This window comes from Cervus elaphus, chromosome 9 (genome assembly GCF_910594005.1).
Source record: "Cervus elaphus chromosome 9, mCerEla1.1, whole genome shotgun sequence".
Taxonomy (NCBI): domain Eukaryota; kingdom Metazoa; phylum Chordata; class Mammalia; order Artiodactyla; family Cervidae; genus Cervus; species Cervus elaphus.
The window spans coordinates 44,536,178-44,602,009 of record NC_057823.1 but is presented as its reverse complement, the minus strand read 5'-3'; the positions used below and the strand labels follow the sequence as shown (position 1 = coordinate 44,602,009).

The 65,832-nt window shown below is 43.8% G+C and overlaps 1 long non-coding RNA gene and 1 pseudogene across 1 annotated transcript; one reads left to right on the top strand and one right to left on the bottom strand.

The window, feature by feature from the left end:
- Window positions 1–22,511: 22,511 nt before the first annotated feature.
- Window positions 22,512–33,331, bottom strand: LOC122700786 (annotated as a pseudogene).
- Window positions 33,332–35,692: 2,361 nt separating this feature from the next.
- On the top strand, window positions 35,693–57,813 carry LOC122700027. The gene is made up of 4 exons (XR_006342715.1): window positions 35,693–36,060; window positions 51,887–52,173; window positions 54,513–54,721; window positions 57,061–57,813. It is a non-coding gene; the product is annotated as an uncharacterized LOC122700027 (long non-coding RNA).
- Window positions 57,814–65,832: the final 8,019 nt, after the last annotated feature.

Sequence of the window (65,832 nt, the reverse complement as noted above, 5' to 3'; positions counted from 1 at the left end):
CCCTGATGCTGAAAAAGATTGAAGGCAAAAAGAGAAGGGGGCAGCAGAGGATGAGATTGTTAGAAAGCATCACTGATCCAATGGACATAAGTTTGAGCAGACTCCGGGAGATGGTGAAGGACAGGGAAGCTTGGCATGTTGCAGTCCATGGGGTCATACAGACTTAGCAAGTGAACAACAACCTGGATCCTCCTGAGTATTAAATGCCCGGATGCAGAGTTCTTCATGGTGTTGTAACAGAAAATGGCCTCAAGGTGACAGCACTTCTTCCTGCTGCACTCTTTCTTCCCCCTGCAATTTCCTTGTTATTTTCTATTGAAATATAATTGATTTCTGATACTGTGTTTGTTTCAGGTGCACAGTAACTTGATTCAGTTATATTAACACACAGACATTTATCTGCTCTCTTTTGGGTTCTTTTTTGCATATGGGTGATTACAGTGTGTTCAACAAATTTCCCTATGCTATTCAGTAAGCCCTTTTTGATCATCTGATTGATATATATTAATGTGTATATGTTAACTCCAATCCAGTAAATTATCCCGCCTGTATCTGGAGGGCCAGAGGCAATCAAGGTTCATTTTAGAGGCACACTGCCTGCCACATGCTCTCAGCTCTCTCAGTCCCAGGATACTCCTGCCTTGGGACCCAAGCCAACCAGACTCCAGGGACATAGCACCAGCCCAGGTCACTAAGTCCTGAGGGAAACAGAGGCAGCATTTCTTTTTCATTTTTGCTGTTTTTATCTCATCTCTTGCACTTGGACTATATAGGTGATTTACAGTCTTGTGGGTGGTTTTTTCCCCTTTTACCACAACTAGTTTCATTTCTATTAATACACAGATGTATATATGTATATATATATATACATATAGAGAGAGAGAGAGAGAGAGGTTTCTTTTCCACATAGGTTATTACAGAGTGTAGAGTAATTGTCCTTGTGTTATACAGTGGGTCCTAGTCTTTTTAAAATAGTAGTGTGCGTATATTACTCTGAAGCAACTCATTTCTCCATGCCCTACATCTTTATATCTTGGTGACTGGAAGTTTCTTTTCTAAGTCTCTGAGGCTCTGTTTCTGGGCAAGAAGTCCAATGGTATCCATCTTTAGATTACACCTAGAAGTGATATCATATGATAGTGATACTTGTCTCTCACTGTGTCCCTTACTTCATTCAGAATGATCATCTCTGCTTTGTTTCCCGAAGCTGGATTTGGCATTATTTCCTACTTCTTTATGGTTGAGAAATAGTGCATTGTGTATATGTACCTCATCGTCTGTATACAGTCATCTGTGCTTCTATAGTTAGCTTGATTCCCAGTTTTGGCTATTGTATTTTGTGGGGCCGAAATCACAAGGTTACCCATCTTTTTAAAAATTTTGATTGTCTCAACCCCACCCCAACCCAGACATGAGACACAAGCCTGCTCAGGCTCCAGGGATGGGATAGCAGCCCAAATCAGGGAGGTTGTAGGGAATAAATTAAGCATTGCTTTTTTTCCTATTGTTTTCTTTAATGTCATACCGAAGCTATCTATGTTGGAGTACAGTCAATTTGCAGTTTTTGCTTGCTGCCAGTGTACAACCGCCTGATTCAGTTATGACATATACATACAGCGTGTCTGTTCTCTTTTGGATTCTTTTACCACAGAGGTTATTGTTGAAGGTCACGCAAAGTTCTACTTGCTGAACATCAGGCCCTTTTTGAGCATCTATTAGAGATACAGATTTCTGTGTATATATAGAAGGAAGGAAAGAGATAATCCTTTTGGATTATCTATTACAGCTACAGCTTTCTGTGTATATGTAAGTCCCTACCTCCTAATTCATCCTATCCTTTCTTTTTTTGTATTGGAACCCTCTGTGTTTGAATTCCCAGAGTCTCTTTTTGGGTTGTAAATTAGTTCCTCTGTATCTTTTTAAAAAATTTTTCCTAGAAGGGACATCAAAGACTGTTGTTTCCCTTAATCTGGCCGACTTCACTTAGTGTATGATCCTTCAAGGTCCACCCACCTGATGACCAGTGGCATAATTTCATAATTTCAGTAGCACTTTTTCATGGCTGATTACTAGTCCATTGTCCGTATGTAACACACCTTCTTTACCCTTTAATCTGTCAGTGGACATTGTGCAGGTTCTATTTTGGCTGTTTTAAGTAGTGCTGCAGTGAATGTTGGGGTGCATGTGTATTTTTGAATGATGATTTTCTCAAGTTATTGGCCAAGGTGTGGGGATGTCTGATCCTAGGCTTGGCTCTCTTGACAGAGTTTTTTTTTTTTGACATGCAGAGGCTGTCCTTTCTAGTTGTTGCTGTTAATGTTCATTCCCGCCACACAGGTAATGGGCTTCCTTCACCTCCTGGCTCTCTTCCGCATCTATTGTTTGTAGACTTGTGAGGATGGCCAGTCTGACTCCTGGGATTTGATTTTCCATTGTCGTTTTGACTGGCATTCCTGCAGCAATTAGAGACGCTGTGCATCTACTCCTGTGGTGGAGGTTTGTGTTTGTTGTTTCTTTTTTTTATCCTTTTCATTAAAGGGTGTGAGGAAAATTTACCTGTGACAGTTGGCTTCTTGAAAGATGGTTGTGTTTGGAATTTATTTCTGCCCTGGGAGATTTCCTGAGGGCAGCTGTCATTAACAGAAACCCAAGGCCTTGTGAATTAGAGATGTTGGTCAGCCTCTTTGGTCAAGTTGTAGTTTCAGGAAATGTTTACAGGTGGCTGCACTTTTTAATGCACATCTGTGGTTCCTGAGAAAATCAGCTTCCTGGACTGTCGATTAGAGTGGAAAGTGCCTGAGCAAACACCTAAGGGCTTGTGTTTCACTACCTTTTCCCCCTAAAGAATCACACATACAGCCCCCACCAGACTAATCACAACTGGGGCCGTGGCACCCTGCTGAGGGTGCTTAGGTGCCCAGGAAACTGCACTTGAGGAAGGAGGTTTGAATCAGAATGCCCAGCACCAGGGCATGTGTTGTGAAGTTGTGAAGTTGCTCAGTCGTGTCCGACTCGTTGCAACCCCGTGGACTGTAGCCCGCCAGGCTCCTCTGTCCATGGGATTCTCCAGGCAAGAATACTGGAGTGGGTTGCCATTTCCTTCTCCAGGGGATCTTCCCAACCCAGGGATTGAACCCTGGTCTCCCGCATTGCAGGCAGATGCTTTACCCTCTGAGCCACCAACTCCCAGGGCATGTGTAGGCTTGGTAATTGTTGTTGTTCAGTTACTCAGTCATGTCCAACTATTTGCGACCACATGGACTGCAGCATGCCTGACTTCCCTGTCTTTTACCATCTCCTGGAGCTTGCTCAAACTCATGTCCATTGAATTGGTGATGCCATCCAACCATCTCATCCTCTGTTGTCCTCTTCTCTTCCTGCCTTCAATCTTTCCCAGCATCAGGGTCTTTTCTAATGAGTTAGCTCTTCACATCAGGTGGCCAAAGTACTGCAGCTTCAGCTTCAGCATCGGTCCTTCCAATGAATATTCAGGATTGATTTCCTTTAAGGTTGACTGGTTTGATCTCCTTGGTAATATTTTCTCCCAAGTCCCTGGAGGCCTGTATTCCACGGTGACTCTGGTCTGATCCAGAACAAAGCAGACAGCAGCCGTTTCAGAAGGGTTCAATGAAGAGCACCCTGCCAGGCTATCTCAAAGCCACCCAAGTCCAGCAGTGGGACCCAAGCCTGGTTAGGCTTCCAAGGATGGGATCACAGCCCCAGTCAGCAGGATCGGGGTGAAGAAAGTAAGCACTGGTTTTCTTTCCTTCTCTTTAATATCGCGCCCATGCTATGTTGCAGTAGAGTCAATTTATAATACTGTGACTGTTGTCAGTGTACAGCTGCATGATTCGGGTATGATGTATCTAGGGGTGATCTGTATTCTCTCCTAGATTTTTCACTCTAGAAGTGGAGCAGATGGCTTAGCATCAGGTCCTTGAGGATTATGCGCCTCAGACTCAGTTTTCTGTGTATACAATGAGTGAAGGTGGGAGATAAGTTCTGTGGATACCCTCCTTGAGATACAAATTTTTAGGTATAGGTTAGAGATACCGATTTCTGTGTATATGTGCAAGGAAGGAAGGAAGAAATGAAGAGGATGATCTACTGCAGATACAGAATTCCATGTCTTCCTGGTTTTTCCCTCCCTTCCCACCCCCTGCCCCCACCCTGCACTCTGCCTTGGGGACCTTTTCTTGGGCGTTTAATTCTCAGACTCTTTTCTGGTTGTAAATGTGTTAGTGTGTCAGTTTCTACTTTGCCTGGAAGGTACGTCAGAGACTGTCTTCCTCTGCCTGATGGATTTCCTATAGTGTCTGACCCTTCAAAGTCTATCTGTGTGGCGGCCATTGTCAGAACTCCCTAATTTCAGTGGTGGATTCGTATGGCTGAACAATAGTCCATCGTATATATAGACCACATTTGGTACAAGCTTTAACCTCTTGGAGATTTTGTTGGTTGTCTGTCTTGGTTATTGGAGTTTGTGCTTCAGTCTTGGTCAGGGTGCAGGTTCCTTTTGATCAACGAATTTCTCGGAATATAGGCCCAGGTGTGGGGATGCCAAGTCCTAGCATTAGTGCCTCTTGAGAGTTTTGTTTCAGGTATTCGGAGAGTGTCCATTGCACTGACAGTTGCCAACTTTTTTCCCCCTACATACAGTGTAGGGGATTCATTTTCCTCCGGGTTCTTACCAGCGTGTATTCTTTGTAGACTTGTGAGGATGAGCATTGTGACTGATGGATTTGATTTCCCATTGTGGTTCTGATCGACATTCCTGCAGCAATTAAGGATGCTGAGGTTGGTTTCTTGCAGTGGAGGTTTGGGTGCATTTTGTTTTTCCTTAAGGGGTGTGAGGAAAATTTATTGGTGGCAGTTGACTTCCTGAGAGTCGGTTGTGTCAGGAATTTATTTCTGCAACACCCACCCCAGGACATTTCCTGAAGTCAGCTGTCATTCACATAACCCCAGGTCTTGTGAATTCTAGGTGCCTTGAGTGCCCTGTGGTCAAGTTGTAGTTATAGGAAGGGTTCACAAGGTGGCAACACTTTTTCTTGCCCACCACTTGCTCCCCGGGGATGGGTGGGGGGGTGGCAACCAGAGCCTAAGGCAAATACAGCTTCCTGGGATGTGAACTGAGGTGGAATGTGCCTAAGCAAATGCAGAAGGTCTTGGAATGGTCAATGGGAAAAATAATAGGACTCTATATCACCAAAAGTACCATGGAAAACCTCTAATCACTTTACAAAATCAGGAGCATATCAGAATTATCTTGGAATTTTTTGAAAAATACAAATGCCCAGGTACTGCTTTTTTCTTTGGCCAGAGACCCACATAAGTGTCTACTGAACAGAAATCTATGTTTAAACAGCTGAACTGTATGATGACTTCTTACGTTGACCTTATTTGTTTCACTTTCATATTTTCTCTTCAGAGCCCCCATGTCAGTTAGTTGATGTTCTCCAATCCCTACATCTCTCCTTTTTCTCTGATGTTCTTTCTCTAGCCCTCATCACCTGTAGTAGTAAAGCTTCTGTATCCATGTATATGAATAATATGTATATCTATTTTAGAAACTTTATGAAATTTTGCCCTACTAGAATTTTTTTCACATTGGATTGCACTTGTTTGATGTAGTAGGAATAGGATGCTACATTTTTAATTAAAAAAGAAAGATATGCAACAAACAGCAAAGGTTTACTGTATAACACAGGGAACTATGGTCAATATCTTGTAATAACATGGAATGGATAATCATTTCAAAAATAACGTGTGTGTATATGGATCACGGAGTCAAATTGCTGTGCACATGAAACATATACTATATGTTTCAACTATACTCTGTCAAATATGGGAATATATATTTAATATATATATATGTATTAAAATAAACAAAAACACCCATGGACTTGTTTCTCACTATTTCTTCCCCCTAAAGCATCACACACACAGCCCCCAGCGGACTAATTTCCCGTGGGGTGAGGTGGCATGGGTGTGTTGTGGTCAAGGCCGGGAGCTCAGAGCAGGTGCTCAGTGGTAGGGGTTGGGGTAGGACAGGCCTGCGGGTCACAGTGCATCACTGGCCTCCACCCGTCTAGCCCTCACCTCCACATATGGGTAGAAGCTCTCCTGGCCACTCTTCTTCCAGTAGCCCTCAGGGTTGAAGGACAGCTTGTAGGTGCCCGCCTTCATCTGGCCTGGCGGCAGGAGCCCAGGGCAGCGGCAATCTGGGTGGGTCTTTGCGACTGGGGAGAGGCGGGGGCGCTGCAGAGCCATCCAGGCCTGGGTCTCCTGGGTCCGTGTGCCCAGTGGCCTGAGTCGGATCTGGGTGAGCAGGGCCTGGACGTCTCTGCAGCAGGGCAGTGTCCAGGACCAGGGCTATATTGCCTCACTGTCCTTAGGGAGTCACAGAGAAGAAAAGGTCATTGTCCTTAGGGAATCACAGAGAAGAAAAGGGAGAGAACCTGCCTGTCCCCTGACACAAAGACATTGCTGATTTTCTCCATGTGTAAGTGTGCTCATTTACAAATTAAAAAAATCTTGTTTTTTACTAGCCATAACGTGTGCGTGTGTGCTAAGTTGCTTCAGTCATGTAGGCCTCTTTGCGACCCTTATAGACTGTAGCCTTCAAGGCTCCACTGGCCATGGGATTCTCCAGGCAAGAATACTGGGGTGGGTTGCCATGCCCTCCTCCAAGGGGATCTTCCTGACCCAGGGATCGAACCCGGGTCTTGTAAGCCTCCTGTGTTGGCAGGGGGTTTCTTTACCACTAGTGCCACCTGGGAAGCCCTTGTAAGGTGTATTTGTTGTTTACTACATTGCGCATGGCTTTCTGGGTCAATAACTGTGCCCAGGTTGCCATCTGCATGGAGGGCTGTTTGCAGCTGCAGCGCCAGAGGCTCTGAGGGCCTCTGCTCACTGCAGCCATGCTCTCAAGTGTCCGTGCTGTGATCAGCATTGGCAGCATTTACCAGTGCAGTTTAGAGAGGTTGGGAGTGGCTCCATGTGTTCCTCCAAGCTCAGATGTGACCTGGACGCCCCTTTCATGAAGGGCTCCATAACCTGAGGCTCCGAGCCTTTGGGGTTCACCAGGGGCAGGTGTCTCCTGCCTCACTCTCAATCTCCTCATGTGTGAAAAGGGTGCTTGTGGGGTCTGCACACGAGGTGCAGTGAGAACCTAACAAACGTCCAGTGCTTGAGAGCTGCCCAGCACAGGTCACCCGCCAGTCATGGTGACTACCCGGCCTTGCCGATTCCTCCTCAGGCTTCAACTGGCCAGGCGGCAGGAAGACAGGCCCCTCTCTGTCTCCGGGCACTCCGGGTGTAAACTCTGCCAGCGCAGCTGAGTCCTGACCAGGACTACTCAGCCTATTGAAACAGAAGCTCCGAGAGTCTGCAGGGGGCCCATCTGGCCGGGTCAGCCCTGCCACCTGCTATCCGTGTCCACACCTTGCCCTGGTGCAGGGCCCCGTGTGGGGGTGGGGTGAGGGGTATTCCGGACCCGAGCCCTGCCCCAGACCACCCTCCTACCTTTTCTTCAGCTCGGTCCACTGCTGGCCAGGGTCCTCCTGTCTGGACAGAGGCAGAGGCCCTGGGCTGGGAGCCCTGAGGCAGTGTCCAGCACATGTGTGGTCAGCGGGCTGCAGCCCGGCTCCACGCCTCTGCCCTGGACTGTGAGAGGGGCAGGGATGCGCCTGTGGGGCGTCCTTGTGTCCACACCCCATGTAGAGGCAGCGCCTTGGAGTAAACTAGGGCAACTGAGGTGGGGGGCAACTGAGCTATCAGTGCGCAGACCTGCGGGTCACGGAGGCTCCTCCCGGGAGGAAGTGGAGTGACCCTGCAGCGTGGGGCTGGGAGTGGGGCTGGGGCACGAGGGGCTGGGCTGGGAAACCTGGGGGTGGAGAGCTGGGCGGGACCCGGCGGGGAGGGGCGGGGATCGCGAGAGGGAGCGCAGAACCCGGAGGGGTCGCAGGATGGGGGAAGGGGCACTGGATGGGGAGATGGGGAGCGGGCGGGGGATGGGAAGCACGGAATGGGGGAGGGGGCGCGGGTCGGGGGAGGGGGCGCGGGTCGGAGTGGGCGCGCAGGACCGGGAGGGAGGCAGGACCCAGTGGGGAAAGACCCGGCCGGGCTCCAGCCGAAGTCCGCGTTGGCAGCGTAGGAGGAGCCGGACCACCCCCAGGGTCCAGCTCGTTTTCCTTCCCTGGGCTGTCAGGATTTGCTGGAGGCCCCGACAGGTCTCGTGGAGGCGCCCCAGGCAGGAGCGACCCCGGGTTGAGAGTGACAGTGCGGGGTGAGACCCTTGTGGTCGTGTTTACTCCCCTTCCTCCTACCTGCTCTGGCCCTTGACTCCCAAGGTGCAGGGACCCCCCACACCGACAGCGTAGGGTCCGGGCTGTGCGGAAATGACGGAAGAGGCAAGGCTGAGCATACAGGCGTGAATCCTGTCATTGTATTAAAATATCACGTGATGTGCACACTGAACAGATTTTTGTAACAGATTAGATACAAGTAAGGGCATTCTGTGTTTACAGTCTGCATAACGTTGCCTGACGGGTTGTGTTGCTCTGGGTGTGGTGCCCTTTTTCTTCTCACTAAAGTGCATGTTCTAATGATTGGATAGCGAGCCTGGTCAGTTTGAGCCTTAAAGATTCCCTCTGAGCTAGGGAAGGAGACCTCTCTGCAAAGTTTGTGTGTTGGCTACAACTGCTTTGGAGGTAACCAGTAAGTGTGTGTTTGAGATGTAAATAGGATGAGCTTTGGCAGGGCTTATGTTTTTAGGAGGTGACCCCACAGAGACACACACACCTGTTTAGGCAAACAGCCATGGGGATGGGACCAGAAACAGTCATGCTGCTCCCACGAGGGACAATTAAATCAGTGAACCTCTCCACACACCGGCAGCTGTGCAGCCCAGTACAGAGTGAGGAGGCCGCTGGCCTGTGAGGTGAGGGGTGAGTAGTGGCTGGTGACCAGGCGGGGGGAGGCAGTATAGCTTCATGGTTTGAATCTGCAGCCGTTTTTACTCCATTACAAGGGTTAGCTCACCTCGTCACCGTCACAGGCTCAGGCTGTGGCTGTCAGAGTCCCGGTGTCACAGAGGGTGAAGCCGAGGTGCAGAGGGGCTGTGTGCTGGAACCCCTGGTGTGGGACACAGAAGAGGGAGGCCAGGACCACGTCTGGGATGAGCAGTGTCGACGGGCTGATCGTTTCCACTCTGTAACCTTTCCTTGTACAGATGTCAGAAGCCAGTGAACAACAACAATCAACCTTTTTTGGTGGCTGTCCTGTCACCCTCCCCGTCTAGAGCCCTCACACCTTCTCTGCCCCAAGGGAGAACCTGGTCCTGGGAGAGAGCACAGGGCCGGGCAGGGTGTTGTCACAGGTGCTTCTGAGGCCTCACCAGGGCCCCTGTCCAGCCTGCAGGCTTCCCCTGGAACCTAAGAGGGCAGCGGGCTAAGAAAAAGCAGGTGGTCCAGCCTAATAGGGCCAGCCATGCCATGCTCACCACATGACCCCCTGAGTGGTAGCTGCCTGACCGGATCCAGCCAGCAGTGGCCACTCAGCACCTTTAGGCTCCTGGGAGCAAAGCACAGTTCTGCTGATGGGCCTGCCCTCCTCCTCACACTCCCTTCTGACTGTGTGATGTGATGCTGGAGACGCAGCAGCCCCCTGGCACCAGGAGGGCACGACTCGCGCTAAGGAAGACGCGAGATGCTGAGGAGGAGATAAGCAGCTCGCTTCCTGGTGTTACCCCTGGGCCTCATGGCAGGTGCGTGGGGCCTTTTGTGTCTGGATTGTGTTACCTGGATTGTGGAACAGCAACAAGAGACTTGCCCCCTGCCCCCCCCCCCACCCCCCACTGTGGTCCCAGGGAGAATGAAGCTGGTTTGCTTGGCATCCAGGTCCAAGCTGGTGTGGGGAGGTCCTGGACTGTGATTTTAAACCACTCCTGGTGATTGTTCCAAGCGTGTAGCCCAAAGAGTTCTGCCTGGGGGAATTGAGATCATGCAGGTACAACAGGTAACAGCACACAGGGTGCTCACTACCTTGGAACTGCCAGTCCTTCCTGGGCAGCCAAGACCCTGAGCAGCAACAAGAGACTCGCCCCCTTGTGGTCCCAGGGAGAATGAAGCTGGTCTGCCTGGCATCCAGGTCCGAGCCAGTGCTGGGAGGCCCTTGTCCTATCCTGAACCACTGGAGTGGCCCATGTGAGTCCACCCTCCCTGGCCCGCTGAACCTCTGCTCCACACCTATCTAGAGAGCTCTTCCAGGCCGCCATGATGGGAATTTATGGTGAGAACTCAACAGAAAGGTTGTGAAGGCATCTGGGACCTTCCTTCACCAAAGACAACATTGCCAGGTACACTGAGGTGATGCAGGTGACGGGGAGGCCATTTCAGATGGTGGTATGTGCTGAGAAGGACATAGGGCATGGGATGCCAGAGGCTGATGGGCAATGAGTCCAGAGAGTTGCCTTCTTGGACGAGAGGAGATACTCAGATGGAAACGTGTCTTCGGGCTGGAGCTCCGGGTGGGCCTGCCAGTGGGCTGAGGAGGGTGAGGCTGGGGGCGGTGGCCACAGGAGGGATGTGTTTGGCCCCTGGTAGAGTTTCTGCTCCCCAAGGACTGGGGTTATTGTCTGTCTACTCATGGCTGGCCGGGTGTCTGGAACCCGACCTGGCCAGAGGCAAGTTCTAAACAAGTATCTTTTGAATGAATGGACAGTCTGAGTGTGGAGCTGCACAGGACAGACAACATCAGGCTGCACAGTAGGGGTTAAGTAGATTAGGTGGCAGAGATGGGAGAGAGGCATACAGGGTTTCTAAGCCCTGCCTCCCAGCCCCCACAGGGCTCAGCTCCACCCAAGCCCATCTGTTCCCCCAGACACTCTGTTTTTTTAAGGTGAACTCCCTCTGGCCTTCACTCACCTGTGTGTCCTGCCCTGAATGTCTTAAAAAGCAGTTCCAAGTCTGTTCCCACCACCTGTGCCTGAAGCCTCTTTATCCTTAAGCCAGGTGATCCCGAGGGCACCGGCCAGAGATGGGGCCTCTTCCCTGCCTGGGGATGGCTGGATCTTGTCTGAACTGTGGACTCTGCTTTCTTCACTCGTCTGCCTGTTCAGGTCACTGCCTGGCCCAGAACTGGGAGCGTTCATGGGTCAGTGTGTCCCCACTGATTCTAGCAATCTGCCAGGCTGAGTACTGCTGGCTTGCATTGTGACACTGCTGCTTACCAGTGACACAGGGGCTGCCATAGAGCATAGCTCATGGGATGTCTGCTGGCCTCAGCTGGACTTTGCAGTCAGGCCGAGAGCCAGAGGGTCGGTGGTGTTGGTGACTATATATTTCATGTTTGGAGACATGTCTGGTTAGTTCTGCCCCCCCCCTTTTTTTTTTTGATTGGGTTTTTTGTTGTTGTTGCTGAGTTGTATAAGCTGTTTGTGTGTTTTGGAAATTAAGTCCTTGTTGGTCACGTCATTTGGAAATATTTTCTCCCATTCTGGAAGTTGTCTTTTTCATCTTGTTTATGGTTTCCTCTGCTTTATGGTACAAAAGATTGTAAGTTTGATGAGGTCCCCTTTGTTTATTTTTGTTTTTATTTCTGTTGCTTTGGGAGACTGACCAAAGTAACCACTGGTATGATTTATGTCAGAGAATGTGTTGCCTGTGTTCTCTTCTAGGGGTTTTACCATGTCATGTCCTGTGTCTTTATCGCTGGTGCCTGTTCTGATTGGCTGGTGTGTCAGTGCTTTGCCGGCGGGGACAAGTGTAAATTTGGTTGCAGCACTGGTGGGCCCCTGCTGATCCCTGACCTGTGGGTCTAGCCCAGCAGTGGGCATGCTGGTGGTCTCCATGCGCTAGCTTATGTGATGTGGCACCGGGTGGTCTTGGCTGAGGGTGTTGGCAATGGCCGAGTTGTTGTTGTCAGCTTCATTATTGCCATCTGCATCCGATGCTGAGACTCGCATCACAGAGGTTCCTGTGGGGACAAAGGGGAGGGGAGTTGATAGTTTCAGCCAATATGACAAAGCAAACTAACATAAAATCTAAGATTAGATGTATCCCCTGGTAGTCCGCTCATGATGGAGATGATCAAATGACATCTGATGATACAAGTTCCAGTTCAAATACTTCACCACAGTATTATAATAGTTTCCACATGGTTTGTTTACTCTTCCAGAAATCTTTAGGGCATCCTTCGATGTGACTGTCACTATGGGGGAACAGGTTCCCCTTGATGTGATTAACTTCAGGGACTGGGAATCTGTTAAGTGCTGAAGGGGAGGGCGATGCTCCACACCTTCCCGTCACGCTCTGATCCCAGGCCCCTTCTGTCCTCCCTTCTCCCCAGCCCTGGTCCAGGGAGTCCTGTCTGGACAATGGCCACAGGGCAGAAGATAGGCCAAGCACCTGAACCAGAGGGAGAGAAGTGGTTGGTGGGGGCTGGGCTGAGGGATCAGGGAGCTGTGTCCTGGTGGTTAGAGCCAAGCCTCTCATGCTTGGTTTACTGACAGGGTCTGAGACGGCCTTGGCCTCACACGGGTGATCAGAACACAGCTTGTCTGCCCGCTGAGCAGTGTCGGGGCAGAGAAGGCAGCATTAGTGGCTGCTGGTTGCAGGCCTGGAGGGGAAGGAGAACTTCCCGGCTTCCTTTCCTTTGAAACACCTGGTACTTTTCAGTCCCAGGTGTAGGTTGGAGAACTGGGTATATGGCCATGGCACCAACAGAAGCTTCCCAAGAAGCTACAGCTTGGGCGTCCCTGAGTCTGTGAGCAGGATGGTGCCCCAGGAGGGAGAGTTTGGGCCTTGATTTGGAATGACCAGTCAGATTACTGTTTTCAGGGGTAGGAGTTGGGAGTTGAAAGGACAACAGGCAGCTGAGCAGGGAGGGGATGGGAGCAGCCATGGGGAGGAGGGCCTGACAGCAGGAGTGATGCAGAGGGGTGGGGCCGCTGATGGGTGACCCTTGTCAGTGGGTGGCCCTGGACAGCAGATAGTGGCAACCCCACAATCCCAGAAAGGCCCCCTTGCTGTGAGATGCTGCCTCCCTCACTCCCCCGGCCCTGTCCCAGTCCCAATGCTCAGGACCAGGGTTTCTACTGCTTGAAACCACAAAAGCCGTTTGCAGTCTTGGCACTGCCCCCTGCTTATCTCAAGGGGAACCTTCAGTGCAGTAAGATTTTTTTTTTGATATTCGTACTTTAGTTCCCCAGAGACTCAGGAAGGAGAATACCTGCCTTATAGCAGCCATCAGACTGTAGCCACACCCCACAGTGAGCCCTCAGGAAACTCAGGAGAGCGAATACCTGCAGTTTAGCAGCCATCAGGCTGCAGCCACTCCCCACGGTGAGCCCTGAGGAAACTCTGGAAGGAGAATACCTGCCCTCTAGAGCCATCAGACTTCAGCCACTCCCTAAAGTAAGCCCTGAGGAAACTCAGGAAGGAGGAGAATACAGGATACCGGCCCCAGATGGTGAGATGCATATGAAAGGGAATGATTTCAGTGAGGTGACTCTTCCCATACATAGAAAAGTGCTAAATTCCTTAACTTTAGATGCTGCCTCCTCAGTTTGAAGTCCTAAAAGATTCTTACTGAATAGAACATAACTCTCAACACTTAGGTTATAAATATTTTTATGTCTACAGATGTGAAGTAGACACTTTCCAAAGAACAACAAAGGAAGACAAATCTTAACATTTGGAACACTGGTACCGATGGTGGACACTCCCCCAAAGATGAAACTGATGAAGCAGTTAGGACAATCATCACCCCCTTTTCCATAAAATTGTGGAATGGACACTGACAGTGGGGAATTGTCACAGGGAAGAACAAAATCTGACTCCATGTTGAATGTTTGACTTTAACCTTCGCTTCCCATTGGTTTGTTTACTACAAGGATACTGTCCATGCATAATGGCCTGCCTTGGGGAACCCTGCCCCTTTCCCTTCGTTCAGGGCCCTGTCCACCTGTGGATGGCTACAGGAATGAAGAGGTTAACACATCCCCTCCTGAGGTGGCCATTCCAGGAGATATTTGCAAGATTAATGGCCTTTTTCATTTATTTCCTCGCCTCCCCAGCTCTGTGTTATATAAAAGACACTAGCATCCAGACCCTGACAAGATGGTTACTTTGAGTTATTAGTCTGCCATCTTTTCAGTCTGCCATCTTTTTGAATAAAGTCATATTCCTTGCCTCAACACCTCACCTCTGCTTTATTGCCCTGTTGTGCGGCAAGCAGCATGAGCTTGGACTCAGTCACAATCCCACATGCCTTGCTGTCAAAAAATGAAAACATAAAAGTGAAGCAATATTGTAACAAATTCAGTATAGACTTTTAAAATGGACCATATCAAAGAAATCTGAAATCAGAAACCAAAAAGAACTCAGTGGTTGTCTGAAATATTTAGTAAAAGAGATGGTGCCCTTCCTGCCAGTACCCCCTGAAGCCACACAGGGAACGCAACCTAGGCAGTCTCTTCTGTCATCCAAGGCAGTGTCACAGTAGCCACCCTGTCTCCCTGCCCATGATAAACACACCATAACGAGGGTCGTCAGTCCCTGGGCCAGTGATACTGTGAACACCTGGACTGCCTTGTCCTTGTGAGATTTGATATGGAGACAACACAGAATGAGAACCAGCCAAGAAGGATCTGGTCAGGAGTAAACTGCTCTTCACAAGCACCCTGTGAGACTCAAGCACTCGCTCTGCTCACCCTGCACCGACTTTTGGGAACTGTCATTCTCTGGACAGGAAGTGGGAGGGATAATCCTGTCTCTCTTCTACCTCTTGAGACCCAGGTGGGCATTGGGGGCAGCAGCATCTCCTCCTGGGATCCGAAGAGGGTGTTGTGAAGGGACAGGGCCTACTGTCCAGTGAGGCCGGCCCTTGTCCACAGTGCACTGACCTGCTGCCGGGACTTGGGTTCCCTGGCATCCAGTTTACCCATCACCGACCCTAGCTTGAGGTGACCTGGGAGCCCCTAGCTGGCAGGCACCCAGGAGTAGAAAGCTGCACACTCAGTGAGAAGGAGGAGAAGCAGACGGGGCAGAGGCCCAACACCAAGTGTCCAAGGCCCCTCTGGTCTTCTGAGAGCAACCAGCCCCACTTGCCAAGGTCTTTCTCCTCCTTAGTATGTATCTGTGGCTAATGTTGCCAAACACCTTCCTTTGGAAGAGAAGGCTCTGTGACCACGGGAGGGGTGGAGTTGAGGATGTGCTGTATACCTAAACCCAGGAAGCTCAAGAACTAACTTCCCTGAGCCCTGAACACCCTCCATGTTAAATTTGCACCAACCTAGGCCAAGATCTGGACAGATTCTCTGGGAAGACACTTTTCATGTCCAACAAGAGAAGGTTTGTTAACCCACAAGCCCGACCCCGAGACATAGGATGTGTTGTAACCATGGAAGCCACAGGGAAGGTGTTTGAGAGGTTTCTTCCTGGGTGTCTTTTCTGAGGCCTCCTTAAGTTACTGGACCTGGAAGGGGAGCACTCACGCTTCTGTCCTCACTGCAGGCTGGACAGCACCCCCAGCCTCAGCTCCCACTCCTCTGCCTCTCTCTGAGTTAAATGGAAACCTCTCAGTCAGAGGCCAAAGCACAGTCTTCATGGTGAGCAGAACAGAGGCCTGAGGGAAGGTAAGGTGGAGGCTCAAAGTTTTTGTAGAAAAAAAAACACGCACATGCATTCCAGTGTATGGCGGCCAGATGCTGTAGTAACTGGTGTTCCCTACATACTTGTAGGTGGCTTTTAGTTTCTGTATTTTTTAAACTTTTTTTTTTTTTAAACAGCTGCATATTGTGAGAAAATTGTTGCTGTCAACCACAAGTACTTGCAAAATAAGATCTTTAAGTTTATCAGAATGTTATAGGAGCTTTCTCTTAGTTAAGGATGAACTTTTAAGTACTTAATCGGCTGCGCTGGGTCTTAGTTGTGGCACTCAGGATCTTCAGTTGCTGCGTGTGGGATCTAGTTCTCTGACCAGGGATTGAACCTAGGCCCCCTGCCTTGGGAGCCCAGAGTCTTAGCCACTGGACCACCAGAGAATGCTGCAATCTCCTATTTTTTTGTTTTTAAAAGATTTATTTATTTTTGTCTGTCCGGGCTCTTTGTTGCTGCGTGGGCTTTTCTCTAGTTGTGGCAAGTGCGGGTTGCTCTCTAGTTGCTGAGTTGCTGTGCTTGGACTTCTCACTGCAGTGGCTTCTCTTCTTGCGGAGCACAGGCTCTAGGGCACTTGGGCTTCGGTAGTTGTGCACAGGCTTAGTTGCTCCACGGCATGTGGAATCTTCCCAGATCAGGAATCAAACCCATGTCTCCTGCATTGACAGGCGAATTCTTAACCACTGCACCACCAAGGAATTTTCCCCCTACTGCTGCTGGTAAACCTCCTATTTTAAAAAAGGACTAAAACAGCCTATTTAGTAAGTTTTCAGGAGTCTGAGCTTTGAGATCAGCCTCTGTGATATCCTAATCCCAAAGGCAGCCTGGCTTCAGATACTAGCCGGGCTCACAGGACTGGCGACCAGGGCGGGGTATGGCGGCTGAAGACAGGCTTATCCTCTGGTGCTCCACCCTCATCTGCTCAGCCAGGGTCCCCGAGCCATGGCAGCCAAGCAGAGCAGCGAGCCGGTGGGGCTGGTCCAGTTGCGGGGCCGCTGCGGTGAGAGTGGAGCGGGCGGTGGAGGCAGCTGGCCGTCCTGTCACCGTGACTGCTGGTGTCCTGTATGCAGGGCAGTCATGGTGTCAGGTGGAGGCCTGGCTGGTGTCGTGGGGACAGGATGGGGCCTCAGACAGCTCACATCCCCACCCCCCACTCCCAAATCATGGCTCGTGGCTGCTGGCAGCTCCCTAGGACTGGGAGGGTGTGTATACCACCAGCCTACTTGCTCGAGGTGAGCTGAGACCCCAAGTTCTGGGGTCACACACCATCACTGCCACCATGAAGGTTATCCCACTTCTGTGAAGGAGGGCTTGTGCGGGGCTGTGGGTGATGGGGGATTTGGGGGTGTTGTGGGCTGGCACAGGAGTGAGCTTTTTGAGGGGAGGGGAGAGTCAGAGGAGGGGAGGGGAGGAAGAGGCATTGAACTACTCAGCCTTCCAGGGGATTCCAGGCCCAGCTCTGGAGGGAGGTGCAGGTGAGAAGCCCCTGCAAGTCTCTGGGACCTCCTTCCCACCATATTTCAGTTGAAGCCCCTCTGCCTGCATCACCCCTAACTCTCCCTCCCGTGGCCCCTGCCAAAAGCCACAGAAGATGGAGAGTTTGTGTTGCTTTCCTTCCTGTAGGGAAACAAAGCCACAGACAAACATATTCCTTTAAGAAAGCATGAAAGAAATGAGAATAGTGGGTGGTTATTATTGACAGATTGATGTAGAGATGCTTCACAAGCCTGGCACAGGGAAGGGACTGTGAGCTGGTTGCCCCCAGTCCTGGGGTTTGCCTCCCCTTGCAATGGCCCACACTCTCCTTGGTGTCTTCTGGTGACCAGGCAGATTTCAGCCTCCTGAACACATTCTGGAAGGATCAGGACAAGAGCAGAGGTCATTCACAAAGGGGAGGGTGTGGTCAGCTCTAAGAAACACCGTTGCCTCCTCTCTGTGTTGGAACTCAGCTCTGGGTCTAAGCAAGTGTGGCTTCCTGGCACGGTCACCACCCTCACTCACCTGGGGGACACTTTGTGTCCACCTCGTCCCCACGTGCAGCCTGCTCAGTTCCACTGCTGGGGCCCTGAGGCCCGTGCTGTGTGCGTCTGCTCTGCTCTTAGCGCACCATGTGGTCCATTAGACTTCACTCATAAAAGTTAAGTGTAAGGATGAAACATTTCATAGTTAAGAATTTCAAGGGGGCGAGGGCATTGACTTAAGCACCTGGGCTCAGGTACAAGGCCCGTGCATTAGAGAAGCTACTGTGTGGGCTTCAAGGACACTCCATGTGGAGGGTGGGATGGGGGGTAGGTAGGAAGGTTCTGAGACACTTGGCTTATCCGCTTCCTGCACATGTGGCTCCAGGCTCCGTTCCTGGCAGGGTGGGCGATTGTCAGCACTGCCTGCCTGTGTGGAGGGGCTCTGGGACTGCCCGGATCAGTGGGAACGGCAGTGGTGGGAAGGCAGGTCACCCTCCCTTAGCGTCCCTGACCTTACATCTCCTCATCAGGACAGCTGAACGCCTGAACGGCCCCTTCCTTGTCTAGCTCTGAAGACCTGGAAGATGTGGACGCTGAAGGACATGCAGGATATAACAAAGAACAGCAAAAGCAGGGCTTGCATTCTCAGCCAGATTCTGCCTGTACTTATGCATCAGACCAAAACACTGGTGCTCCCATCCTGTATCACAGATTAGAACAGAGGCACGGAGAGGTTGAGCACCTTGCCCCAGGTCACACAGCTGGTGAGGGCAAGGCTGAGAATTGGCCCACTGTGGTTGAATCTGGAATCCAGAATTGGCCCACTGTGGTTGACCTTGAGGGAGGAGCAAAGACTGAGTGAAGGAGATCAGATGGCCCAGACTGAGCCAGGCACAAATGTATGCACACATGCATGCATGCATGCGTACACAGACGTCCATGTGGCCTTCACCTTTGAGGCTACAGAAGTCAGAGGAAACTAGAGGGGAACCAGGAGAGGCCAAAGAAGACTGGAGGTCTATTAGGAGGAAAGACCACACTTCCCAGGAGACCAGGGAATTCCCTTCCCTGGTGAGTCTGTCTCAAACCCTAGATTCCTCTTCGTGAACCCAGGAACTGACTATCCAGTGACCTAGTGTCCAGTCAGTTGACTCCAGACTTATGCCTTCCTGGGGGTTCAGCTCCCACTGGACCCCAATGCTCTCAATAATAATGGGGGAATGAGATATGTAGACTGGGCTTCAGATTTGTTTGGAGACAAAATTTATTAGAAGAGGAGTTAAAAAAACCATGAAGGGAACTGGCATGAACATCTTCAGAATACTAAAGAAACCCTCAGCTGTTTACCTACTCTCATGTCATGAAAGTGGACAGTCTATTTAATCAATTAGTTCTGTCCTCATCATACTCTTTCTTTAAAAAAAACTATTTATTTGGCTGTGTTAGGTCTTAATTGCAGCATGTGGGACCTAGTTCCATTGAACATGGGTCTTTGCATTGGGAGCGTGGAGTCTTAGCCACTGGACCACCAGGGAAGTCTCTCATCACACTCTTAGTGAGTGTGATGGGTCATAGACCTCCTTTGAGGCCCCGTCAGAGCTAAGGTATGTGGTGGCTACAGTAATCCTCCTGTGGCTAAGATGTGGTTTATTGGTAATGATTCACTCACCCTCCCTAGAAGCACAGGGCTTCTCCCCTGTGTGTGTCCTCTGGTGTGTGATGAGATGTGACTTCTGACTGAAGCTTCACCCACACTCCCTGCAAACAAGCCTTCTGCCCTGTGTGTGTCCTTTGATGTGTGATGAGAATTGACTTCTTACTGAAGCTTCGCCCACACTCCCTGCAAACACAGGGCTTCTCCCTTGTGTATCCTCTGGTGTGTGATGAGAGTTGACTTCCGACCAAAGCTTCACCAAAACTCCTGCAGACATAGGGCTTCTCCCCTGTGTGTGTCCTCTGGTGCTTAATGAGACTTGACTTCTCATTGAAGCTTCATATTCCCTGCAAACACAGGGTTTCTCCCCTGTGTGTGTTCTCTGGTGTGTGATGAGACCTGATCTATCCTTCGAGCCTTGCCCAAAGTCTCCATACTTGACTCATAATTCTTGAAACTCCTTCCCCCATGAATAATTTGCCTGTGTCCTCTGGATTCACTTCCTGGCCTGTGCTGGTCTCTTCCCTCATTCTCTTGTGCACCCTGGAACACCCCATTTGTCCTTTGGATAAGTAGGAAGAGGCCCTTGAAATCCTCCTCAGCCTTAGGCTTTTCAGCAAAGGTTGGGGCTTTTCCTTGGCCTCTCGACTCTCAGGTTTGTCACTCCAGCTGTGTGGATCAGAATATTGCTGCTGCTGATTTTGATTGCCTGGGCAGGGATCTTCTGGTTGGAGTCGGTCTCTTGCAGATGTTTTCAGGAGGATCTGAGAGGGGTGATTGCATTTGACATGTTGGCTCAGGAATTTCTGACTGGAGAAGGCCAGAGAGCAGGAGGCCCATAGGTGGATCTTGGGCTTTGGTTCTGCTGAAAGAGGAAGCTTTTGGTTAGGTGGCTTGTTTGTCATGATAAGGCCTGCCCCACTAATCATCTTACTGTTGACAGTGCAAGATCTGTCTCCTGTCAAGTGTGTCTGGTTGGATCTCCTTACAGTTCAAGGGACTCTCAAGAGTCTTCTCCAACATCACAGTTCAAAAGTATCAATTCTTCGGCACTCAGCTTTCTTTATAGTCCAACTCTCACATCTATACATGACTATGGGAAACACCAAAGTTTTGAATAGACAGCATTTGTTGGCAAAGTAATATCTCTACTTTTTAATATGCTGTCTAGGTTGGTCATAACTTTTCTTCCAAGGAGCAAGAGTCTTTTAATTTCATGGCTGCAGTCACCATCAGCAGTGATTTTGGAGCCCCCCAAAATAAAGTCAGTCACTGTTTCCACTGTTTCCCCATCTATATGCCATGAAGTGATGGACCAGATGCCATGATCTTAGTTTTCTGAATGTTGAGTTTTAAGCCAACTTTTTCATGCTCCTCTTTCACTTTCATCAAGAGGCTCTTTAGTTCTTCTTCACTTTCTGCCATAAGGGTGGTGTCACCTGCATATCTGAGGTTATTGATATTTCTCCCGGCAATCTTGATTCCAGCTTGTGCTTCATCCACAGCATTTCTCATGATGTACTCTGCATATAAGTTAAATAAGCAGGGTGACAATAGACAGCCTTGATGTACTCCTTTCTCAATTTGGAGCCAGTCTGTTGTTCCATGTCCAATTCTAACTGTTGCTTCTTGACCTGCATACAGATTTCTCAGGAGGAAGGTGATCTGGTAGTCCCATCTCCTAAAGAATTTTCCACAATTTGTTATGATCTACACAGTCAAAGACTTTGGCATAGTAAATAAAGCAGATGTTTTTCTGGAACGCTCTTGCTTTTTTGATGATCCAACGGATGTTGGCAGTTTGATCTCTGGTTCCTCTGCCTTTCTAAATCCAGCTTGAATATCTGGAAGTTCACGGTTCATGTACTGTTGAAGCCTGGCTTGGAGAATTTTGCGCATTACTTTGCTAGCATGTGAGATGAGTGCAATTGTGCAGTAGTTTGAGCATTCTTTGGCATTGCCTTTCTCTGGGATTGGAATGAAAACTGACCTTTTCCAGTCCTGTGGCCACTGCTGTGTTTTCCAAATTTGCTGGCATATTGAGTGCAGCACTTTTACAGCATCATCTTTTAGGATTTGAAATAGCTCAACTGGAATTCCATCACCTCCACTAGCTTTGCTTGTAGTGATGCTTCCTAAGGCCCACTTCACTTCACATTCCCAGATGTCTGGCTCTAGGTGAGTGATCACACCATCATGATTATCTGTGTCATGAAGGTCTTTTTTGTATAGTTCTTCTCTGTATTCTTTCCACCGCTTCTTAATATCTTCTGCTTCTGTTAAGTCTGTACCATTTCTGTCCTTTATTGTGCTCATCTTTGCATGAAATGTTCCTTTGGTAGCTTTAGTTTTCTGAAGAGACCTCTAGTCTTTACCGTTCTATTGTCTTCCTCTATTTCTTTGCATTGATCACTGAGGAAAGTGTTCTTATCTCTCCTTGCTATTCTTTGGAACTCTGCATTCAAATGGGTATATCGTTCCTTTTCTCCTTTGCCTTTTGCTTCTTTTCTTTTCATAGCTATTTGTAAGGCCTCCTCAGACAGCCATTTTACCTTTTTGCATTTCTGTTTTTTGGGGATGGTTTTGATCACTGCCTCCTCTACAATGTCATGAACCTCCATCCATAGTTCTTTAGATACTCTATCAGATCTAATCCCTTGAATCTACCTGTCACTTCCACTGTATAATCGTAAGGGATTTGATTTAGGTCACACCTGAATGGTCTAGTGGGTTTTGCCTACTTTCTTCAATTTAAGTCTGAATTTGGCAATAAGGGGTTCATGATCTGAGCCACAGTCAGCTCCCGGTCTTGTTGTGCTGACTGTATAGAGCTTCTCCATCTTTGGTTGCAAAGAATATAATCAGTCTGATTTTGGTATTGACCATCTGGTGATGTCCATGTGGGTCTGGTAAGATCTTTCTATTTTTAGTTCTAATCCTGTTATCTTAAAAATATATATTGTGGTAGTGTGGGTCTGGTAAGACCTTTACAGACTTGAGACATTCTTTTGATTTATTGTTAATAGCCAATTAAAAAGTATATAGCTCCTTTGCTAAGACTAGCAAGTGGGCACCCTCCATCCCCCTTCTGATGTCTATGTCAGAAGCTTTTTCTGTTCCTTTTCATACTTTAATAAAACTCTGCTACACAAAAGCTCTTGAGTGATCAAGCCTGGTCCCTGGTCCTAAAGCTAAACCTTCTTCAGGGATCATGAATCCAACACTGTTCACCATAAGCTATCACTGCGCCACACCCCTCTTCTGGTCACTGATCTGAGGCACTTTTCCTGGACTGTTTTTCCTCAGAGAACCAGCCCCTGTCTGGTATTAAGCACATGCTACCCCAGGGCAGGAGTTCTGTCCGTTTTAGTGCGTGGAGCCCTGTCTGGCACAGAGTATGAACTCACATGACAACGAACTGAAACAGTGGCTGAATGGAAATCAGTGTACACATGTCACTTAGAAATGTGGAGGAAATGAGGAAGAAACAGCTAAAGGTGAGAAAGCTGGTAGGTGCTAGAAAACTTGCTTTTTGCCTTTAAGCCTTTCAGCAGAACGTGATGTTACATACTTTTTGCATGAAATATTAAAAATTAGAATTAACATTTTTAATATAAAATGTTTTTCCTAACAGTCATATGAAGTGAAACAATTTCTGAGGCATTTTAATTGAGACTTCACTGACTTCAGACTGGATTGTACTCTGCTTTAGAGCTGGGCCAGGGAAGCTCCTCAGGATGGTGTAGGGTGCTGGAAGAGTGGTGGCGCTTACCTCTCCCGGCCGTGAGCTCACTCTTCCACCTGCTGCCCCACTTGATGCCGAGCTCCTGGCCATACTCATTGCTGTACCAGACCAGCAGCTCACAGCCCGGCTTGACCACCCAGCAGGTTCGGTAGAAGATCTGCCTGTGATACTGGAAGGCCACCAGATTCTGCTCCTCGTTGTCCTGGGCACAGTTCACATACCTGGGGCTGACGTCAGAAAGGGAAAGAAACCACAGATAACGAGTTCCTTCCACATGTCAGACCCACACCCAGCTCCTCACCTTTAGGCTCTGAGGCCATCACTGCTCCCACTGCCCCTCCTGGGGACCTTCTGTTCATACCTTTGACCATGTTGTGTGAATTCCTATCTCCAGATCCTGTTTCTGGTCCTCTTCCTGGCTGGAATGCTTTTCTCTCCTTACCTAATTAGCCATTTTCCAGAGCCCAGTTCCACACTTGTCTCCACCTAGACTGGTCATAAGACTGGTGACCTCTAGCTCCTCTAAACTCTAAATTAAGTTCTCTTGTATTCCACAGAACTTGGTGCTTCTAGGCTAGCATGCACCCCTCAGCACTCACCCCAGCCTGCCTTCTCTCCTGAGGCTTTTCTCCAGTCTCCCCATGTGTATTCAGGGTCCCATTCACTTGAGCCCCCCTCCCCATGGAAACTTGGAGAGCATTCTGACTTAGCTCGAGACACAGAACAATAATAGTTTATCCACTTTCTGCCTCCCCTGATGAAAGGAGAGGCCCTCAGAGAAAGGCCCTGGTCACGGCCATCCTGCCCCGCATTCCTTTCCAGGCCTCAGGGCCCACTTCTCTCTGGAACCTAACCTGAGGAGGTTGCTCCCCTCACAGACTCAAGATCTCCCATGGTAGGTTATCCTGGCACTGTGCAGTTCTTCAAAAATAGAAAAATTAAAGTTACATATTCCTAAAATCAATTGTTTAATGTCTGTCTACAGTATGTACTCCAAAAGGACATGGGGTGTGTGATCTGCTTCAGTAATGAGCTCCACTGTTTAAACTGGAACATAGAAAGTGCTTGGTAAGTGTTAATTAGGTGAGTTAAAGTGTCCCTGGTGAATCCAGACTCCTCAAGTTGCTTTCAAGTATCCCAGTTTTGTGCAGCATAGAGATTTATATTTTGAGAGCATATACTATATTTCTATTTCTTTCTAATGCCTTTTGCAATGAAAGAGCACGTTATGGAGGAAAAAGAGGAAAGAAGATGTGAAAGCTATTGAGGGAGGCAGGTTGAGAAGGAAAGGGGTATGGGCTTGAGGGAGGAGTGTCCTCTAGAACCTGCAGACTCATTGCACTCACCTCATCCAGTTGGCCTAAGATGTGTCCCTTCCATCCACATACTCATAGCAGTTTCTTCCTTGATGATCTGAGTGTCAGAAAAAGAGTTAAAAGCTCTCTCTCTCTTTTTTTTTTTTTTTTAGTGGGAGGTAATAGAATCCCTCTGCTGTCATCAGTGCTCTTCAGCCTGCATGGATTCAACTGCCAGTATTGACCACGTGGTAAGCTCCTTAATCATCACTCCATGTCTGAGTCCATTGGTCCACTCAGGGCAAGGGCCCCACATGGGAGGAGCCACTTCTGTGTGCCTGTACCACTGTGCTGCTCCCACCTGTCCTCTGATCTTTAGACAGAAGTCCCGTGTTCATGCACAGTGCACACAGGACACAGGGGTGATGTGTCATCACCATCCACAGCCTCGCATGTAGATGTGGGGTCCCCCCTCCCAACCCTGCCACACAGCTATTGGAGGTCAGAGAACAGGGGAAGAGGGGTGTTTCTCACCAGCCAGGAGTATCCGCTATTGGCTGCCTCTTTATCGGCTGTAGTCTGGCCCTCGTAGGGGCCAAAGTGCAGGCCCAGCGGCAGATCAGACGCCTCATTCCACACTCCAAGCCCAGCCTCAGGGATGCCCGACGGTCTGATACTTAACCCAGGGGGCAGAGTGAGGGCTGAGCAGTTGGCATGCCCCTTCTCCACTACACAGTCCTTTACAAAGGTAGGGGGCCCGCGAGCAGCACAGCTGTTGATGAAGTTCTGACACTTCTCACAGTCTGGAGGTGAGAGCAACAGGGATGAGGGGAGGCATCCCCTCATGATATTGCTGGTCATAAAGACTGTCAGAAAGGGCGCTCAGGGCATTTGGCCTTGATCCTGTACCCCGTGTCATAGAGGAGGGGGATGATTGGGCGACCAAATGGTGAGGTGAGATTATTGTTCCAAGGCCTTGTCTGTGAATGGGCCAGCGGGGTCACTCACAGAGGTAATCGTCATCCTGGGGGTTGGTGACCTCTTGGGACACATGGCCCTTTCTTTTTTGTAGGCTGTACATCTTCACTTCAGTCTCCTTTCTTCTGGGTTCTAAGATGGAGAAGAGAAGTTGAGCAAGGCTGGTGGGGTCTGGAGAGTTAGTTGCTATTTTATCAGAAAGTGTGAGATCTCCCACCTATCCATCTACACAATTTATTACAGTTTTTTTACATTTATTTAAAAAATTTTTATTTACTGATTTTTATTTTTTAGTGTTACATTATTTATTAATTGGCCAAGCCACATGGCATGTGGGATCTTAGTCCCCTGACCAAGAATGGAACCCATGCCTCCTGCAGTGGAAACATGGAGTCTTAACCACTTAACCACCAGGAAATCCCTTTTCTATACTTTGTTTTATCTCCCTTTAACTACTGGTTCAGACAGGCTGAGGCTCCACATTGACCACAGATGCCCAGTTCAGTGTTAGCTTCCTGTACTTTCCGTTAGTAGGTTTACCCTCCCGACCTTTTTACTTAGAAAATAGTTCATGGACACATCTGCTCAGAAAATATATGTTGAGGGCATGTATACTTATGCCCAGAGGCCTAACAAAGCATGGTCCCTATTATCACAACTGGATTTATTGAACAACTTGTCTGTGTCAACACTTTTATATTTAATGTAATGCTTTCAGACACTGTATGAGTTATGTATTCTTATCTTCACTTTACAGACGAGCAATCAGGACCTCAGAAAATGTATCAGGTTTTCCCACGGCCCTAGTGCTTCAGGTCTCAGATCAGTCCAGCTTAAACCCATGCCTACCCAAAGTCCACCCCACATACCCACACCATAATTATCAGCCTTTCTATAGGAATTAGAGGAACTAAACTCCCCAAATTATTTTCTCCTACCCACTTTTTGTCTGGGGTGCTGTTCAGAGGTACTTGCTTCTCTGGGAGGGGGCACTGGTTTCTGGGCCTGCTTAGAGCCACTTGTCAGCAATTTTGCAGCTTCTGGCAATTCCTTTATAGATTCTTACTTAATGGCACCCTGGACATTCCCTTCTGTATAAGAGTCACATAGTAAATGACAACATGCATTTCTTTAGTTCTTTAGGACTTTATGAAGTGTTTTTACATGTATGACTTTAGTTAACACTTTGACAATTCTTGGAAATACCTGGTGCAAGTGTGTGTATGTGTGTGTCTGAACACTGGAGTGTAAATAAAGGACCTCAATGGGTAGTGAATCAAAACTAGAACTCATATCTTAAGGTTCTTTTGCTTGAATTTTCTTCATGAAAGTGAGAGCAAGGCAGGGAGAATAGCTGGAAAATCAACAAGGTCAGGGAAATAAGGGGCTAAGGGCTCATAGAGAACCGGGGGTGTTTTCTATTCAATAGTGGCCCTTTGATGGACGAGGAAGTGTGGAAAAGTACAGAGGGGACAAAACATATCTGGAGAATGAGGTTACAAAGCAATGAGCTTGGGAAGAGAAAAGATGATTGGCAGAAACATACCAAGACAATAGGGAAAATGAGCTGAAAATTGCAGGTTGTCACATGCTAGAGACAGTGTTCAGAATTAAAGTAGCTGGTGCCATCAATTCTGCTTGAACAAGGCTGTACAACTAGCTGGTTCTCCTTAGCTTCCTGATCCATAAATTGGTATACGTGCTAATTCTTAATGTTATAGTGGACATGAAATTTAATAACCTTCAACAAATTGTTGTGTGAGCTTAATACAGTATGAATGTGAGAGTCCATTCCTGACATCAATTTACCCCCTCAGCTGTTTCTGTATTTGCAGTCTAGCTCACAGATACTATCTTCAGCATTTCTTGATCTTCTTACATCTAGATGAATATTTAAATGTGGAGTCACTCACTCAGAAAACATTTAGGGGGCCCAAGGGGCTTTGAGCTGGGCCTGGACTTCTGAGAATTAACGGTATGGGTTAGGCTTTCAAAGCTCACGAATCAGGGGAAGGCTAAACAAATGATTCCAAACACTAAAGTTGCCTAATCAGAGCTCAGAGGAAGGAGCTGTTACATCCTCCTTCAAGAAAGAGCATTTGAAATTAGTTCCAGATGATGAGTTTCTACTCAAAAAGAAGGGGGTAACCTGTGTGAAGTCCTCCAGTTATTTTCTTATTTGTTGATTTTCAGTCATCAAACCTGAGGTTTGTCAGGGTTGTAAGCTGATTCCTCTTATTGGAGTAGGAAGGTCTGAGGCTGGGGATCCTATCTCCTTCTTCATGTTGGACCATCCACTCTACAAATTGCCCAGTATATCTGTAAGCTTCCCTTAGTCAGATGTCCTAGCACATCTCTCATTTTACCACAGCACCAAAGAACTGAGGTTGAAACCATCCCTCAGATGAATGATATAAAGATGTATAAATAAGAGAGTGTAAACTTCATAGAACCATGAAAGTTTTAATCGGCTTGTAAGGGGTTTAGAGAAGGCACTTTGGATTAGATTGCACTACCAGTGATACTGTGATCTCAGGCATATAATCAAACATTTCTTTACCTCAGTTTCTTGATCTATAATGGTCATAGTACCTACCTGTAGGTACTGTAGGATTGTTTTAAGGTTTAAGTAAGTTTAGTCACGTAAAATGCTTAAAGTCTGAAATACTGTGAAAATAATGTAACAATAGAACAACCTACTATTGTTGCTATTCTAACTAACTATAAAAATGGTGGTGATATCAGACATTGTGCTCAAGACTCAGAAAAGGAAAGCAGCAGTTTCTAGGATCTTGGCATATTTTCCTATTCTTACCTGTGATTGGATCCATAAGAAGGATTTTCTTGTCAACAGAATTTGGGAAATACCTTCTGGTGTTTACTGTGCTCCACTCTAAAGACCATCCAAGAAGGTTTTCCTAAAAAATGATGAGAATCAGTGTTTCGGTTGGTAAATATTTCCAAACTCTGGGCATTCTAATTAAGGACAAGAATTCTGAGCCAGAGTGTGACAAAGACAAGGATTACCAAAGGAGGAATGGAAAATGATTTCTGTATCATCAACTCCTATGCTTCCACTGCGAGCATCACATAATTTTCTTAAAATCAAAAAAGATAAAACGTCATCTGTGCTTCATTTGATGTTCATAAAATGTCTAACAAATTTACTAGCCTTTCATGACAAAGATACTCAACAAACTTGGAATAGAAGGAAATGACCACAATATAATAAAGGTCATATATGAAAAGTCTACCTCTAACATCATATTCATAATGAAAAGCTGAAAACTTCTAAGATCGGGAAAAAAAGGCAAGTATGCCCACTCTCAACACTTCTTTTTTTTTTTTTTTTCAGTTCTACCACTTTATTGCTACCAACCCATCTCCCTCCACCCTCGTGCACACATGCCCAGTCATGTGACCCCATGGTCTGCAGTCCGCCAGGCTCCTCTGTCCATGGACTTTTCCAGGTAAGAATACTGGAGTGGGTTGCCATTTCCTTCTCCATCAACACTTCTGTTCATCAAAATATTAGAAGTCCTAGCCAGAGCATTAGCTTACGAAAGGAAACAAAAGTCTTCCAACTTGGAGAGAAAGAAGTAAAATTGTGTCTATTCACAGAGGACATGATTTTACATGTAGAAAATCTTTAAAATTCCACACAAAAACCTGCACAGAAAATTGCAGGATACAAAACCAACATTCAAATATCTTTCCATGCACAAACAATGATGATTCAAAAAAAAAAAAAAAAAGAAAACAATCCTATTTATTTTTATTTTTTTTAAAGCTATAGTCAAGAGCTAAGTTTAAATTGAAAAAAAATTATTTATATTTATTTATTTGTGCTAGGTCTTTGTTGTGGCATGTGGGATCTTTAGTTGCAGCATATGGGATCTGGTTCCCTGACCAGAGATTGAACCCAGGTTCCCTGCCTTGGGAGTGTGGAGTCAGCCACTGGACCACCAGGGAGATCCCAACAATCTTATTTATGATAGCATCAAAAAGAATGAAATAATTAGGACTAAACTTAAGGAGATGAAAGACTTATACACTGAAAACTACAAAGCATTGCTAAAAGGAATCTGATAAAATTAAATAGAAAGGCATCCCATGTATATGGATTTGGAGTCTTAATATTATTAAGCTGTTCATACTACCCAAAGCAATTTAAAGATTCAATGCAATTCTTATTAAAATCCCAAAAGATTTTTTTCAGATATAGAAAAATCCATCCTACAGTTAATATGGAATCTCAGAGGACACCAAAACAGTCTTAGAAAGAAGAGCAAAGCTGGAGACCTCTGATTTCAGTAACCAAAAGAGTGTAGTACTGGAATAAAGTGCATGCTTAGTTATTCAGTCATGTCTGACTCTGCGACACTTTGGGCTGTAGCCTGCCAGGCTCCTCTGTCCATGGGATTTTTCAGGCAAGAATACTTGAGTGGGTTGCCATTTCCTTCTCCAGGGGATCTTCCTGACCCACGGGTTGAACTCGTGTCTCCTGCACTGCAGGCAGATTCTTTACCTGCTGAGCCATTGGGGAAGTCCACTGGCATAAAGACAGACATATCAATCAGTGGAACAGAATAGACATCCAGAAATAAACAGAAATAAACTCTTGGATACATGGTCTAATGGTCTTCATCAAGGGTGTCAAGACAATGGGGAATGCTTAATCCAGGTAACGAATGGTGCTGAGGAAACAAAATATACACATGCAAAATAATGAAGATCTTACATCATGTAGAAACATCAACTCAAAATAGACTAAAGACCTAAATGTAAGACTTGATAAAACTCTTAGAAGAAAACAAGGGTGAAGCTTCATAACACTGAATTGGCAATGATTTCTTAGATATGATACCAAGTGCACAAATATTAATAACAAAGTAAAACTAGATAAACGGGACTACAGTAAACTTAAAACTTCTGTGCAGCAAAGGACACAGTGAACAGAGTGAAAAGGTAACCTACAGAATGGTAGAAAATATTTGTAAAATACACATCTGATAGAAAGTGAAAGTGTAGTTGCTCAGTCGTGTTAGACTCCTTGCGACCCCATGGACTGTAGCCTTTCAGGTTCCTCTGTTCATGGAATTCTTCAGGCAGAATACTGGAGTGGGTTGCCATTTCCTCCTCCAGGGGATCCTCTCAACCCAGGGATTGAACCTGGGTCTCCAGAATTGCAGGCAGATTTTTTACCATTTGAACAACTAGCCCATTCTACATATCTGATAAGGGATTAAGCACATACCAATATGAAGGCTGCCTATAAGCCAGGAAGAGAACTTAATTGACCATGATGGCATCCTGATATCAAATTCCCATGCTCTAGAATTGTAAGAAAACAAACTTCTGTGGTTAAAGCAATGCAGTCTGTTTTGTTATGGCAGCCTGAACTGACTAATACAGTGGGAGAAGGAATTGAATAGACATTTCTCCGAAGATATACAAATGGCCAACAAACCAATGAAAAGATGCTCAATATTACTAATCAATAGAGAAATACAAATTAAAGCCACAATGGAAATTATCTCAGACCTTTTATGATGGCCAGTATGAAAAAAAGAGACAATAGCAAGTTGTAAGGATATGGAGAAACTGGAACCCTTACACACTATTGTTGGAAATGTAAAATGTTGCAAGCTTTATAGCAAACAGTATGGAGTTTCCTCAGAAAATTAGAAACAGACTGCTATGTGATCTAGCAATCCAATTCCTGCATATATATCCACGAAAAATTGAAAACAAGATCCTGAATAAATATGTGCACATTTATGGTCATTGCAGCATGATTCACAATTGGCAAGATGTAGAAGCAACCTAAATCTTCATTGGTGGATAAACAGATAAAGATTATATATAAAATATACCTCATATATTTTATATACACATGCACACAATGGAATATTTTTCAGCCTTAAAAAAGAATGAAAAAAAAAAGAATGAAATTCTGTCATATGCTACATCAGGGGTGCACCTTGAGGATATTATGCTAAGTGAAATGAACCAATTAATAAAAGACAAATATTGCATGATTCCACTTATATGAGATATATAAATTAATCAAATTCATGGAAATGGAAAATAGAATGGTGGTTGCCAAGGGCTATGAGGAGGAAGAAATGGAGAATTGTTGCTCAATGGATATACAGTTTCAGTCATGCAAGGTAAAAAAGTTCTACGGATTTGTTGTACAACAATGGGTATATAGTTAGCAGTAGTGTGCCATACACTCAAAAATTGTTAAGAGGGTAAATAAAGATGTGTAGAGGTACGGTGAACCATGGGGTATATGTTCCCTATGAAGAATCTGTTTTCATGTCAAAACCTTTGCAGACAACCAGATGTTTGGTTTTCATCTCTCTTACACTAGTTTTAGTAACCTAAGGGAACATATAGACTTCCCGGGTGGCACAGTGGATGAGAATCTGCCTGCCAATGTAGAGGACACAGGTTTGATCCCTGGTCTAGGAAGATTCCATATGCTGTGGGGCACCTAAGCCTGTGTGTAACAACTACTGAGCCTGTGTGCGCTCTGCAACAAGAGAAGCCACTCAACACAACCAGAGAAAGCCCATGGACAGCAATGAAGACCCAGCACAGCCAAAAACAAATAAATAATAAAAAAGAATCTAGGAGAACAGAAATCCATAGATGGAGAATCATAGAACTAATCTAAATTGTTTTCTACAGTCTAGGCAGATAAACTCTTCTAAACTCTTTACTCTGAGCAGCAGAAGAGGAAGTCAGCTGCTCACTTCTATTTTATAATGAGTGTACTTCATTTTATTTACCTGATGCTATCTTTGGTCAGTGAAATGTGGGAAAGATCAGGGAGACTAAACAGTTCTCTCAAACCCTTTCCCAGAATCAAGACAAATAATTAAGTTCACCTCAGGGTAAGAAGATCATGTGGTGTGTTTTTATATACATACATAAATAACGTATCTTGACATAATGGTAATCATTTCCTCTTCTAAGAGATTTACTCCAATAACCAAATTATTATGAGATTAGTATTAGAAAGCTCTTTGATGAATTTATAGTCTAAGTACTGTTTCTTTAATTGCCCTTTCATTAAGAATGTTTAGCAAAAATAATCATTTTTAAAAAGAAAAAGAATGATAAATTTAAAACATAAAACTATTGAGAATTATACTGAAAAACCTATACATCCACCTTCCTTCATTCAGGCTTATGTCAATATTCTGCCACTTCAGATCTTTTAATTTCCAGTTCAGAATTTAAAACAAAAAAAAAAAACAAAATAAAAACAAACAAAAAACTAACCAAGACACAGTGAAGCCACCTGTCAGCCCTTACTCCTCTGGTGCTGAATTTGGTACTTCTTATTAACATTTAGATTTTTAAATATTCACCATTTTCACTGCATAAATAATACATATAATTTTTCCAACAAAAGATCTCATTATTATTGAGCCAAAGGACTAGTGCAGAAACACTGACACAAAGAGAAAAATAATTTTTTCAATAAAACAAATGGTGCCATCACAGTGATATCATAAGATGCAAATGACCCTGACAGCATAAATATGGGTGCCACCTCATGTGTGGCTCCTTATAGACCTACTTGGTTCTTCTGCAATGTCCTCTTTTTGTTTTATTACCAGTTTTCATTAGAATCCACTGGGGAGTGGGACGATTCTGCTTTTGTTTCTTGGCCAGGAATCACTTGATCCTGAAAGTCTTGTGAGAAGAGTTGGTGAGGAGCAGAGTCAACTGCAGGTACGATGGCAGAGAAGGGGAGGCTAATTATATTACATATTTAAAAACTTCATATGGATAGTCTTGTACTGTATAATACAGTGCTTTGCATCTTGCTAGTTTGGTGAATATTACGTTTTCTTTGCTAAAGCCTGAGATGTAGCTGAGACCTAAACCCAGGTTGGTTTCAGGAAGACACCTCTAAATCCTCCTGGCCCCTCACCTTGCTGCCTTGGTGTCCATTCTTCATCAGAGTCCTCAATGTCATCTACCTGGGGTTTGATGACCTGTCTGCGGTGACGCATGACAGCTGGTCGAGGGGCTCTGAGGTCTAGAAAGAAGCAAAATTTTTGCTCTAAGAAAGAGGACTAAAGCATAGAGGCAATGGAAAGTGTCACAAAGTCAGGGCAATTAGTAGGATGGGCTGGGAGAATCCAGAACAAAGGAAGAAGCAGCTCTGCACTGCCAGGGCCAGCACTACATTGATACAAAATAAAAATTTCCTCCAGGTTAGTCTCCACCAAAAGGGAACTGTGAGTAGATGAAGCCACCTAAGAGAAGGCCAAGTTAACACTGAGGCTGAAGACCTGTTTCATGTTTCCTAGGCTCACAGGGACCCAGCATTTCCTGTTACCTATAGTAATCAGTGCTTCATAGTTTCTTTTCACATTCCTACATCAGATTTTTTCCTATTCTCCCATCTCTTCCCATTTTTCCTTGGAGAAGTTTATGGAAATGTCTTTGAAAGCATCTTTGGCCTAAAGAAAATAATAGATTTAATCAGTGACTTACTAATATAAGTCAAACCTTAGAGCTGGGCTTTCTCCTCCACCTTGTGTGCAGGCAGTAGCCTGAAGCTACTGGGTGGTCTCTGTGAGACAGGCATGAAAACTTTCCTTCCTGACTGTGTCCTGCTTAACTGAGCAAACTGTCCTGCTTAACTGAGCATTTTCCTAACTCTCCCTGGACACAGAGCAGTCCACGATGCTAGTGTCCTGTTCCGCCCCACTATACCCCACTGTCTCAGACAGGACCAGGCACTCCCTTACTGTGTACATTGACAAAGAAGTTCACTCAGTGGTGCGGGCAAGCAGTCTGTGGTCCTTCAGGGACCAGCTCCGTGTCCTTCCTATAGAGCTGACTTAGAACCCCCCTCCACCTCTCACCATGGGCTTCCACTCTGTTCTCCCTGTCTCTCCCTCAGTCCTCTCTGCCAGGGACCTGTTGGAGCTCACGGCCCTGGGACTGCCTCAAGGCCGAGGTGCCTGTGGAAGAAGATGCTGAGATAGCCCAGACCACTGTCTAGATCCAGGTCTGTTTGCCTTGGGCGGAATGTCCAGGGCAGGAATGTGCAGGGAAAGTCAGGATAGGGGTTGGTGGGATGGACTGATCCTGACTGGCCATGATAGAGCAGCCTAATGTGAACTAGATTTGGTTTCTTTGGTTCCCCTACAACTTGGCCTCTCTGAGGAAAGGCACCCAGAAGGACGTGTCTGTGGGTGATGGAGGGAATCCTGAGGAGACCTGGAAGCCCCTAACTGCTGGACTGGGATCAGGCTGAAACCAGGGCTCTGCTCCAGTGTGGGAGAGGGAATACTTCACCAAGAAGGGTTTTGGGGCTCTCTGCCTGGGGACTCTGGGAAAATCTGGACATAACGTGGGTTCTACTTAAAAGGGACAAGTTGCTCAGCTTGGTGAGATCTGGGTCACAACGGGCTGAGGGAACTGGGGTTCCTCAGACGGAGGGGATTGGGGTTTTTTTCGCTGATGTAGCATGAGCAGGTTGAGAGAACTTGGGATCTTTGAGGAAAAGGGAATCAGGGTTCTCTCAAGCTAAGGAGCTCTGGGATCTCTCATTAAGACGCTGTAGATCTCCGACATGCAGGACAGTTGGGAGTCTTGAGGATAAAGGGATTGAGGTATTCAGGGTCTCTGAGTTGGGGAAACTTGGTCTCTATGCGGGTGCTATTTTTAGGGTTCCTCAGGCTGAGGGGAATTGGGATTCCTCTAGGTATTTGGGGGGGGGGCGTGTCTCAGCACTACAGGGTTCGGTGTTTCTGAGGGTGAAGGGACTTGTAGTCCCTGAAGCTGAGAAGACGCAAGCTCCCTTCAGGTTAGAACCCGGGTTCCTCAAAGCTGACGGGATTTGGGGCCTCTCAGCCTGGAATTTGGGGCCTCTCAGCCTGGAATTTGAAGAGTTCAAGGCTAAGGGTTTACGAGGGTTTCGCACGGAGCGTTCCCGTCAGTCTCCCCGCTGTCCTCCGGCGCTGCCCACCTCGGCCTGGCGCTCGCTCGGAACTGGGAGGCGTCCAGTCCTCCCTGGCTGAGGCGAAGGGAAGGGCGAGGAACCGGCTTGTACAGTCCTGTCAGGCACCAGCCACCAACCTGCGTTGCGATCGAGGCGGTCCCTTCAGGAGGCTCCGGGAGGGTGCGGGGCGCGCAGAAGGTCCCGCCCCACCGCTCGGGGATTGGCTGCTCTGGGTCCCCAGCGTGTCTGTCAAGAGGCCTCCAGTGCGCAGGCGCATCTCGGCAGTTTTCATCGCTAGTTTTCTCCACCTGCCTTTAGTCGTCGCGTTTTAGTCCTGGAGCCTCAAGTGGGCGGTGCGACCTTAGGCTGGATGTTTTCTTCCAGTGCCCTGAGCCAGAATCTTACCAGACTGTAGTAGTGCTCCTGAACTTTCTCGTAGGCTCACCTGTGCCCTACCTTGTAAAATCCAGTTTTGGCTCTAAGAACTGTGTATGATTAGTACTGCTTTTTTCAGGGAAAAATTGCGTAATTAACTAAATTCTGATGAGACACAAGAGGAACAACATATGGTCAAAGATTTAAACGCAACGAATGGAATAATAAGAATATTAGAAAAAATTTGGAGGATTTTTAACCTCAAAGCAGAAGTTGGCACTGATGAGTAATCTGTATGTTTAATGTAGGTATTAAAAGACTTCAGAAATGAGATATAAATAAAACCCCAAAGCCCTGCAAGTGTTTTCCATGAAAGGAGGCATCCAGTGGGAGGACAATGGATCCACAGAGGTGAGTTTGCTTGACACCTACTGGCTTCACAAGATAAAACAGGGATACTTTCTGGTGCTTACCTAGCTTTACTCATAGAAAAATAACATTATTTTCATGTATTGGAAGCAAGACGACTGACTGTAGAAATTATTATCAAGTGGGGCCAAGAGTGCTGGTTGGGAGTCTGGATGGAGAGATGTTACCAGAAAAGTGGGTTTGCCTCTTGGTGGGTCTTGAGCCAGAAGGTACAACCCAACCAAAGCTCGTGGGAAGGAAAGGTGTATTACTTGCAGAAATATGGAGAACACCAGGGAACTTTCCAGAGCAGTGTCTCTCCAAACTGCAAAGTTGGGGAAGCTTTAATCTATGGGAACAGGCATGTTCAGGCTTCTGTGGTGGCTAAGACGGTAAAGAATCCGCCTGCAGTGCAGGAGACCTGGGTTTGATCCCTGGTTTGGGAAGATCTGCTGGAGGAGGACGTGGCTACCCACTCCAGTATTCTTGCCTGGAGAATCCCATGGACAGAGGAACTTGGTGGTCCATGGGGTCACAAAGGTTCTGACACAATTGAGTGACTAACACTTTCAGTTTACAGGCATGTCCATGAATGGCCTTGGGCCAGTGACAGAGCTCAAGCTTCAGTTGATTGAAGCCTTGAGTCAGAACCAGTCACCATCAGCAACCCTTACATTCCAGCTGACCTAATCTTGATATAGATATCTATTTTTCTTCATATTCTTTCCCCCTTATAGGTTATTACAAAATATTGAGTGTAGTTGTCTATGCTATACAGTAGGTTCTTGTTGATTATCTGTTTTACTTTAAGTTTTTAAAATGTTGATTTTGTTTATTTTATTTATATTTTTGGCTGTGCTGCGTCTTTGTTGCTGTGCATGGGTTTTCTCTAGTTGCAGCAAGTGGGGGCTACTCTTTGTTGTGGTGCGAGGGCTTCTCATTGTGTTGCTTCTTTTGTGGTGGAGCACAGGCTCCAGGGCTTGTGGGCTTCTGTAGCTGCGGCATGTGGGCACAGCAGTTGTGGCTCCCGCGCTCAATAGTTAAATGAGAAGCCCTCACACTGTGATGAGGAGAAGCACCTGCTCTCCTCAACTAAAGAAAAGTCCACACAGCAAGGAAGACCTAGTTCAGCCAAAAATAGATAATAAATAAATAAAATTATAAAACAACAACAACATCAGAAACCCACAAAAGTCAGAACTAATATCAGGTAGCTCAATAATTGGGTCTGGTTGTCCCTGGTTTATCGCACTGCAGCCTTCTTTCTGAAATGCAAAAAGAAAGAAAACTACAAGGGGTGGTCTGCAGTAAAAGTAAGCACCAAGATGTAAGTAGAATGGAGTTAAAGGATAATCGATGCAAAATGTAGCCCATGCAGAGTTAGGGAGCAGAAAAGCAGGCTTAGTTACAGATTAGGGACAGTGAAGTAAAAGCTTGGAGGGATCAGGTCTGCTCACTGTTCTCTTTATCTTCTTTGTTCTCGGAAAAGAAAAGAAAGTCATTCCTCTTTTTTCCTTTTCACTGCAACACTGATAGAAGCAACTTAGACCAGAAGGAGTGGCCTTCAGGAGCCCAGCTTCATTCTCTCGTTATTTTATAAAAGCACCGTGTCAGAGTTTGAGACACCTCCAGGAGAAAAACAGAAGTCTAATAGCTCCAAAATCACTGCAGATGGTGACTGCAGCCATGAAGTTAAAAGACGCTTGCTCCTTGGAAGAAAAGTTATGACCAAACTAGACAGCATGTTAAAAAGCAGAGACATCACTTTAATGGCAAAGGTCCATCTAGTCAAAGCTATGGTTTTTCCAGTAGTCATGTATGGATGTGAGAGTTGGACCATAAACTCTGAGCCCTGAAGAATTGATGCTTTCGAACTGTGGTGTTGGAGAAGACTCTTGAGAGTCCCTTGGAATGCAAGGAGATCAAACCAGTCAATCGTAAAGGAAATAAGTCCTGAATGTTCATTGGAAGGACTGATGCTGAAGCTGAAACTCCAATACTTTGGCCACCTGAGGCAAAGAACTGACTCATTTGAAAAGACCGTGATGCTGGGAGGAGAAGGGGATGAGTAGGATGAGATGGTTGGATGGCATCACCGACTCAATGGACATGAGTTTGAGTAAACTCTGCAAGTTGGTGATGGACAGGGAGGCCTGGCGTGCTGCAGTCCATGGGGTCGCAGAGTCGGGCATGACTGAGTGACTGAACTGACTGACTGACTGATACCTCCTGTATATAGTGGAGCTACCCAGGAAACCTGAGTCACTCCCTGAAATGTCCAAAGCCATCACCTCAAATGCCATCTTCAGATAAAAATAAAAGAAAGACCTTGGGGAAGGGGGAAAGCCCATTATGACACATTATCATGCAAAACACAATAAAGAAGCATATGATTGTTGCAGATTTAAGTCTGGACTTCTCCATTGATAAGTTACTTGAGTTTTAATTATACTGTTTCCGGTGCGAAGAGGGACAGCCCTTAAATATGGAGATTTCTCTTTTGTAAATGTTTTTCACAAAAGGGCAATTGCTACTTAGTTTTCTGAGAGTCCTGTAATTTTTTTTTTTTTTTAATTAGACTGAAATAATCCTTATGCCAGAGAGGCATATTTTGGGGTGGCATATTCTACTCACCTTGACATGGATATACCCCATCTTGCTTATGCATTAATCTGTTGAAGAATATCCTGATTTTTTTCAAATTTTAGCTATTATGAATAGTGCTGCAGTGCATAATTGCATCCTTGTTTGAATTTGGGATAAATTTTCAAAGCAGTTGACTCAATACTGAAAGTATGATTGTTGGATCTCGCAGTTTAGCTTTGGAAAACATGGCCAACTGTGTTATAAAGTGGCTGTATGTATATCCCACCAGCATTGAAGGAGATTTCTTGTTCCTCACTCTCCAGCGTTGATATGGCCATATATATGGAATTTAGCTGTCCTAATAGGTGTGGTGTGATATCTCTGATTTTAACTTGCTATTCCCTAGTAGTATGATGTTTTTATCTAATTCTTGTGCAGTATTTACTATCTGTATATCTTTTTTGGCCAGGTGTCTGTTCACATTCTTACCCATTTTTTTAATGGGTTTTCTTAGAGGTCTTTGTCTATTTTGAGTCCAGATCCTTTATTAGGTATGTAGTTTACAAATATTTTTCTCCCAGTTCATGGGTTGTGTTTTGACTTTCTGGATAAGGTCTTCCAGAGTAGAAATCTTTAACTTTATGAAGTCCACAATAATTTTTCTTTCGTGCACTTTCTGTTTGTGGGCTAAACTCAAAGCTCATGATCTGCAGACCAAAGCCAAGGTCATGTAGATTTTCTTCTACGTTTTTCAGTAATTTTGATAGTTTTGCATTTTAAAGGTTGTATTTATAGTCATTTCATTCCATATGGTTTTCAGTTAATTGTTCTGTAACAATTTTGGAAAAGTCATGGGTTATTTCGTTCTGTTTCAATTTGATTTTCCCCAGTTTAATGGAGGCAGTGAAACTGCCCTCGGAAAGCGGGGTCTCCGCTGAACTGGTGAGGGTGGTTTGTTCTGCGCTCTCCCATTGGCTGGAAGGGAACGTGAGCCCGCCTCTCTGAGCCGCCCTGGGGATGTGCATTCTGCCTGAGGACTTGGCTCCAAGCACAGCTGATGGGAGCCCCATCTCCTCAGAACCTGTTCTGACTCTTTGGCCTCTGGAACACGGGGGTTGTAGTGTGGGGGTCAAGACCACTCTAACAGGAGTCGTGTCCCCTCAGGACCCGCCAGGGCTTCTGCTTTGGGACTTTGTGGGGTCCCGTTCACTCTTACAGAAGTTGGGTCTCTCAGGGCATTCCTGGAGGTGGTGCTGCTGAAGGAAAAGTGAAGAAAATTGAGGAAAAGTGGAGAGACGGTGCCTGTGTGTGGTTGACTGCTGAGGAGTGTCTGTGTTCAGAGGACCAGGGGAGGAGTGACTTGGTGTGGAGAATTCTGTGTGTAGCCAGTTTTTTGTGTGTGGTGTGGACAGAGTTCAGTGCTGCTCTCTGGCATGTGGTGTCCAGTTTTCCCAGCACCATTTGTTGAGGGGACTGTCCTTTCCCTGGTGTATGTTCTTGACTTCTTAATTCTTGTGAATTAACTGAGTACATGCCCTTAGGACTTTTCTGGGTTCTCTCCCTGGTCCTCTGGTCTTTGTACCTGTTTTTGTGCCAATTCCACACTTCTTTATGTTAGTTTCATAATGTAATGTGCATTCCAGGAGTGAGATGCTTCCAGCCTGTTTTCCTTTCTCAGATTTGCTTTGGCTATTCTGGGTTCTTTGTGCTTCCTCACACATCTTTAGATTGTTCTGTTTCTGTGAAAAATTTCATTGGAATTTAGGTTGTTGTTGTTTAGTTGCTCAGCTGTGTCCGACTTTCTATGACCTCATGGACTGTAGCCCGCCAGGCTTCTCTGTCCATAGGACTTCCCAGGCAAGAATACTGGAGTGGGTTGCCATCCCCTTCTCCAGGGATATCCCACACCTATCGCCTTCTAACTCTGCGTGAGCCACACTCTGCATCTATTATCTTTTATATTAGTCACATCCTGATGCTTAACTTTACAGCCCTCTCTCTGCAAACCACCCCCTTGTAGTATGTTTTTCCCTCTTTTTGCATTACAGAAAGTCGAAGTGCAATCCACAAAAGACAATAGACCCAACTACTGAGACAGATTGCCAGACCTAAGTTACCCAGCTATCTGAAGCCAGCATATTGACTGTTTTGAAACAATGCAAAAAGAAAGAATACAGAATCTGTATACTTTTGCTTTTTATCTCCAACCTCTGACTATGAGCCCTAACTATATGATCTCCCTAATTCCCCATGGGAGGGGAAGACACTGTTCCTGAGGCATGAGCCTACTGTGTTCTCTACTCTGCCAGCTTGAGGATTAAAGCCATCTTGCTATTTCCTCCAAAATTTTTTATTTCCACAAAGGTGTAAGGATTCTGCATTCTTTGTTCTTTTTGCACTGTTTCAAAACAGTCAATAGGTTAGTCTTCTAAAAAGGAGGACACTTAGTTATCAATTCAGACTGTAGATCAGGAACAGATAATGTAGAGGAGGACTCAAAAGGCAAAAGAGAAAAAGGAAACACTTCACTGCAACATAAGCAATATCTTTAAAGTTGCTGTTGTGGGAAATGGCCACAAGGAGGCAGGAATTCTTCATGCTCTACTGTTATTACAGTAACCAGAGCCTTAGGGTTTCTCCTAGTTCATGATTGTAAGTTAGAATGGCATGTGCCAGAAAAAACCACCAAAAGCTTGTGTCTTATTAATTGTTTTTTTTTTTTTTAAGTTATATGTTTGCTTTTTTGGGGAGGATAGTTGCTTATATTTATGTGATTAAAACAAGACTTGATATTCCTACACTACCTAAGGAGCTTCTGAGGTGGCTCAGATGGTAAAGAATCTGCTTGCAATGCAGGAGATGAAGGTTCAATACCTGGGTCAGGGAGATTCCCCTGGAGTAGGGAATGGCAACCCACTCCAAAATTCTTGCCTGGAGAATTCCATGGACAGAGGAGCCTGGTGAGCTACAATCCAAGGGGTCACAAAGAGTTTGACATGACTGAGCAACTAACACCATCTACTTTTTTCAGCACTACCTAAAGTGGGCTTCCCTGGTGGCTCAGATAGTAAAAAATCCACCTGCAATGCTGGACACCCAGGTTCGATCCCTGGGTTGGTAAGATCCTCTGGAGAAGGAAATGGCAACCTACTCCAGCATTCTTGCCTGGAGAATTCTATGGACGGAAGAATCTTGCAGGCTACAGTCCATGGGGTTGCAAAGAGTCAGACACAACTGAGCGACTAACACACACACACACACACACACACACACACACACACACACACACACACACACACACAAACATTGGCAATGTCCCTTAATGAAAAGAGTCCAAAAGAAAAAAAGACAGGAGCTGCTTTAGATGCGGGACTCATTGACTTCCCCGTAAGGTACCCTTTAATTTCTAATAAATCTTCAGACACTAATAACCCACCTGTTTCAGAATGTCTGTTATTATTTTGATTTGGCACAACAGACTAATGTCAATAATAGAAAAATACTTAAAACATATCCTACCTGATCAATATCCCCCACAAAACTGTGTATGACATTGGCCAGGGCTTTAAATTACTTTCCTCACAGATTTTTATTCTGAGCATGTTGTAGAGCACACGTCATGCTGGAATCAAGATTGCTGGGAGAAATATCAACAACCCCAGATATGCGGATGATACCACTCTAACGGAAGAACGCAAAGAGGAACTGAAGAGCCTCTTGATGAGGGTGAAGCAGGAGCACGAAAAAGCTGGTTAAAATGCAATATTCAAAAAACTAAGATCATGGTATCCAGTTCCGTCACTTCATGGCAAATAGAAGGGGAATGGTGGAAGCAGTGACAGATTTCCTCTTCTTAGGTTCTAAAAGCATGGTGGATGGTGACTCCAGCCATGAAATTAGAAGACAATTGCTTCTTGGCAGGAAAGCTTTGACAAGCCTAGACAGCGTGTTAAAAAGCAAAGACATCACTTTGCTGACAAAGGTCCCAATAGTCAAGGCTGTGGTCTTTCCAGTAGTCATGTATGGATGTGAGAATGGACAGTAAAGAAGGCCAAGCATTGAAGAATTGATGCTTTTGAACTGTGGTGTTGGTGAAGACTCTTGAGAGTCCCTTGGACTACAAGGAGATCCAACCAGTCCATCCTAAAGGAAATCAGTCCTGAATATTCATTGGAAGGACTGATGCTGAAGCTGAAGCTCCAATACTTTGGCCACCTGATGCCAACAACTGACTCATTGGAAAAGATCCTGATGCTGGCAAAGATTGAAAGCAGAAAGAGAAGAGGTTGACAGGGGATGAGATGGTTGGATGGCATCACCAATTCAATGGATGTGAACTTGGGCAAATTCCAGGAGATGATGAGGGACAGAGAAGCCTGGCATGTTGCAGTCCATGGGGTCAGGAAGAGTCAGACATGACTTGGTGACTGAACATTTATTCCAGTACCACAGTGTCTTAATTACTTTGGAGTAGCCTTTTAGGATATTTTCTGATTATGAGGTTTAATACCTCCAACTCTGACCTGCCTTTTCAAGATTCTTTGATGTATGCAGAGTGCCTGCACTTTTGAAATAAATTATAGGATAAATTTTTCTATTTCCACAAAAATATCTTTTGAAGTTCAATAAAGATTGCATTGAGTCTATAGTTCACTTTGTATAGTATTGATGTTTTAATGTATTAAGTCTTCCAGTCAATGACATGGGATGTCTTTCTATGTATTTGTGTCTCCTTAAATTTATTTCAGCAATAGTTCATAGCTTTGGGAATACAACCTTTTGCCTCACTGCTTAAGTTTATTGCTAAGCGTTTTATTCCTTTTTCAGTTGTTCATTGTTAGTATATATAAGCGCAATAACCAATAACTTTTGTGTGTTGATTTTTCTATCCTGCAACTTTACTGAATTTATTTTTTTGGTCTAACTGTGTGTGTGTGTGTGCCCATCTGTGTGTCTGTGTCTGCATTAAGCTAAGTGTCACTACATAGTAAACTGTTTCATCTGTGTACAGGGATCATTTTACTTCCTCTATTTCGAATGTACGTGCCTTTTCTTATCTTTTCCTTGACTATTTGTTCTAGCAAGGACATTATGTTATGTTGATCTAAATGGCCAAAGTTGGCATCTTTGTTTTGTTCATAGTCTTATAGAAAATGATTTCAGACTTTTCTTATTGACTGAAATGACAGCTGTGGGTTATTCATCTCTGGCTCTTACTATACTGAAATGTCCTCTTTCCTCTTTTGAGTGTTTTTGTTTTAAAAGGGCATTAATAGTTTCTTATTATGTATTTCATGAATCTGTTTTCATACTTGGAGATTTTATGATTCCAGGAAAATCTCATTTGGTTATTGTTCAAAGTCTATTTAATGTGTCGCTAAATTCAGTTTGCTAGTATATGTTGAAGGTATTTTTTGAAGATATTTCTATTAGTATTCATGAGTATACTCATCTATAGCTTTCTTTGTTTTTCTTGTATTGTCTTTCTCTGGCTTTGTTTGAATGGTAATACTGACCTCATGGAATGAGTTACAAAGTGTTCCCTGCTTCAAGTTTTTGGAAGCATTGACAATGATTATCACTTTTTAATTTTTTATGTTTGGTAGAATTCAAAAGTGAAACCATTTGGTCCAAAGCTGTTCTTTGTTGAACTTTTTGGATTGCAGATTCAGTTTTCTTACTAGTTACAGATCTATTTAGAATTTCTATTTCTTCTTTTTTTATTGAAGGATAATTGCTTTACAGAATTTTGTTGTTTTCTGTCAAACCTCAAAATGAGTCAGCCATAGGTATACATATATCCCCTCCCTTTTGAACCTCCCTCCCATCTCCTGCTCTATCCCACACCTCTAGGTTTATACAGAGCCCCTGTTTGAATTTCCTGAGCCATACAGCAAATTCCCGTTGGCTATCTATTTTACATATGGTAATGTAGGTTTCCGTGTTACTCTTTCCATACATCTCACCCTCTCCTCCCCTCTCCCCAGGTCCATAAGTCTGTTCTCTATGTCTCTTTCTCCATTGCTGCCCTGTAAATACGTTTTTCAGTACCATTTTTCTAGATTCCATATATGTGCATTAGAGTACAATATTTATCTTTCTTTTTCTGACTCACTTTACTCTGTATAATAGGTTCTAGGTTCATCCACCTCATTAGAACTGACTTAAATACATTCCTTTTTATGGCTGAGTAATATTCCGTTGTGTACATGTACCACAACTTCTTTATCCATTCATCTGTTGATGGACATCTAGGTTGCTTCCATGTTCTAGCTATTGTAAATAGTGCTGCAGTGAACAATGGGATACATGTGTCTTTTTCAATTTTGGTTTCCTCAGGGTATATGCCTAGGAGTGGGATTGCTGGGTCATATGTTGGTGTTATTCCTAGTTTTTTAAGGAATCTCCACATTGTCTTCCATAGTGGCTGTATCAACTTACATTCCCCCAACAGTGCAAGACCGTTCCCGATTCTCCACACCCTCTCCAGCATTTATTGTTTGTAGACTTTTTAATGATGGCCATTCTGACCAGTGTGAGGTGATATCTCATTGTCATTTTGATTTGCCTGTCTCTAATAATGAGTGACGTTGAGTGTCTTTTCATGTGTTTGTTAGCCATCTGTGTGTCTTCTTTGGAGAAATGTCTGTTTAGGTCTTTTCCCCACTTTTTGATTGGGTTGTTTGCTTTTCTGGCATTGAGTTGTATGAGCTGCTTGTATATTTTGGAAATTAATCCTTTGTCAGTTGTTTCATTTGCTATTATTTTCTCCCATTCTGAGGGTTGTCTTTTCACCTTGCTTATAGTTTCCTTTGCTGTGCAAAAGCTTTTAAGTTTAATCAGGTCCCACTTGTTTACTTTTGTTTTTATTTCTGTTCTTCTAGGAGGTGGGTCATAGAGGATCTTGCTTTGATTTATGTCATCAAGTGTTCTGCCTATGTTTTCTTCTAAGAGTTTTATAGTTTCTGGTCTTACATTTAGGTCTTTAATCCATTTTTGAGTTTATCTTTGTGCATGGTGTTAGGAAGTGTTCTAATTTCATTCTTTTACTTGTAGCTGTCCAGTTTTCCCAGCACCATTTATTGAAGATGCTGTCTTTGCCCCATTGTATATTCTTGCCTCCCTTGTCAACAATAAGGTACCCAGAGGTGCATGGGTTTATCTCTGGGCTTTCTATCTTGTTCCATTGGTCTACAGTTCTGTTTTTGTGCCAGTACCATACTGTCTTGATGACTAGCTTTGTAGTATAATATGAATTCAGGAAGGTTGATTCCTCCAGCTCCATTCTTCTTTCTCAAGACTGCTTTGGCTATTCAGGGTCTTTTGTGTTTCCATATGAATTGTGACATTTTTTGTTCTAGTTCTGTGAAACATGCCATTGGTAATTTGATAGGGATCACATTCTATTTCTTCTTGAATCAGTTTTGGTGTGAGAATTCCCTGGAATTTGTTAATTTCTTAGATTATCTATTGATACACAATTGTACATATATTCTCTGTGGATCTTTTGTATTTCTATACATTCACTAGTAATGGACACAAATTCATTTATTATTTTGAGTAATTGAATTTTCTTTTTTTTTCTTGGTCAATGTATGTAAAGCTTTGTAATTTGTGTGAATCTCGGGAAAGAATCCATCTTTTTCTATATACTTTTCTCTCTTTTACTTCATTCTTATCCTTCAGATATGTAATATTTCATTCCATATGATAGATCAGTATTTCATATTTTCCCAGTACTTTGCAGTGTAATATTAGGCTGTTGATATAAGTTTGAAAGAAAGAAAACTGTGTTTGAGATAAAGAACACGGCTTCTTATCATAAATGCCATGATCAATAATTGATAATTAACATTTCCCATCACGCTAAAGAATCAGTTGAAATGATGTTAACATGTTGTATGTTGATTCCAAATCTGTCAAATCCATCAAAGCAGCAGTGGCACGACAGTCGTGAGCTCCCTGGAGGGACATCAGCCATGGACACAGGATGGCAGAGCTCTCAGTGTAGGATCCACGTGTCTCTCCCACACCTCAATCCGCCCCCAAGCCTGAAGTTTGAGAGTCACAGACTATGATGAAATAAAAAAGGCAATGGGAAAAACATATTTTTCCTCATTGTTTTTCATCAGGATAGAGGGAGACAGGCGCAGGGCCGCAGGGCAGGAGCCTCCCCAAACGTCCTCCATGGGACTGATATGAAGCAGTAAAAAGAAGGGGAAGCCAGGCTGCTCCTGTCACAGTGATACTGAGGGTGAGGTCTCAGCATTGTGACTCCCTTATGCACACCTACTTTCTGATTCTAACTGTGCTTTTCTCTGGCACATGAGCCTGGCATGTGCCCTGCAGGGTTCACACAGGTCGAGGGACAGAGGAAATGTGGGCATATGCTGTGCTGTATGTGAGGGGAAATTTTCCTCTTTGTGGGCAGAGCCTATAGATGTGCTCCTGATCTAACTTCTCCTCAGCTCAGCTTACACAAAGGTTTTTGTCTCCCTCTGGCAGACCCTGCCGTGTCATTCTCTCCAGTTAGTGTTTTCCTAATCCTGCAACCTTTACATATAGCATGTGAGATGGGTAAGGATGGCTATTTACAACATCAGAGGCTAAGTGCCTATAGAGATGGGGATCTAAAAGTGGGTGGGTTTGTCCCCATTTTTAATTTGGGCCAGAAAGCAAAAATATTCCTGCTCTCTTTTGTGCACAGGCCATAAGAAATTACATTCATTTGGTAAGTTACTGTCTATATGTGTGCATCTGTGTGTGTGTTTCACCTCCTTGAAATGACCTTAGTTGTCACAGAAATCCTGCCCACGGGATTTAGAATGGTCTATTGCTTCTGTGTCCCTCTACTATCTGAAATGTTTTATCTCGTCACTCTTTTCAAGAAGGAGGAGAGAATGATGTGTCATCCCTGTTCACTTCACCAGCAGGGTATCGAAGCTCTGTTCCTGGAGGTCTTAGAATTAGTGAGACTGCTGAAACCCAACCCCTCCTACTGCCAGGACCCCTAGACTGAGGCACACAATGCCTTTGAGACACTGATGCCCTGGCCTGAGGTCACACTCAGGAGAAAGTACCTTAGCGTGTATGCTCACTGCTACAATGCCGTTGTTGAAATATTTTCCCCAGAGACCCTGAGTGCTTGGATTCACCAGCATAAAAAAATAAGCCCCCTAAAGATAATTAATTTAATTCCATTAGGAATGTGGTATTCAGCTTATTTTCCCAGAAGTCAAAAGTAAAAAAGTTAATAATATTTCTGAGGAAGTTATTGCTTCATTTTTATCTATAATTTTACGTTCTCTAGGAAAAATGAGGAACTGCCTCAAAATCTGGACTTTATCTAATTGTGTGGCAGGCATGTCTCTGGTTGAATTACAGTACCAATGCTTCACCAGTTTTCTTCAGCAGTCTGTGTTCTCTTCCTTCTTTGTTGGTTGAAAGAATAAGCAGTGCTTCTGCACAATTTATCAACATGTTTGTGTCCTCAGAAGAGTGTGGAGATATTTAGAATCTATGTACTTTATTTCCTTAATAGTTCTTTTTGGAGTTTTTGTTTAACCGTAGTCATTTGAATAGGGGTCCTTGCACTGGAGGGCTCTGACCTTTTCTCTCTTCTGTGTGATGACCTCTTGTGCCCGATCTTTGCCCCTTCCAGCTGTCTCATTTCATGTCTCCTTTCTTCTTGGTGTGCTTCTGTATATTTTACAGAAACATGAATTGAGTTGTTATTTCATGGATGTATATTCTCTAATTTGGTGAAAGCTACTGGTTATTTGCCCTCTCCCAAGTTTAGGGTGGCAGGTAGTGACTATCAGGGGGTGAAGATCCCCAACACTGTGAGGGGATAAAGAGAACCAGTTTTGTCCATGAGGTCTGTGTGGGGGAGGGTTTGAGAGTTTTGGTAATGTCAAGGAGTTGGCCGAACTTTCAGAATTACTTCTGTGCAGCACACAGGGATCTTTCTGCATATCTCCATTCAGGGCATAAGGGCTGCAGGTATCACGTAATTATCAATTCTGGCATGCTTTCTTAAACTTTTGTGGGTTATTTCGTGGGATATCCTGTCAACCTGTAAACTGCTTCTTTCACATAACAGTTCAGCATGAACATTATTTAACTTGAGTAGATGTACTTTGATGTTATTTATGTTCAACAAATGTGATTTCATATAGATATGGAATATTTATTAATTCAATGTCATTAATTTTTACAATAAAATAATGGATTATTAATTCTTTATAATAAACTTATAAACTTTCTGTGATTTCAATCATTTTGCTTTATTGGCTCAAAACTCATGCACTTTGATACAGCATTTTGTATGTGCTGTCAAGAAATCTGCTGCGAGACTAGCACTTCGCAATGCAGCCAGCAGAGGGCAGGGTCACTCTTTCCAAGTTCTTGCCAAACTGAATATTCAACTTCTTCCTCACTTGAGAAGCACAAAATATAAGGCCACAACATTAAAGTTCAAGTCTTTGCTGATTAGAATCTCAATATTATTGCTTACGACTTTAGACCATTGCACCCTTCTGTCAAGACTGTGTTTGTTCAGAGTCTGTCTTTTGTATTATCTCGAATGAAGTGCTGGTCCTTTGCTTATATTCATAATATTCTTTATGTAATAATTATCTGAGGCCGTGGGAAGAGATTTCACAATTATTTATCACAATGATTTATATAGAGCTATTCTGAACATCAAAAACCTTAAATGTTTAGATAATGCAACTATGGTGATATCAAAAATTGTGTGTTGCTCAGTCATGACCGACTTTTTAAGTCACTCACACACTTGTTTATATTACCATAATTGCATGTATATATATACACACACACACATATAAAGGCCTATGCCCTGAGAAAACCATAATTCAAAAAGACACATGTACCCCAGTGTTCAGGAAGCAACAGTTAGAAATGGACATGGAACAACAGACTGGTTCCAAATAGGAAAAGAAGTACGTCAAGGCTCTATATTATCACCCTGCTTGTTTAACTTACATGCAGAGTACATCATGAGAAAATCTGGACTGGAAGAAGCACAAGCTGGAATCAAGATTGCCGGGAGAAATATCAATAACCTCAGATATGCAGATGACACCACCCTTGTGGCAGAAAGTGAAGAAGAACTAAAGAGCCTCTTGAAGAAAGTGAAAGAGGAGAGTGAAAAAGTTGGCTTAAAGCTCAACTTTCAGAAAACTAAGATCATGGCATCTAGTCCCGTCACTTCATGACAAATAGATGGGGAAACAGTGGAAACAGTGGCTGACTTTATTTTTCTGGGCTCCAAAATCACTGCAGATGGTGACTGCAGCCATAAAATTAAAAGACGCTTGCTCCTTGGAAGGAAAGTTATGGCCAACCTAGACAGCATATTAAAAAGCAGAGACATTACTTTGCTAACAAATGTCCATTTAGTCAAGGCTATGGTTTTTCCAGTAGTCATGTATGGATGTGAGAGTTGGACTATAAAGAAAGCTGAGTGCCAAAGAATTGATACTTTTGAACTGTGATGTTGGAGAAGACTCTTAAGAGTCCCTTGGACTGCAAGAAGATCCAACCAGTCCATCCTAAAGGAGATCAGTCCTGGGTGTTCATTGGAAGGACTGATGTTGAAGCTGAAACTCCAGTACTTTGGCCACCTGATGCAAAGAGCTGACTCATTTGAAAAGACCCTGATGCTGGGAAAGATTGAGGGCAGGAGGAGAAGGGGACAACAGAAGATGAGATGGTTGGATGGCATCACCGACTCAATGGACATGGGTTTGGGTAGACTCCAGGAGTTGGTGATGGACAGGGAGGCCTCGCATGCTGTGGTTCATGGGGTCGCAAAGAGTTGGACGTGACTGAGCGACTGGACTGAACTGAACTGAACCCCAATGTTCATTGTAGCACTATTTACAATAGCCGGGATATGGAAGCAACCTACATGTCTGTCAATAAACGAATGGATAAAGAAGTTCCAGTACAAAAATACAATGGAATATTAGCCATAAAAAAGAATCAATCTGAATCAGTTAAATTGAAGTAGACAAACCTAGAGCCTGTTATACAAAGTGGAGTAAGTCAGAAAGAGCAAAACAAATAACATTCTTCTTTTGCATCCTGATTAGTCAGCTCTTATGAAGCCAATTTTGTCTAGTTAGACAGTTCTTGAAATATATACATCCATTCAGATATTCAAGTTTTCATTCAGTGATTACAACAAACTCTTTCTATCATTTTTCATTTTATATGTGACTTTTCTTCTACTGAGTTGCTGGTCCTTTGCTTACTTAGTCATCATAAAAATAAATCTTGCATAAAAATAATCTGAGCCCATTAGTATAGATTATAGATTTCTATACTATTGTAATCTAGAAAAATGGTACTGGTGAACATATTTGCAGGATAGGGATAGAGACCCAGAAGTAGAGAACAAACTTGTGGACGCAGCATGGGAAGGAGAGGGTGGTAAGTGTTGAGAGAGTAGCATTGAATTATACACATTACCCTGTGTAAAATAGATAGCCCGTGGGAAGTTGGTATAAAACACAGGGAGCTCAGGTTAGTGCTCTCTGCTAACCTAGAAGAGTGAGATGGTGGGTCATGAGAGGGAGGCGTAAGATGGAGGGGATATATGTTCACTGATAGGTGATTCACGTTGTTCTATGGCAGAGAGCACACAATATTGTAAAGCAATTTCCTCCAACTAAAATTTAATATTAAAAAAGAGAAAAGAACAAAACAACAACAAAAAAGAAAACAACAGTGAAAGTCCCGCCACTCATCGGGTGACTATGACGTAAGAAAGAAATTCTCCAAAAATTTTATGAACTTTGAAATCTGGTGCTATTTACACTATTCCTAGTATGGGGAAAGAGAAATGCTTGCACCTTAACTTTCCTTATTACATACCTAGAGGAGACTGTCTTGCTACCTTGAGGCATCTGACCTTTATAGTGCTAAAAAAAAAATGTATCCCATTGACAGCTGTAGATTCCAACTAAATACCACCTCACACCACTCCCAGTGCCCTACAAACCTCTCCAGGTGGACTGGCAAAGATTTGCTTCATCACTATAAGAGAGCCTTGCCAGTGTCTTCCAGAGCCTGCAGAACCTTATTCACACCATCTCCATATGAAAGGAGAATCTCTGAGTGGGAAACCTAGGTTTAAAGCTCTTCCTTTGCCTTGGCTTATGATATAACCTTGAATTACTTGACCATTCTGCCAAATGCTGTCCCTTCTGTTTAGGTGGTTCATGAAGAGCTACTATTCTCGCCTTTGTCTTCGCCACTGAGGAGATCAAAAAGAACTCTCATCTTCTTCCCAACCTGACCTTGGGTTATGATATCTACAATTCCTTTGAAAGTGACCACAGGACTCTGGAAAATACCCTCTTTTGGCTGTCTGGAGGGAGTTGATCTGTCCTTAATTACAACTGCCAGAGACAGAGGAAATCTCTGGCCATAGTTACAGGAATTGCACGGGCATTTTCAGCTGAGATCGGAACACTTCTGGAGCTGGACAAAATCCCATAGGTGAGTGGGGTCTGGTGAGAGACACTGTGCTCTTCCCCAATGTCTTTCCCTCTCATCACATGAAAGATAAAGATGGAAGCTGTGTGTATGCATCCCACAGAGATATAAACCCATTGCAGAGACATCATCAGATTGTGAGGTTATTCCCTGGGTTTGGAAGGAAGAAGAAGGTGAAGAAGTGCAGCCAGTACTTTGAAACCCAGATGGATACTTAGGGCCAAGGCATCTATCCCACAGCTACTCAGAATATTGAGTGGTCGTGGATCAGTATTTGCTGATCAAAATTTGCTATTTTCCATCATAGCAAATGCCCATTCGATAGGGGACTGCCTCACCCCAAAACAGGGCTCTCTCAGAGTACAGCCGGGAGCCAGTGTCTGGCAGATATGACAATAGGGAGCATGGTCCTTACTGTTTCTGTCATTTATCATGCCCATCCTTGCACAAAATGTCCCTTTGATATCTCCAGTTTTCTTTAAGAGATCTCTAATCTTTCCCATTCTATTGTTTTCCTCTATTTCTTTGCATTGTTCATTTAAGAGGGCCTTCTTATCTCTCTGTGCTGCTCTCTGGAACTCCACATTCAGTTGGGTGTATCTTTCTCTTTCTCCCTTGCCTTTCACTTCTTTTTCTTCCTCAGCTATTTGTAAAGCCTTCTCAGACCACCACTTTGCCTTCTTGCATTTCTTTTTCTTTAGGATGTTTTTGGTCATTGCACCCTGTACAATGTTACGAATTTCCATCCATAGTTCTTAAGGTACTCTGTCTACCAGATCTAATCCCTTCAGTCTATTTGTCACCTCTGCTGTATAATCATAAGGGATTTGATTTAGGTTATACCTGAAGGACCAACTTGTTTCATTTACTTTCTTCTATTTCAGCCTGAATTTTCAATAAGGTGCTGATTGTCTGAACCACAGCCAGCTCCAAGTCTTGTTTTTGCTGACTTTATAGAGCTTCTGTCTCTTTGATTGCAAAAAATATAATCAATCCAATTTCAGTATTGACGATTGGTGATGTTCAAGTGTAGAGTCTTCACTTGGGTTGTTGGAAAAGGATGTTTGCTATAACCAGTGTGTTCTCTTGACAAAACTCTGTTAGCCATTGCTCTGCTTCATTTTCTACTCCAAGGCCAACCTTGCCTATTATTCCGGGTATCTCTGACTTCCAAGTTTTGTATTCCAATCCCCAACGATGAAAAGAGCATTTTTCTTGGTGTTAGTTCTGGAAGGTCTTACAAATTTTCAAAGATCCAGTCAACTTCAGCTTCTTTGGAGGCAGTGATTGGTGCATGGACTTGGATTACTGTGATGTTGAATGGTTTGTCCTGGAAATGAAGGGAGATCATTCTGTCCTTTTTGAGATTGCACCAAAGTACTGCATTTTGGACTCTTTTATTAACTATGAGGGATACTCCATTTCTTCAAAGGGATACTTGCCCACAGTAGTAGGTATAACGGTCATCTGAATAAATTCACCCATACCCATCCATTTTAGTTCACTGATGCCTAATATGCCAAAGTTCACTCTTGCCATCTCCTTCTTGAAAATGTCCAATTTACCATAGTTCTTGGACCTAACGTTCCAGGTTTTATGCAATATTGTTCTTTACAGCATCAGACATGTTTTCACCATCAAACACATTCACAACTGACTGTTGTTTCCACGTTGGCCCAGCCCCTTCATTCATTCTGGAGATATTAGTAATTGCCCTTTGGTCTTCCCCAGTAGCATATTGGTTACCTTCTGACCTTGGGCTCCTCTTCTGGGATCATAACATTTGCATGTCATACTATTCATGGGGTTCTGGTTGGAAGAATATTGGAGTGATTTGCCATCTCCTCCTCAGCCAGACTGTGTTTTGTCAGAACTCTTCATTATGATCTTTCCATCTTGGGTGCCCCTGCACATCATGGCTCATAGCTTCGTGGAGTTATGCAAATCCTTTCACCACAACAAGGCTGTGAGACATGAAGGGACACAAGTCATACAGAGCACAAGTCATACAACGGTGACATTTGTGTAACATCTGAAACTGTGCTTTCTTCAGTTACCATCGAAGGAGATAAGCACACAGGGATCTTACACATTCTCTCTTATACTTGGGCTCAAATGATATCATCTTAAGAAGTAGCCTCATGTCCTTTTCAAAAGCAAGTGGTCTAGGATACACAGGCTTTGTATGCTCAGAATGAAATGAGAACTCTGGATGTCCATGGTAGTCTCTCCTTTCATCAAATAATCCTGTCACTCTCCCTGCCTCATCCTCTGTCAAAGAAGACAGCCCTAAATTCAGAATCCTGTTTATCTTTATTTATTTTTATTTTTTTATTTTTTAGGGTCACATATGGTCCTTTCGATTCTTCATTTGGTAATAAAGACCGATTTTCATCTCTTTATCGGATGGACAGTCATGACAGCTATCTCACCCATGCAATGATTGGACTATTGCTGCATTTTGACTGGACGTGGGTATCACTCTCTTCTGTTGAAGAAAGAGAAAGTGAGCAGTTTATTTGGGACCTGAAAGCAGAGATGATACTGAAAGGTATATGTGTGGACTTTACTGCAAAGGTTCCTGCTGAAAGGCAGTTTGTGGAAGAAAACCCTGACGATTTTGACAATAAAATCAGAATTTCATCCACAAATGTGTATATATTACATGCTGATATGGATAACTTCTATGTTATCAATAGAGAAACCCATTGGTATGTAACCTGGGACAAGGTGTGGATTATGGTAGCAAATGGAGATAATGTTTTGAATGAGCTAAAATATATGCCATCCTCTGTCAATGGAAATCTCTTTTTTTCACACCAGATGAGGGAAATCCCAGGACTTCAACTTTATCTCAAGAATACTGATCCTTTTAAAACAAGACAGACTTCTACTACTTTGGTCATTGGCTTCGAAAGACTAACTGCCCAATTCCTGAAATTCCTCTTGGTAGAATTGAAGACTCCCCACCAAATTTTTCCATAGAGCTCATGTCAACAAGTACTGACATGATGCTCTTGTCTAAATCTGGCTATTTAATGTATAATACTATTTATGCAGTGGCCCAAGCTCTCCATGAAATGCTTTTGGTGAAAATAGAAATGGGATCCTTAGTTAATGCAGAGCAACCTATGCTTCTACCCTGGAAGGTAAATGTCCTTCAGATGCAGGTTATCAATAAACAACTGGAAGTTATCTGGTTGTATTTTATTGAGATGCTGCATCATGACCATATCTTTGTCTCAAATTCCACAGGATTAGGCACAACGGAGAATTTTTTTTACATTTGTTTTATATAGATCTATATATGTTATTTCTGTTTGGAAAATGCTGCCATTGAGGGGGAGACTTTGTAACTATTTGCATTAGAAAGTTCTCTAGAAAAATATTTCCTGGGTAGGAAATATTACAGGATATAATAGGAATATTACATATAGGATGTAATGTAGTAAAATATCCATACAAGGCTTAATAGAACCTATGAAAGGAAAAAATTAGTAAAATCTTTATATTTCATTAGAATGTACTGCTACTGCTGCTGCTAAGTCACTTCAGTCGTGTCTGACTCCGTGCGACCCCATAGACGGCAGCCCACCAGGCTCCCCCATCCCTGGGATTTTCCAGGCAAGAAAACTGGAGTGGGTTGCCATTTCCTTCTCCAATGCACGAAAGTGAAAAGTGAAAGTGAAGCCACTCAGTTGTGTCTGACTCTCAGCGACCCCATGGACTGCAGCCTACCAGGCTCCTCCATCCATGGGGTTTTCCAGTCAAGAGTACCAGACTAGGGTGCCATTGCCTTCTCCGATTAGAATGTACACAATGCCAGAAAATATTGATGTAATTACCATTTCTGATTCCAACTATTTTACTTATAGTGATGTATGCAAAGTAGAGCAAGTGACGCATAAAATGATTATGGTGTGAAGAGAAATGGAGTCTACATGATTTCTAACATTGTCTCAGGAAAATGAATTACTTTCAGATACAACTATTTTCACAAACCCTGCAAACAATCATGGGAGCAAGGACTGTGGTCCTGATTTAAATGTGAGACCAATAATGATGATAATAAGCTCAACACATCTTACTGAGTTAAAAAATGAATTTTATCTGAATTTTCAGTCAGATTTTTGTGTATCTGCAACCCCTTTTCAGTGTATACTTAGGAATTTATGTCTTGACATGCAAGTGACAAATACGTTGAATCAATCTGTTGTTTGAAGAAAATAAACTAATGGGTTCAAATAAATGTCCTATCTTTCTAATAGTTTTTAATATAAATTTAAAGCATATATGTGTAAGGTGAGTTCAGAAAGTTAATTTTCTTCTGACTTTACTTATAATATTTGATATACAACTTAGAGATTATTTTGTGTTGCTCTTAGTAACATAAGTGGCCTTTCCAAGATTATACCAAAAGTTCGGATTCAGGATAATGAACAATGCTTCTATCACAAGAGACTAAGGAATTGAACAATGGTTGCTTAAACAGTCAGGATAAAGTATCAGAAAAAATGCAAAGTAGTTATTTTAAGAAAGTTTTAAAGAAACCGAAAAATAATGATCAGAATTAACTTTTTGAGAATTCTGGCATCCAAACAAAACCTTCCAACACGCAGAATGCATAAGGAAGGAATATTGGTTGAATTTTGTTCTAGAAGTTCACTTTATTTTCATTTACCCTGGTACTGTTTTTTACTCCACAGCTCAAGAGAAATATTTTAAACAATACCTCACATGCTTAGCACAGGTTACTACTACCAGAAGGGCTATATGACACTTATTCTAACAGATTAGGATTCCATGTTTTGACCTAAATGATGGCTCTCTGAGGGACTCATCTGAGACTACGTTTACTTCACCTGCCTTGGAATTTTCTTGCCTTTCCAGGTTCAAATTCATGTGGTACAGCTATCCAAGAGACTGTTAGGCTACAGAGAAGTTCATAAGGCTGTATTCCACTTCGAAGAGAAAGACAATGCCAGGCCCCAGTGCTTATCCAAGGCCAGGAATAGGAAGTTGTTCTGAAGGACTTCTGGAGAAATGCGAGCTTCCTGAGAGCAGAGGCTGTGTGTGGCAGTGTTGACTAAGTCTTGTGAGTGCAACTAAGGCAGAGGAAGGACAACTTACTGCAGCTTTGGGCTTTTAATTGCCCAATTGCCCTGATAGAACATATTTCTTATAATGACCTCTCTCACTAGTCACATATTCATCTATGTAATAAATGCACTCTGATTCATTCAAAACAGAATAAGAAAAAATACTCATAACAATTAAATTCATGTTCTTGATGCTGGTTGCCTTTTCTTGCTGGTATTTATAACTGTCTCCATCACCCATTCCTATTCACTTCACCCTCAGTAAGCGCCTCAGTGGTTCCTGGATCTTCACCTGGTTGGATAACTCTCTTTTTTATTCCTGAAGGATCTAATCATTAGTAATCCTGCTTGGTTTGTTTTTCTGTAGTTTTCTATTGATTTGAATCATGAGATATACTAATACTAAGAATGCCCTAAGGAATCTCCTGATTTCCAGACTTAGGCTTCCTCACCTTCATTGCAGAGTGCAGATCAATTTCCCCTTGGTAATCAGGGTCAGTTATCTCAGCCAGTACAGAAATTTTATTTTGTGAATCTTGGCAAAGAACACAATTTGCTGTTTTTCTATATTTTTCTCTCTTCTTTATTTCATTCATATTCTTCAAAAATGTATTATTTCATTCCATGTGAAAGATCTGAATTTTGTTTCCCATATTCTCCCAGTACTCTAAGGTGTAACATTAGGCTGTTGATATAATAACTTTGAAAAAAAAAAAAACTGTATTTGCTATAAAGAACACAGCTTCTTATCATAAACACCATGATCAGTAATTGATAATTAACATCTCCCTTCTTGCTAAAGAATCAGTTGAAATGATGTTAACATGTCGTATGCTGATTCCAACTCTGTGAAGACCGTGAGAGCAGTTATGGCACAGAAACCATGAGCTCCCTGGAGGGGCATCAGCCATGGACACAGGATGGCAGAGCTCTCAGTGTAGGATCCACGTGTCTCTCCCACACCTCAATCCGCCCCCAAGCCTGAAGTTTGAGAGTCACAGACTATGATGAAATAAAAAAGGCAATGGGAAAAACATATTTTTCCTCATTGTTTTTCATCAGGATAGAGGGAGACAGGTGCAGGGCTGCAGGGCGGGAGCCTCCCCAGACGTCCTCCATGGGACTGATATGAAGCAGTTAAAAAAAAGGGGAAGCCAGGCTGCTCCTGTCACAGTGACACTGAGGGTGAGGTCTCAGCACTGTGACTCCCTTATGCACACCTACTTTCTGATTCTAACTGTGCCCTTCTCCGGGACATCAGCATGCAACATGTCACGTAGGGTTCACACAGGTTGAGAGACAGAGGAAATGTGGGCACATGCTGTGCTGTATGTGAGCAGAGCCTTATAGACTTGAACCTGATTCAGCTTCTCCTCAGCTTAGACACAGATCTTTGTCTCCCTCTGGCAGACCCTGCCATGTCATTCTCTCCGGTTAGTGTTTTCCTAATCCTGCAGCCTTTACACATAGCATGTGAGATGGGTAAGGATGGCTGTTTACAACACTGCAAGCTAAGTGCCTATAGAGATGGGGATCTAAAAGTGGGTGGGTTTGTCCCCCTTTTTAATTTGGGCTAGAAAGCAGAAATATTCCTGCTCTCTTTTGTGTGCAGGCCAGAAGAAATTACATTCATTTGGTAAGTTATTGTTTGTATGTACATCTGTGTGTGTTTCACCTCCTTGAAATGACCTTAGTTGTCACAGAAATGGCAGAAATCCTGCCCATGGGATTTAGAATGGTCTATTGCTTCTGTCACACACACAGGCAGTTGTATGGAGAAGGAAATGGCAACCCACTCCAGTACTCTTGCCTGGAGAATTCCATGGACAGAGGAGCCTGGCGGCCTACAATCCATGGGGTTGCAAAGAGTCGGACACGACTGAGCGACTAATACACACACACACACACACTTCTTCTGTGTCCCTCGACTATCTGAAATGTTTTATCTCGTTGCTCCTTTCAAGACAGAGGAGAGAATGATGTATCAACCCCATTCACTTCACCAGCAGTGTACTGAAGCTCTGTTCCTGGAGGTCTTAGAATTAGTGAGACTGCTGAACTCCAGTCCCTCCTACTGCCAGGACCTCTAGACTGAGGCACACAAGGCCTTTGAAACACTGATGCCCTGGCCTGAGGTCATCAGTAAGCCTGGCCCTGGCTTAAGAGAAAGTGGCTCAGTTGTTATGCTCACTGCTGACACAGACATTGTTGAAATGTTCCTCCTATAGAGACCCTAAGTGCTTGGATTCACCAGCATAAAAGATAAGTCTCCTAAAGGTCATTAATTTAATCTCATCAGTAATGTGGCATTCACCTCTTTCCCAGAAGCCAAAAGAAGAAAACAATATTTATGAGGAATTATAGATCATTTTGATCTATAATTTTAAATTCTCCAGGAGAAATTAGGAATTGCCTCAAAATCTGGATTTATCTAATCCTGTGGCATGCATGTCTCTGACTGAGTTTAGTACCAATGCTTAAAAACTGGTTTTTCTTGAGCAACCTGTGTCCTGTTCCTGCTTTGTTGGTTGAAAGAATAAGCAGTGCTTCTGCACCATTTATCAACATGTTGGTGTCCTCAGAAGAGTGTGGAGATATTTAGAATCTACATACTTTGTTTTGTTACTAGTTCTTTTTGGAATTTTGTTTAACCCTAGTCATTTAAGTAGGGGTCCTTGCACTGGAAGGCTCTGACCTTTCCTCTCATCTGTGTGATGACCTCTTGTGCTCAATCTTTGTCCCTTCCAGGTGTCTCATTTCATGTCTCCTTTCTTCTTGGTTTGCTTCTGTGTATTTTACCAAAACATAAATTGAAATGTTTTATACAGGTTGTTAGATGAGCGTACATTCTCCAGTTTGGTGAAAGCTACTGATTATTGACCTTCTAACAGGGTTAGAATGGCAGGAAATGAGTACCAGGCCATAAAGAACCTATCTGATTCTCGATACTGTGAGGGGAAAGAGAGAACACATTTTGTCCATGAGGTCTGTGTGGTGGAGGGTTTGAGAATTTTAGTAATGTCAAGTGGCTGGAGGCCAAACTTTCAGAATTACTACTGTACAATACGCAGGGATCTTTCTGCATATCTCCATTCTGGGCACAAGGGCTGCAGGTATCATGTGACTCTCAACTCTGGCATGTTTTTCTAAGCTATGTGGTTTACTGCATGAATATATACTATCAACTTGATTCTGTAAACTGCTTCTTTCACATAACAGTTTATCCTGAACATTACTTATCATGAGTAAATAGACTTTTATGTTATTGTTTAATGTATACAAATGTGATTTCATATAGATATGGAATATTTATTAATTCATTGCCATTAATTTTTTCAGTAATAAATTATGGATTGTTAATTCCTTATAATAAACTGGGAACATTTCTGTCATTGTAATACTTAAAAATTTTTGGACCAAGACACATGCACTTTTCATAGAGCATTTGATGTGTGTTGTCAAGAAATCTGCTGGGAACTAGCACTTCACAATACAGCCAGCAGAGGGCAGGGTCATCCTTTTTCTACATTCTTGCAAAACTGAATATTCAAATTTTGCTTCACTTCAGAGGCACATAATAACTGCTGCTGCTGCTGCTAAGTCGCTTCAGTCGTGTCCGACTCTGTGCGACCCCATGGACTGCAGCCCACCAGGCTCCTCTGCCCATGGGATTTTCCAGGCAAGAGTACTGGAGTGGGTTGCCATTGCCTTCTCCCACATAATACTAGGCCATGATATTACAGTGCACGTTTTTGCTAATTAGAATCTCAGTATCATTGCCTATGGTTTTTGGCCATTGCATCTATTTTTCAACACTGTGTTCATAGTCTTTTGTCTTTTATGCTATCTCTACTGAAGTGCTGGCTCTTTATTTATTCATATATTCCTATGTAATAATTATCTGAGCCTATTATTACAGATTTCACAATTATTTATCACATGGTTTATTTAGAGCTATTTAAACATCAAAAATCTTAAATATTCAGAAAATGCAATTATCGTAATATCAGAAAGTGTAAGTTACTCAGTCATGTCTGAGTTTTGAGTGACTCAATTTCTGATGTTACCATAATTGCATTTTCTAAATATTTATGATTTTTGATGTTTAAATAGCTCTGAATAAATCATTGTGATAAATAATTGTGAAATCTATAACAATGGCCTCAGATAATTATTATATAAGGAGTATTATGAATAAATAAGCAAAGGATTAGCACCTCAATAGAAGAAAAGTCACATATAAAATTAAAAATGATTGATAGAAGAAAAAGATAGAGTTTGTTGAATAAAAACAAGACTATTTGAATGGATGCATGTATCTCAAAGACAATATAATTAGGCAAAATTGTCTTCATAAGAGTTGACTAATCAGAATGGAAAATAAGGGTGATATTTGTTTTTCTCTTTCTGACTTCAGTCTGTATTACAGACTGTAGGTTTGTCCACTTCAGTTTAACTGACTCAAATTTGTTTCTTTATATCACTAATATTCCATTGTATGTATGTACTGGAACTTCTTTTTTTTTTTTTTTTAAGAAGGGAAGGAGGAAGGGGAGGGCAGGAGGAAGGGAAGGGAAGGAAAGGGAAGGGAAGTGACTCAGTCGTGTCCAACTCTTTGCAACCCTATGGGCTTCCCCGTCCATGGGATTTTCCAGGCAAGGGTACTGGAGTGGGTTGCCGTTTCCTTCTCCAGTACTGGAACTTCTTTATTCATTCAAATATTGACAGACATCTAGGTTGCCTCCGTGTCCTGGTTATTGTATATAGTGCTGCAATGAGCATTGGGGTACATATGTCTTTTTGAATTAATGAATGTTTTTTCAGGGTATATACTTGCATATACATATATACATACATATATATATGTGTGTATGTATATATATAGAGAGAGAGAGAGAGAGAAAGAGAGAGAGAATCTAGAAAAATGGTACTGATGAACTAATTTGCAGGGCAGGAATAGAGACCCAGATGTAGAGAACAAATTGTGGACACAGCAGGGGAAGGAGAGGGTGAGATGAATTGAAAGGGTAGCGTTAAATTGTATTCATTACCATGTGTAAAATAGATAGCTGTTGGGAAGTTGCTATAAAACACAAAGAGCTCAGCTTAGTGCTCCATGACAACTTAGAGGAGTGAGATGGGGGCAGGGGTCATGAGAGGGAGGCACTATTTGGAAGGGTTATATGTATACTTATAGCTGATTCATGTTCTTGTATGGCAGAAAGTAACACAATATTTTAAGCAATTATCCTCCAGTTAAAAATAAAAATTAAAAAAGAAAAAACAACAGAAAAGAAAATAATAGTGAAAGTCCCTTCTAATGCATCAGCTGAATATGATGTCAGAAAGAAATCCCCCCAAATGTAGGAACTTTGAAATCTGGTGTTATTTAATGTATTTGAAGTATGGGAAAGGTGCTTGCATCTTGACTTTCAGCCCTAAGAAAAACAAGATGACATTTGAGAATCAACTATCTTTCAAAAATGGTTTATGAGCTGTTTTTTTTACTCCTTACATATGTAGAGGAGAATATCTTGCTATCTTGATGCACTTGATCTTTAAAGAGCAAAAAAAAAAAAAAGTCTATTCCATCGACAGCTATATATTCCAAATAAATACCACCTCACACCACTTCCAGTGCACTATAAACCTCTCTAGGTGGATTGGCCACAATTTGCTTCCTCACAATAAGAGAGCCTTACCAATGTCTTCTAGATCCCTGGGAACCTTATTCATACCATCTCCATATGAGAAGACAGGAGAACCTCTGTGGAAAACCTTGGCTTAAAGCCCTTCCCTTCCCTTGACTTGGCTTATGATATACCCCTGAATTACTTGACCATTCTGCCTAATGCTGTCCCCACTGTTTAGGCTCTTCACGAAGAGCTACCAACATGTTCTGGCCTTTGTCTTTGGCATTGAGGAGATCAACAAAACCCCTCATCTCCTTCCCAAACTGACCTTGGGTTATGATCTCTACAATGCCTTTGAAAGTGACCACAGGACTCTAGATAGTTACAGGAACTGCATGAGCATTTTCAGTGAGATTGGACCACTTCTGGACCTGTACAAAATTCCACAAGTGAGTGGACTGAGTTCTGGTGAGAGACACTGCTCTTCCCCAATTTCTTTCCCTCTCATCACAACAATGGTAAAGATGGAAGCAGAGTGTATGCTTCCCACAGAGTTATAAACACCTTCCAGAGTTCCAGAGACTTCATCAGATTGTGAGGGCTTTCCCTGGGTTTGGAAGGAAGAGGGAAAAATGCAGTCAATACTCTGAAACCCAGATCTGTGCTGAAGGCCAAAGTATCCATCCCACAGCTACTGGGAATATTGAGTTGTCATGGATCAGAAACTTTTACATCATAACAAATGCCCACAATATTAGGGACTACCTCACCCAAAGGCAGAGTCTCTCAGAGCACAAGCAGAAGCCAGTGTCTAGCAGATATGACAATTGAGCGCTTGGTTCCCTTGTCTCAATCTGAGAGAAAACTGAAGGGCCATCTCAGCTTCAGAGATTACTGACGATTGACTGAGACTCAGTTACAACTGTTTTGTACTTCAGCATTTCCTTCTGCCCATTTCTGCCTTGCGCCAGTCCTATGGGTTTATCTCTGGAGGACACCCCCATAAACTTTCCACATGTAACACTCCATTTCAGGATTTCATTCCAGGGAAAGACCTGACCAGCAAAAGTCAGGCGACATTACTTTTGAGCATAGCTGCATTAGCTTTCTGAGAGGATAGGTTATTGCAATTTCCAGGATAATCTAGGTAAGGTTCAGGCAATAAATTTAATATACTATTGTGTTTAATGAGAAAAGCTTTATTAATTCTCAGAGTTTATATGGAACATTGTTTGCTGGTGGAAATGAATCTCTTTTTAAGTAGCCATGTTGTTGTTGTCATTGTTGTTAAGCTGCTAAATCGTGTTCAACTCTTTTCAACCCCAAGGCTGGTAGCACACCAGGCACCCCTATCTTTCACTATCTCGCTGGTTTTGCTCAGTTTCATTTCCATTGAGTCTGTGAGGCTATCTGACCATTTCATACTCTGCTGCACCCTTCTCTTTTGCCTTCACTCTTTCCCACCACCACAGTCTTTTCCAGTGAGTTGTCTCTTCACCTCAGGTGCTTCAACTTCACCTCAGGAGCTTCAACTTCAGCAACAGTACTTTTATTGAATATTCAGGGTTAATCTCCTTTAGGATTGACAGGTTTGATCTCCTTGTAGTCCAAAGGACTCTCAAGGATCTCCTCTAGCACCACAATTTTTTTTCCATTTATTTTTATTAGTTAGAGGCTAATTACTTTACAATATTGTAGTGGTTTTTGTCATACATTGACATGAATCAGCCATGGATTTACATGTGTTCCCCATCCTGAACCCCACTCCCACCTCCCTCCCCATCCCATCCCTCTGGGTCATCCCAGTGCACCAGCCCCGAGCACTTGTTTCATGCATCCAACCTGGACTGGCGATCTGTTTCATACTTGATAATATACATGTTTCAATGCTGTTCTCTCAGATCATCCCACCCTTGCCTTCTCCCATAGAGTCTAAAAGTCTGTTCTGTACATCTGTGTCTCTTTTTCTGTCTTGCATATAGGGTTATCATTACCATCTTTCTAAATTCCATATATATGCATTAATATACTGTATTGGTGTTTATCTTTCTGGCTTACTTCACTCTGTATAATGGGCTCTGGTTTTATCCATCTCATTAGAACTGATTCAAATATATTCTTTTCAATGGCTGAGTAATATTCCATTGTGTATATGTACCACAGCTTTCTTATCCATTTGTCTGCTGATGGGCATCTAGGTTGCTTCCATGTCCTGGCTATTATAAACAGTAACACCACAATTTTTAAAAATTAATTATTTTAGTTGGAGGATAATTACTTTACAACTTTGTGATGGTTTTTGCCATACATTGACATGAATCAGCCATGGGTGCACGTGTCCCCTCATCCTGAACCCTCCTCTCTACCTCCCTCGCCTCCCTATCCCTCCGTGTTGTCCCAGAGCACCAGCTTTGAGTGCTCTGCTTCATGCATCGAACTTGCATTGGTCATATATTTTACATATGGTAATATACTTGTTTCAATGCTATTCTCTCAAATCATCCCACCCTCCCCTTCTCCCGCATAGTTCAAAATTCTGTTCTTCACATCTGCATCTCTTTTGCTGCCTTGCATATAGGATTGTCATTACCATCTTTCTAAATTCCATATATATGTGTTAATATACTGTATTGGTGTTTCTCTTTCTGACTTACTTCACTCTGTATAATAGGCTCCAGTTTCATCCACCTCATTAGTACTGACAAACGCTTTTCTTTTTATAGCTGAGTAATATCCATTGTGGCTTCCTTGGTGGTTCAGAGGTTAAAGTGCCTGCTTGCAACATGGGAGACCTGGGTTTGATCTCTGGGTTGGGAAGATTCCCTGGAGAAGGAAATGGCAACCAACTCCAGTATTCTTGCCTGGAGAATCCCATGGATGGAGGAGCCTAGTGGGCTACAGTCCATGGGGTCGCAAAGAGTCGGACATGA